This window comes from Trichosurus vulpecula, chromosome 2 (assembly GCF_011100635.1).
Source record: "Trichosurus vulpecula isolate mTriVul1 chromosome 2, mTriVul1.pri, whole genome shotgun sequence".
In the NCBI taxonomy this organism is placed as follows: Eukaryota; Metazoa; Chordata; class Mammalia; order Diprotodontia; family Phalangeridae; genus Trichosurus; species Trichosurus vulpecula.
Genome location: NC_050574.1, coordinates 15,412,251 through 15,484,339, shown reverse-complemented (window position 1 = coordinate 15,484,339; position 72,089 = coordinate 15,412,251). Strand labels below are relative to the sequence as shown.

The 72,089-nt window shown below is 40.0% G+C and overlaps 1 protein-coding gene across 1 annotated transcript; it reads left to right on the top strand.

The window, feature by feature from the left end:
• The first annotated feature begins 36,982 nt into the window (after positions 1-36,982).
• On the top strand, positions 36,983-58,073 carry LOC118836273 (cytosolic phospholipase A2 gamma-like). The gene is made up of 15 exons (XM_036743606.1): positions 36,983-36,997; positions 37,280-37,326; positions 37,572-37,683; positions 38,146-38,282; positions 39,019-39,217; positions 39,756-39,867; positions 44,881-45,036; positions 45,470-45,523; positions 45,649-45,711; positions 48,819-48,926; positions 49,848-49,985; positions 50,535-50,630; positions 51,687-51,841; positions 52,107-52,284; positions 57,916-58,073. Exons 1-15 carry the CDS (start codon positions 36,983-36,985, stop codon positions 58,071-58,073), a joined length of 1,728 nt encoding a protein of 575 aa, XP_036599501.1.
• Positions 58,074-72,089: the final 14,016 nt, after the last annotated feature.

Here is a 72,089-nt window from a genome sequence, read left to right as displayed (position 1 = left end):
TATAAACAGAGCAAATAACACAAACCAGTCTATCCATAGCAATACATACATAGTTATCAGAGAGAGAAGCAATAACATCTGGGTTTTTTCAAAGCTGGGGGGCTCCTTAATAACAGCTACCCAGAGTCTCCTCTGGTCAAATCATGACACTCTTCCAGTGAGTGAGAGCCCCAAGACAAACCGCCAACTTCAGAGTATACAGAGTGTTCTTAAAGTCTGGACCCATAAGCAAAAATGTATATTCTCAAGAAATGAAATGAATGAAATTTTCAACATTTTATTTAATTGGAATATTAACAAATAACACCCTCAATATGATTTCTATCATTTGTGATACAAAAGTTCATGTGCTTTGCAAGATTGACGTGAACTTGATGCAATAGCACCACATTGCTGTCAATTTTAGCACATTCACTCTTTATGCGTTCAAGTGTGTTGCATCTGTGATTTTCATTGAGTACACCTTCTCTTTTAGCATACTCCAGAAAAAAAGAAGTCAAGGGGGTAAGGTCTGTTAATATTCCAAATATTTCAAAATATGCATTTTTGCCTGTGTCCAGACTTTAGGGACACCCTGTATATATCCTTCTCAGGGCTCCGGGACTTAGTACCTACTTAGCAAAAGGGTGTGGGGCTTGGGGCCTAGGGCTTTCTTGTTTCTTAAGCAGGCCGGCAAAGACTCTTGATTCAATCAAAGACTGCCATTGAACAAAGGCAAGACTCATCAAAGGTACTTGATTACTTCAGTGCTGAGAAGCACTCCAAAAGTAAAGACTTGCCTGATTCAGACAAAGGCAAGACTATATTAAAGGCTCTCCTCCCCTCCATATATTCTACCATCTAGCAACACTGGCTGTCTTTATGCCCACCAACTCCCAACTGTTCTTTTCACTGGCTGGGATACTCTCTCTCCTTACTTCTCCCTCCTGCACTTTCCTGGTCTCCTCTATGGCTAACACCTTTCATTTAATTTTGCTTCCTATTTGCCCTGTATATCTTTTGTTTGTACACAGTTGTTGACTGTCTTATTAGAATGTTAGCTCCTTGAGGGCAGGGCCCTAGATTTATTTGCCTTTCTTTGTATCCCAGTGCTTAGCACAGTGCCTAACATGTAGCAAATCCTTAATGAATTCTTATTTTGGACTGGGAAGGAGAGAATAAAAATGGTTAGTGGAGAGTAGAAGCAAATTTGGTCTTTTTGCTGATGACGAAGGAAGTTATCAGGAGATCTTGACTCCTCCCTCCTTTCTGTTTACAACTGATAAACCTTTTCAAGTTGTGTATTTGGGTGGAACAGGGAGGCTATGACTTTCTGATGCTCAAACTGTGCATGTGCTCCATTTTCCTGGAATGGATGCATTGAGGTTTGTGAGGGCATTCAATCAGTCCCTCCCATCCCCTAGTCCGTCAACCCTTTGGTCCCCTCAATCCCATGAGCCTACTGAGTCCCTCTAGGCCCATTGGTCACAGAATTGCAGAATTTAAGACCTGGAAGGGATCGGAGAAGCTAACCAATCCTATCTGTTCCTGAGCAGAAATTCCTTTTATTAATGTCCCCAACAAAAGGTCATCTAGCTGTTGCTTGAAGACCAGCAGTGAGAAGGAGACTCATCACTTCAGGTCAGCCTGTTCTCTTGTCCCTCTTATCCCTACATTAAGCCTAAATCTGATTCTTTCTTGATTTTTGCTTCTGCCTTCCAGGAAAATGTCTAATCACTTTTCTGTGGGATAGTTGAAGACAACAATCACTTCCCCTTAAAATCTCTCCTCTCTAGGCTAAACATTTAGTTCCTTTAAAACAGTTTTTATAAGGTGTGGACTTGAAACCCTTTACTATTTTGGTTACTCTCTTCTGGGCATGTGCCAAAGCCCTGTTACAAGTGCCTTGGGGGAAGTCTCCGAAGGAAAGTATAGGAGAGAAGAGGTATTAGACTGACTACCAAACTGAAGGTCTACAGAGCTGTGGTGCTGACCTCATTGTTGTATGCCTGTGGAACCTGGACAGTCTACCAGTGCCCTGCCAGGAAACTGAATCACTTCCATTTGAATTGTCTTAGGAAGATTCTGAAGATCACCTGGCAGGATAAGGTACCAGACACTGAGGTCCTTACTCCAACTACACTGCCAAGTATTCAGACTCTGCTTCAGAAAGCACAACTCCCAATGAGCTGGCCATGTTGTTTGAATGGGAAATGTATGCTTGCCAAAAAGACCATTTTATGGAGAACTCACGCAGGGCAAGCATTCACATGGAGGTCAGAAGGAGTGACACAAGGACACTCTCAAGGTGTCTCTTAACTTTGGAATTGATTGTGTGACATGGGAGACACTGGCACAGGACTGCTCAGCATGGTGTGCACACATCAGAGAAGGTGCTGTGCTCTATGAGAAAAACAATTGAAAGAGCTCAGAAGTACAAGATATACAAATTTAGAAAATCCACCCTAAATGTTCACACAGACTTTTTGTGCCTGACCTGTGGTAGAGCATTCCTAGCTCATATTAGTTGGATCAGCCATAGTTGGACACACCGAAATGACTCTAGCATAGTGATGTCATTTTGGTCTTCTTTGAGAATGAAGGACAACAACCAACCAACCAACCAACCAACCAACAAGTGCCTTGAGATGTGACCAGCCCAGAGCAGAGTGCTGAAGGACTTCTTTGCCTCACTTTAGGTTCTGTGTCTCTCAGTGCAGCCCTAGGTTGAATTAGATTTTTTTTTTTTTGAACAGAGAATCACACTGTTGACTTATGATGAGCTTGTGATCCAATAAAACCCTCAGGTCTTTTCCACAAGCCCTCTTGTCTAGCTACCTAGCCACACTCCCCTATCTCATATTTCTCTGTTTTTTTGTACCTAAGTATACAACTTTACATTTATCCCTAAAGGTTTTTCGACTTATTTGATTTGACCCAATGGTCTACTCTTCTGAGTTATTTTTCTTTTTAAAATCCAAAAAAAGGTATCAAAATATTTTGTTTTAGTAAAATAGACACTTCCCTACACGGCCTCCCTGTTCCACCCAAATACACACCCTGAAAAGGTTTATCATTTGTAAACAGAAAGGAGGGATGGGTCAAGAGCTCTGGTCCTGGGTCCTATTTGCTGCAGAGTTTCACGATACCCTGTCAGCAGGGCTCATCCCAAGGAACCTCACAAAGATCTCCTAAAATGATCTTACCATACTTTTCTCCTGACAGTAAGTAATTTAGTATTAAATTAGTATTATTTTCTAGCTTTTTTTTTAAAAAACAAAATATGCTCTAATAATCATATAACAGATATATTTATAATGTAACAGTATTCAGATTGAAAAAAGGAAGAAACTTGCTTTAACAGCTTCTTTTATCCCCCTTGTACTGAAAACATCACCAATCAGGTGATAATTATTGAGTTAAACACCTTTCAAAGTTACCATTTCATAGAAAGCCATTTAACTTATTACCCCCGGAATTTTCATGCTAATCATAGTAGTTTATGTAGTGCCTACCATGTGCCAGGTTTTTTCTATATCTTGAAAGTTGAATAAGTCTGTTTTTTAGCAATACTTTAAAACGTTTAGTGTGTATTTTCTCAATTATTTTTGTTAACATTCCATGCCAATTAGAAAAAAGTACTTCTAAATGAGATAGCAGTGCTCCTCCTTTACACAAGCCAGGCAGTGTGGTAAGCACTTCACAACATACATTTCTCCCAGCAGTGCTGGGTGTAAATATTTATTATCCCCTTTTACATATCAAGACTGATTAAATTCTAATTTACTACAACAACATTTTAAATTCAATCAATTATTGGTCTATAATTACTATTGATGCTATTTAAAAGCGTCAACCTGAAAGTTTGCTTAAAGGAGGCAAACAGGCTAGGTGATATATAAATTCATATAGTTTATTCCCTTAGAGGTAGGGGATACATGATCTTGGAATCAGAAGCAAACTTCTGATTGACTGAAAGAAGAAAGATAAGGTTTAAATAACAATCCCAACTCCAGTTTATTATCTCTGTATCATAAGAAAGGAAGTTCTTAGTTGAACAAGACAACTGACAAGGTAGTGTCACTTAGAGTTTATGATCCCAAGATGCAAATGTCTCTAGAATATCAAGATAAGAGAAATCCCACTGTTCTGGTTGCAGACATCCTGTCACCAACAGGAAGGATACCCCTTGTCACGCTTATCTGGTCTTTGAAGTTGCTGACACAGAAAGGGTCATTTTTAGAGTAGAGCAAAAGCAGTTTGGATGCTTTGGATATTATTGGGGTTCAAATAATCTGAAAGGATTGTCAAATCTCAATTTTTAAAATAAGGGTGCATTTTTTTTTCACTAGCTCATGTTCAAAAATTCATGGTGACACTCCCAACACCTCATTACTGCTTTTTTATTTCTTTGAATTACCCAAAGAGCCAAATCAATTCCTTTAAATTTTTCTGAATTACTAATCTTTTAGCATGACTTTTGAAACCAGAGCAAAGAGATAATCCTTTATCAATCAAATAATTCATGTGAATTTTGTGAAACTTATTTTGTAGTCTTATATTGGTTGGGGAAGGGAGACCTGCAGCAACTACCAAAGAGCATTACTCTAAAAATTCCTAAATCTTGTCTATTTCAGTGATTTCAGAGTCTATTTCTCTGATTTCTCTAGTCTTCTACTTCCCAACCATACAGGCTTAGTCTTTACTCCATTGAATTTTGCTTTACACTTTAGCACAAAGTTTTATTATACAAAACCAGCCAACTGCAATACTGTCATCCCTTTTCTGCTTCCTTAGTGGTTACAAATGCAGAAGTCATATCAAATTTTAAGGGCTTTTAGGCAATTAGAATTGGTTACAATAACATAATTTTTGTAAGTGATGGACAAATAGACCCAAAACCCAACTCAATCCGTACATCAAGTTCTTGTAGGAGTCACAGATTTCAGTAAGCAGGATGACTTTGGAGAAGAAATCATCTATCTCCTTCTCAAAATTAACCTCTTTCATGCTGGAAAAGCATTTATCCACCTATTCCACTAAGGAATCTACTTGGCAATGATGAAGGGTTCACCTATGTCAGAGGAATGACACCTTAAAGAGTCTCTGCCCCTCCTCTCGCTACATACAGTACGCTATCATTACTCTCTTCTTGATTATTCCCTCTAAATGAAACACTGAACAGTTTTCTCCAAGGCAATCTCCATTCTGTGAATGATCTGGATTCCTGATTGCCTCTTTCTTTTACAAAGTTTTGGTACTTTCCAAAACTGTAGCTTTCCATGCTAGGAATTCTATGTTTGCCTCTCATTAAAAGAGGAACTAATTTCCTAATGATTATAAATGAACAGAAATCCTTATTACACTAATTTAACTTTGAATTCACCTAAGTGAAATATATCACTTATTTAAAAACTTGACTTCCAGAAAGGACATTAACTGCCAAGATTTCAAGTTTCAGGACCCAATATCATCAATATACTCCTGCTTTAATATATGTTTGACAGTGATTTGAATTAGATCCTTTTATTTGTAATACAATCATTTCTTGATTTAAAGTCTCTAATTAAAACACAGTTTTAACTGCATATAGGGTTAACAGGAATCATACTACTTAAAACTATCTGATGGAGACTGCACTTTTCTGAAGGGCTCAGGGTGTAACTTTTCTCTATTTCCTTTCAAATCACTCAAAAATTAGGTCCATTTATTTTGTTTTTTCTCAACTTTAAAAAAAAAAACACTTTTCTTAATCATTTAGTAGAGAGTCCAAACACTATAGTTTGTTTATATGACTTAACCAGTTTCCAGCTGATAAGAATTCATCTTATAAGCTTCCTTATTTCATCCTATATTTATTTGTCCTGAGATAATTTGCAAGTTTTGCTTTTCCCTTTCAAAATTCCCTCTTAAAAAAGTATAGAGTACTTTTGTAAGCCATATGCTCATTTTAAATCTGATCTTTTCTAATCAGAGCACTGTCTATTAGGTGTGCATGCACTTAATTTCTAGCTATATTCCTGTTTAATTCTGTCTTCAATAATTCTTTCCCTTCCTACATTATTCGTACAATTTGAACTTTCACTAGACAATTGATTTCAACCCAAGTTTTACTGTGTTTTAATTTACCTAAACAATTGATTTAAACTGCAGTAGCATCATTAAATTTCACTTGCCTTCAGTTGCTTTCTGATTTCAAAACAAGTTTTCCTTTTTCTGGGAACACTTTGAGAATTACCTTCAATCCGGAAGCCCTAATCATGATTTGCTCGGTACCCTCAGGTTGGTTGTTTAAAAGCAGTAAACAACAGAAGGGTAACTGAACTCCAGTTCTACCCACTTTTATTCTGTTCTGAAGATGGCCTAAAATGTCCTTATTCTGCTTTCTAATGATAAAAATTCCTTTCTGCAATAAACTTATCCCAATTTTAAGTGATATTTAAAGTACACATTTATTCTACGCTAAATTTAAAACCCATTTCAGAGATTGATACTCTAAAATGGCTAACTGAAACTTTTTCAGGCTTAGCAAGTGTGTTCATTTTAAAATTCTGAGTTATGAAATTATTTAAGCTCACACAAGTTTTCTAAATTCTCCTATACTATTTCCTGAGTGTTTTTTCTTATTTTAACACTTCCCTGGATTCCTATTTCATGGAATCTCTCCTGAACATATATTATAATTAATAAAATGTTTCCTAAAATTCAAACTACAGCTTTAAATCAATCCCTAGTCATTTTAAAGTTCCCATGAAGGAATAATTGATTTGTGAAATTTTTGTTTTCATCAAACTCTGCAGCATTGCTAGTACCTTTCATCAAAATACTTCATAAAGACATCCAAATTATAATTTAGAAATGAAAGAAATCATTCTTTTTTCACAAATTCATTTTCTAATCAGTTTTTTTATCTTGGTTTTCAATTAATTTCTGTATCTGTCTTTCATCTCGGCAATCTCCAACATGGCCAGTGTTGGAAACAGAGAGAAAAGAGAGATTTGTTTTCTTTTAAGACCTTTTTGAAAGTTTACTTTTTTACAGCCTGTTTCTTTTGGTTGATCATGCCAAAAGAAAAGGCATAGGTAAAACACCTGTTGGCTGTGGGTTAGCACAAAACACAAATAGCATGGAAGAGATAAAACAGACACTTATTTTCTATTATCTTCCTGATTTTCCTAATTGTATAAGACCCCTTTCTATTTGAAGTAAGGAACACACTATTCCTAAACTTAGTTTCATCAGTTACATAACAGACACACATAGACCATATAACAAGACACAACATTAAATCAAGACTGGACTTCTAAGTTTTTCTCTAGGAGATTTTGAAGTCAAGATTTTATCTGTCTCTTTTATTAGGTATAGAACTTATGACTATCTTGTGGCTGGGATCCTACTGTCAACCTAAGATAATTCTTCTGTTTCCTAATTATGTTAATGCTTTTAGAATCTTAACAATAAACAATGTTATTTAGTAACAATACAAAATTGCTTTAGTCTAATTTGCCAGTTGGGTCCACTCATTTAAAGTGCACTTTGTATTTAGACAAAGTCCCTAATAGATAGAAGAGCTGGTTAAAGTTCCATTCCTCTGGACTGTTTGCCAAAGTATAATTATGGGACGAAAAATGGAGACTGAGTAAAATGAAAACATTTCAGATATTGTGAAGATAGGGGCATTAGCTCAAAGTGAGTTTCCCTAGTGTTAGGAGAAAGCTTGCAACTTTCTAAGGGTAAACAAAAGTTCTATACTTTGGTCAAAGTAGTCCCCTAAACGCTTTGTATTCTCAAACCAAACTTCATACAGCTTAATAGCTCTTTCTCTAGTCTTCCCTGGAGAGGGAGCCCAATGGGGATCTTGTCCCAATGAGGATCTTGTAGGATTGATTTCTCCTCATGCCTGACCCTATCTCCCTTGGGGCACTCCTCAGAGGAACTTCTTCAGAGAGAATTGGACTAGATTCCAGAGGTACCTGCTTGTTCCACCTGAGAAGCTCCCCACTGATGATGCTGGAGATGATCTCCCTTGACTTTTTAAGGGTCAGTCCCCTGACTGTCTGAGTTCTCCCCTTATGGGAATTGTTTCCTATAGGCAACACTCTAATATTCAGGGATTTGTTTTGGTAATTTCTCTAATACTTTCAATTCTTAATTTCTGGGCTTAACCTCTAGGGTCTTAAGACTGTTCAACTAGGGCCCAAAGGTTCTTTATAAGTGAATAGAAATACTAAAAATCAGGTAGTTGGTTTCTGGAAACTGTACTGAAGAGACTCAGGGACCAATTTTATAAAGTATTTTCAATTGAGACTGAATTTTCAACAGAATTTATGCCAGCTTTCCTTTAAGACTTCCTAAAAATTTTAACTCTGATTGTCAATAACTGACTTAATCCTACATGAACAAAAGAATCTTACCCAGTAACTGAAAGGTGGTCTTTCCCTTTTCTCATCCCTGTAAAACCAAAATGAGCCTTCTTCTCATGTTAGAAGAGGGTAGGACTTCTCCTAGGGTGGTCACATGCCTTGCCCATTGAGGTGGAGAATCTCTCCCCTAAGGCTGTTGGATCTAGCCTGAATTATTTCTCCCTCAAGGTGGTGTCTAAGCACTAGAGTGGGGAATCATTCTTCCAAGCCCTACCCATACAAGGACTTGTCTTAGGCCCACTGTGAGCCACAAAAAGTTCCCCCTCAACCAATTAAGAGATTTCTTCACTAATGACAAGAATGATTTAATTACTCCTTGTTAAAAGAATTTAAAGGCAAAAAATCTATTTTAACCCTGCCAATAGGACATTTTGAAATTAGCTAGCTAGCTAAAAATGATAAACTAGCAATTCCACTGCCGAACCTCTAACAAAATGAAAGTGAAGAAAATGGAGGAAAAGAGAAAAAACCCACTAGCCTGTGTTTAAAAAGTTAAAATTATAGTCATGTAATTTTAATAATAAAAATAGAATTAATTTAAGTGGTCTGGAACTTATAAATCCAAATATTCCCTCTTAGCCCAATTGGGGATCCTTTATGGGAAAGAACTTTAGGGGGTAAGCTAAGGCAGACTCACTCATCTTGAAGAGATTTACCTCAGGCTCAGAGAATTTGAGTGCAGACAGCAAGGGGAGTCCAACCTCCCAGGGCCTGTGTCCACTGGTGAAAATTCATCCCAGTGTGTACTTCCTTTTCAGGTCCCTTATAAGGGCTGGTCTAAAGAGGCTGAGGTCTACACATTACTGTCCCATCTGGGTTACCAATAATATGGAGTTTTAAAATTGTCCAACCTACGATAAAAGAAACTGAGGCAGAGCTCTGAGCCAACGGCACTTTGTCTCCTCTAATGAAGTGGACCTCAGATCTTCCTCATGATCTGAGATCCCCTGGTCCCCAGGACTCTGTTTTTATAGGGTTTGATATCCAAATATGCAAAAGAGGCATGGTGAAGTACAGAATTTCATTGATTGATAGATCTTGCTCTTGAGCAGATCTTGACAGACCTATTTTGACCTTTCAGGAGATCCTGATGAGCACACCCTGGGCTGGTAGAAAAGCAGGCCAAAGACGTAACCAGGGCCACTTGTTGGTCAAGTGCTCATGGTCATCTCCTCATGTTGGGCAATATAGGGATGACAAGGGACCAAGGAGCAACAAAAATATCTGGGAGACACTCCATGTCATTGAGTCACCTCTGCCATTCTGGGCTTGGTTACTGTAACAAGGAAAAACAAAGGTGGTGGTCTTCTAGTTAGCTTCCTATGATTAAACAAGTGAACTTACAGTCTGCAGTTCACAGTTCTGGAGCTTAATTTACAGAACTTAAATCACTACCCCTATGGGATCATATGAAACTGACTAATACTGATTGGAGTAGAGTAGGGGTCCAAATGAACCATTTCTCACAGGAAAGAGATGGGTCTGAATATATGATCAGAATATGATTCAACCCATAGGAGCTGATGTGGAAGGGTGCTAAGAGAGAAAAGAAGAGGGCCCGGGTCAGGACCTTGGAGAGCAATGAGGGTTAGAAAGTGGGCCATGGAAGAAGAGGGAGGAGTGGTCAGACAGGTAGGAAAATAGAGAACAGTGTCACAAAAAGCTAGGTGGAAGAGAGTATTAAACATAAGGTGGGTTTATTTTTGCCATATCAAGAGGAAAAAGGAGACTCAAAGAAAGGCTAGGAGCTTTGCTTGTGGTGGATGGAACAATGGTAAGACAAGCCAGGGAAGGCCAAACTCCTTGACCCTGATTTTCTTCCACTTTTCTCAGTGTAAAGGTGGTGGTCAAAACTACCTCACCCACCCCATTTTACTCTGGATATCTTTACTTGTTGTTGTTGAGTCATTCAGTCATGTGTGACCCTTCCTGAACCCTGTGAGGTTTTCTTGGCAACAATACTGGAGTGGTTGAGTAAACTGATGCAAATAGAGCTAAGTGATTTGCCCAGGGTCACACAGCTTGTAAGTATCTGAGGCTGGATTTGAACTCAGGTCTTCTAGACTTTAGGCCCAGCACTCAGTTCACTGCTCCACCTAGCTGCTGGATACCTTGACTAGATGAGAACATATCTCTATCAATTGATTATATGCCCTAAGACTAAGTATAAAGTCTTTGAAAGCCATTTGATAAAGTGAAGTGATGGCAGATAAAAGATTTGTTTTAATTGGCTGGGGGATTTTCATACCCTCTGGGTCCTGGGTAAAAGCATTGATTTATTTAGAAAAGGGATTTCCCAGAAATTGGAACAAATGTGGTTTTCTAGCAGAGAAGGACCTTGTCAGTTTTGATGGATTTGGAGGATGTGAGACCACCTGTCTTCCTATTAGTGTCCTATCAGTTTTCTAAATAAGAAGGTGGCAGCATCTGCATTGGTAGCCAAGGACAGATGGGCAGAGATTCATCATGAGTAGGAGAAAAGGGCTTCCAGCAATCAGGAGTTGTAAACCACCCATTTGCTACACGTACCTCTTAAGCTTGGACCCACTTTCCTCTGAACTCTGTGTGTTGTTGTGGGAGATTGTGCCACAGATATTGGGGGGGTGTTTGGTACTAACGGGGCATATTTAGTAATGCTCCTTTCTAATAGCTACTTGAGGCTGACTGACTAAATTGTTTCTCCCCTGATAATCTTGGTGGGGTAGTGGTGGTGGTGGAGGAGAGACAGGGGGAAATAAACCAGTGGGACCTTAAGTTGATGGTACTAGAACAAGAGATTATTAACCTGGGGTCTATGAACTTGTTTTAAAAATATTTCAAAAACTGAATTTAATCCAGTCTTCTTTATAATTTATGCATTTTATTTTCTGCATTAAAAACATTCTGAGGAGTCTATTACATAAAACCCTAAGCCCAGTTCCTGATTGTTGTTTGTCCTTTGTTCTCGAAGGGGACCATGACATCAGGAAGGCAATGCCATGACTTTGAGGTTGGAAAGCGTTTCACAAGTATGAACTCATCTCCTCTTCCCAATAACCCTGGCGTTAGGTACTATTTTATGGATGAGGAAACTAAGGCAGACCAAGGTTAAGTGACTTATGTGCCCAGGGTCACAGAGCTAGTAAGTGTCTGAAGTAAGATTTGAACTCGAGTCTTCCTGTATCCTTAGGGAGTTGGTTTTGAGAAATAAAAGTGATGGGAGGTGGGTTATCAAATATCAGCTCTCTTCTTATTTGCTGTTGCTTATTTTAAATTCTTTTCAAGCCTAATTTTTTCATTTCCTGAGAACTAAAAAAATGTATTAGCTTCACTTATTTGGATCCAACTAACACCCAAGCAACCACCCCATCTCCAAAGTACACCATTGGAAAACCAGGGAATCTGTTGTTAGGAAGGGCTGGGCTGGGTCTTTGACTTAGGGGGCCAGGACAGAAAATTGACTGCCACCTCCTCAACCTGTCTGTTAGGCAGTCAGTCAGTCAAAAAACATTTCCTAGGTTCCAGGCACATTATTATTTAGATTACTTTATGCACATTGGTTTGGTCATTACCAAATGATGACTAGTCCTCTGAATCCTGTCTTCTGGATGGGTGGCTTGGGATGGGGCAGCTTCCCCTTAAATCCGTATATGGGAAGACAGAGATGGAGCAGAAACCTGGAGAATGATCACCTGCAGAGGGCAGCAGAGGCTAGGACGTCTCCTCTGGGGCTGTGCAGAATGGCCCATGGCTCAGGGTCTTGCCTCTGCCACTTAGGCAGCAGCTTGGGGTGAAGGCCCTGGCCCAGGCCTCCCAGCATCTCCATTCATTGAGGGCCCATGAAGGAATGTGCATAAGGTTAGAGATGTAGATCTGGAATGGACCTTAGAGGTGTTAGGGTTCAAACCTCCCCATTCCCCCATGAGGAAACTGGATTTCAGAGAGAGGAAATTACTTTCCCAAGATCACACAGTGTAGTAAATGATGGAGCCAGGTTTTGAACCTGTCTTCCTCACTCTAAGTTCAGCACTCTATCCACCATTCTCTGTTCAGAGGCTGCAGTGGGGCCCTTGCCACCTCCCAGGCTCTGGCCCTGCCCTGGGTTGTCCAAAGCTCTGGGACTGGGGCCTCAGTTGTCCTTCTTGCCATGGGAACCAGAATTTTTCTAAGTCACAGCGCTCACTGAATATAGGTTTTAATGAGATTACATACATACATACACACACACATACATACATACATACACACACACACACACACACACACACACACACACACACACTTTGGAAACCTTACAGTGATAAAGAAATGCTAGCTCTCAGGCCTGGACACAGAGGGGAGGAGGGAAGGGCAAAAGCATTTATTAAGCATCTACTGTATGCCAGGTGTTTTGCTAAGTACTTTACAAACATTGTCTCATTTGATTAGAGCTTGGTGGATGTCCAGAGAAAAGTCACTGAAGATCTGCTGGAGATATTTATTGTTTACCATTTCTCTCTCCAGCCCATTTTACAGATGAGGAAACTGAGGCAAACAGCATGAAGTAACTTGCCCAGGGTCACAGAGCTAGCAAGTGTTTGGGACCAGATTTGAACTCAGGAAGAAGAGTCTTCACTCCTGTGTGCTGCCTGCGGGAGAAAAGCCTTCAGTAAGTCTCAGTAGCTTCCTGCACTACCAGGGTTCATGGCTGACCCATTGTTCCTGGAGGAAGGGCCCTCAGGAATGAGGCTGCAAAAACTGACTCCCTGAAGGGAGTTGTTTCCTCTAGACTAGGACAGATTATAGATTTAGGGTTAAAAGGGAATTTATAAGTCTCCGAGTCCACCCACCCCCATTTTATAGATGAAGAAACTGAGTCCTAGAGAGGGGCAGGATGTTGCCCAAGGTCTTAGGCATTTACTTATAGAGTTAGAGCTGGGCTCTGAAGTGGTTCCTAGGACTCCTTGGGAGTCCGGTGCCCTTTCCACCCTATCAATGCAGTCACATAGCTCATTGATACCCCCTTTCCCAAGAAATATTTTTTTCTTGGCATCAGAATTTCTGAGTTGGCAAGGGTCTCAGGGACCATTTAGTCTAACACATATCTCTAAATGAATTTCATCTGCAACACTTGAAAATCAGTGAATGGAGAAGCTTACTTCTTTATTGTTGGGGTTTTTGTTTGTCTCTTTTGGAGGGGGAGGGCAGAGCAATTGGGGTTAAATGACTTGCCCTAGGTCACACAGCTAGTAAGTGTATCAAGTGTCTGAGACTGGATTTGAACTCAGGTCCTTCTGACACCAGGGCTGGTGCTCTACTCACTGCACCACCTAGCTGCCCCTGAAGCTCACTTCTTTAGTGCTTACTCTGTGTCAGGCACCGTGCTAAGAACTGGAGATATGAAGCCAGGCAAAAATAGTTTCCTCCTCTACTCTAGTCTGATAAATGACTGATCCTTCTCACCAAGGTCAGTGCCTTTACTTGTACTCTTGATCTCATTCCTTCTGCCATATTGTGCCTGCAAACACCACCTTTCTCCCTAATTCTTAGTCATTTCCTGTATGTTGGCTCCTTCTCTTCTGCCTACTTACAAACGTGTCCAAATTTCCCTCTTTCTTAGAAAACCTCCACTTGTAATTGGACTACCTGAAAGCTATGATACTGATACAATAATACAAGAAATAATTAAAGAAAATTGTCCTGAAGCATTAGTATGAGGGGGGAAGGTAGTAACAGAAAAAAGCCATTGACCACCACTTGAAAGAGATCCTATGAGGAAAACTCATGGAATGGGAATATCATAGTCAAATTCTGAAACCTCCAGCTCAAGGATAAAATATTAAGAGCAATAAGAAAATAAAAACAATTTAAGTATAATGGTGCCACAGGTAGAATCATACAAGACTTAGCAATGGAGACACTAAAGAACTGCAGATCTTGGAACACTATATATTAAAGAGCAAAAGAACTGGGGCTCCAACCAAAAATATCATACTCAGCAAAGTTAAGCATAATCCTGAATGAAAAAAGAGATGGATATTTGACCAACTGTCAGACTTTCAGGACTTTGTTAAAAAAACCCACCTGCACTTAACAGAAGATTTGACATACAAGAGCCAAGAGAAACATAAGGTACCAAAGACTGATTACAACGGATTCACTAAGGACAGACCATTTACCTTTTATGTATGTAAAATGTATATGTAAGATTGTTATTAGTAATTGGGTAGTTTGTAAGAAAGATTGGGGTAGACCTGACTACGATATGACTTTAAAAAGTAAAACTGTTTAGGAATAGCTAAAAAGAGTAATTAGTTTATACAAATGAGGTACAAGAGGAAGAATTGGCACAGAGGAATTAGATAGGAGAGGAGGGCTGGTAGTTCTGATAACCTACTGTTGTTGGGAGTGGGCTAAGAGGGAACAATACATGTATATGTTGAAGAGCATAAAAGTCTTCTCAATTCAGAAGAAATAAAACAATAAGGAAATAGGGAGATGGGAGAGGCAAGGGAAGGGCCTCTGGAGGGGAGAGTGAGGGAATAGGTCAAAGGGGGTTATAGAAGGGTGTTTATATTCATGGGAATGGGTGGATAAGGGAGAGATGCTTGGCAGGGTGGGTGGGCCGAGTAATAGGAGGGCAAGGTAGTGGGTAGAGGAAGAGTAGTCAGGAGGGATAGGAAATAAGATATATGCACAAAGATAAAAACAACCATCAGGACTAGAATTTGTTAGGGAAAGTATATGTCTATATGTGTACATATGTATGTATGTATGTATGTGAATATATGTATGTAGTTATATGTTTACATCTGTATCTATATACAAATTTATCTGCACTTAATTGTAGCCTTTTGAGGGGAAGGAAGAAAAGGGGGAAAAAGAACAAAGTAAAAAGTGCACAGCAGAGAACAAAAGAAAGCTTACAAGGAAGCAAAGAAAAGATGGACAGCTCTCAACACAATGTGTAGTATTTATTACATAGGCTTTCTTTAAATGAAAATTTATTGCTATATGTTTTGAATCCTCTCTTATGTTCTGCTGTGAACATGATAGGCTTTTTACTTTTTCTTTGTATTTAAGTTTCAGTATTTAAGTTTATGATATGTTTCTTTTTCTTTTCTCTATTCTGTATTTGAGTTCTTGTCAGCTTTTTTTTGTATGAGTTGAGATGCAGCAAAGTATGGATCAACTCTCTGCTGCTTGTGCTAATTTTGTCCTAACAATTAACACCAAGACAACACAGGCACTCCATCAGCTACCACCACACCATCCATATGTGGAACCATCAGTTACAGCGAATGCTGTGGATAAGTACCTTGGTAGTGTACTTTCCAGGGATGTACACATTGATAATGAAGTTAACGCAAACATTGCCAGAGTTAGCTGAGTGTTTAGGAGGCTCCCAAGAAAAGTATGGGAGAGAAGAGGTATTAACCTGACCACCAAACTGAAGGTCTACAGAGCCGTTGTGCTAATCTCATTGTTGTATGCCTGTGAAACCCGGACAGTATACCAGCTCCATGCCAGGAAACTGAATCACTTACATTTGAATTGTCTTAGGAGGATTCTGAAGATCACCTGTCAGGATAAGGTACCAGACACTCCAACTACACTGCCAAGCATTCAAACTCTGCTTCAGAGAGTGCAACTCCCAATGCACTGGCCATGTTGTTCAAATGAAAAATGTATGCTTGCCAAAAAGAGTATTTTATGGAGAACTCACATAGGGCAAGTGTTCACATGGTGGTCAGAAAAAGCAATACAGGGACACTCTCAAAGTCTCTCTTAAGAAGTTTGGAATTGATTGTGTGACATGGGAGACACTGGCACAGGACCACTCAGCATGGAGTGTCCACATCAGAGAAGGTGCTGTGCTCTATGAGCAAAGCAGAATTGAAACAGCTCAAAGGAAATGCAGGATGTGCAAATTTGGAGTATCCATCCCAAATGTCCACACAGACCATTTGTGCCCAATCTGTGGTAGAGTATTCCAAGCTCACGTTGATCTGATCAGCCACAGTCAGACACATTGAAACTTGACTCTAGCATAGTGATGCCATTTTGGTCCTCTTTAAGAATGAAGGACAACAACCAAGCAACCAACCAACCAACCAACCAATCACCCAATTTGAGTGCTGGTGTTTGAATCTAATATTAAAAAAAACAACCCCAAACCAAAACTTCTGTTGTCCTTGCCATCTCTTCAAGCTATTGTCCTACATGCCTCCTCCCATTTATGGCCAGACTCCTAGGAAAATCTGTTTATCTTCCTTGTGTTCATTTATCTTCTCCACTTCTCAATGCATTACACACTGGCTTCTGGCTACATTACTCAACAGAACCTACTCTTTCTAAAAGGACCAGCGATCTCTTTATTGATAATTCTGATGGTTGTTTCTCAGCCCTCGTCCTTCTTGACCTCTCTGTAACATTTGACACTGTTGATTGCTCTCTCCTACTGGATACTCTACTCTTGGGTTTTCACACCATTGCTCTCACTTGTTTCTCCTTTTGTCCAACTGCTTCTTCTCAATCTCATTTGTTGGATCCCGCCCTATTACTGTCAATGTAACTCCCTGAAGGTTCTGTCCTGTTCCCCTCATCCTTTTTACCTCTACACTTTCTTGGTGACCTCATCAGGCCCCCTGGGCTTCACAGAATTTGAGAGTTGGAAAGTACCTCAGGAGCCATCTACTCTAATCTCCATCTGAGAGGAAACACCATGATGTCTTACCCAACAAGTGGTAGTCTGCTTGAAGACCTCTAAGGAGGGAGAACCCAGTACCCAGTACCTCTGGAGGCATCCCACTCCACTTTGGTATAGATCTCATTTTAGGACAAAGTATTTTCTGATACCAAACTTCACTTTGCCTCTGTAATATCTAGACATTTTTCCTAGCTCTACCCTGGAGGGTCAAAAAGAATAAATTTCATTCCTCCTTCACACAGTAGTCCCTAAGATAGTCTCCCTGAGTCTTTGAGCATTCTCAGTTCCCTTAACTGATTCTCCAATGATATGGACTCAAACTCCTTCCCTATCCTAGTTACCCCGCTCTGGACATGCTCCAGCTTATCAATGTCCTTCTTAAGTTGTGATATGCCCAGAACTGAACACAGTACTCCAGATGAAGTCTGATGAGGGCAGAATATAATGGGACGATCTCCCTATTCCTCTAAATTATGTCCCTCTTAATATAGCTCAAGACCACATCATCTTTTTTGGTTGCTACATGACATTGACTAATGTTGAGCTTATAGTCCAATTAAACCTCCTGACCCTTTTTTTAAAGGACAATGCTAACTGTGCTTCCCTTATCTCATACACATGAAGCTCATTATTTGTTCCCAAGTGCAAGACTTGAATTTATCTCCATAGCATTTCACCTTGCTCTAGCCTGTCAAGGTCCTTTTGGATCCTCTTGGTCTCATCCAGTGTGTTAGCTGTCCATTTCCACTCTGTACACCTGTAAATCTGATAAACATACCAAGTCATCAACCATATCCAAGTCATCAACAAAAATGTAATTAATATTTCCATGGAGATGACTCACAGATCTGTATTCCCACCCTGCTCTTTCTCCTGAGCTCTAGTCTCACATCAGCAATTGACTATTGGGCATTTTAAACTGGATTTTCCTGAGACATTTGAAACTCTGATCTGAAACTGACAAACATTTGAATTCTACTGCTCAGAGCGCAACTCTGATGTGCTGGCCACATTGTTCATACACCAAATGGACATTTGCCTAAAATGCCTATATGTACAAAAATATTTATAGTATCTCTTTTTTAATACCAAAGAATTGAAGACTGAGGGGATGTCCATCAATGGCCAAACAAGTTGGGATAGAAATGGGATAGAATACTGTAATGATGAAGGTTATGGTTTCAGAAAAATCTGGGAAGACTTATGTAAAATGATGCAAAACGTAGTGAGCAGAACTAGGTTCATGTTGCACACAGTAGCAGCAAAATGCTGAAGAGGCTTTCCACAGCTAACGATGAAATAGTAGAAGTTCTACTTTCTAAGCACCAGGTGTTAGCTGCCCTAATGTTTATCTGGGATATTGGGGGACATGACAATATCTCTGCTCATAAGTTTCTGGATGCTGCAAAACAAACTGAAGATAATATGCTTTTCTATACCATATTCCGCATTTTTGAACAACGAAATCAGCATTTACGAGGGAGCCCAAATTTCATGCCAGGAGAACACTGTGATGAACATGTTGCTTTTTTCAAACAAGTTTTTGGAGACCAAGCTCTAATGAAGCCTACAACTTTTTGAAGTCATTTGCTAGTTTTTACAAAAATTGTACAAAGTTAATTTACTGCATTAATAAAGCTCTTTGAACTACAATAAAAAACGATAATCAACTATGATCAATATAATGATCTGTGACAACTGCAAAGGATTCATGATGAAAAATGCTATCAACCTCCAGAGAGAGCTGATGGAATCTGAGCACAGATTGAAGGATATTTTTCCCCTCATTTATTTTCCTTGCTTCTCCTCAAGCTTCTCTCCCCCAACCTCTGCCTCATGGCTAATGTGGAAATGTTTTGTATGACTTCACATGAATAATGAATATTGTATTTTTTGCCTTCTCAGTGGGTGGAGGATAGGGTGGAATGAGGGAGAGAATTCAGAACTGAAAATAAAAATAAACATTTTAAAATAAAAAAGTTAATAGTATTATAATTGTGAATGACTGATTCTGTGTATATGAGAATCATACTAGAGGGGATTCAGGAGGTACTGTAGTGAATAGGTGCATCCCTATGTCCCATCCCCCAACAAGATTACCCCTAGTATTCTGAAAGAGTTTGAATTTTAGCCTCAGGGTGACCCTTTTTTGGGAACCTACATTTGTTAGTATGAGGGCAGATTGGACTGAAGATTGGAGTGCTACCAACAGCAAATTGAGAAAAATAGATCAACTTTCTGGAGGCTATGTCCAGGAGTGAGGGTGTCGATCCTGAAACTAAGGCTCTTACTGCAGCCTCACAACTGCCTGCAGAAGGAAGGCTGCCATTTCATCAAGCACTAAAGAGGAGCAGAGCGAATGTTTGCTGAAGTCTTCACCTTGGGAAAGAAGAAGATACTGGGGGAATCATTCCATAGAAGACCCAGCCCCCTTTTCCTGGCACAAAATTAGAGGTTGGAAGCCAGTGTCAAAAGGAGCTTGCTTCAGCCTCCGTTTTTTTTGGTCCCTTTCCTGTGCTCATTTCAAAGCCACCATCCAGAGCTCTCCAGCTGCTTTTCATAGGATGTTTTTTGCCAGTTTCTTGTGCTACTCTCACTCTCCCACACATGCTAATTAAATATTCCCCCACCTCCTCGGGGAGTACAGATTGAATATATTACAGAGACAGAAAAAACAAAGAGTGATAATTTGACAGTACGGCTATAATTATTTTGATAAAAAATGAGTTGCAAAGGGACACCATGAAGATTAGTGCCCCCCACCCCAACATAAAGATATGCTTTTCTTCATTAAATCTTTTTTCTGAGTTTACTTCTTAGCAATGTTTCATAAAAACAAAACACAACCACAAGCCTTAAAACAGAAGCACCACAAAAACTGAGTGCCAGCATGCCAGCCTCCTCAGCACCCCTGCCACTCAAGGGAGGAAACAACATTTGTGAAAGAGGGGCACGCCAGTCTGAAGTTACACCAAGTCATTCTTCAGGATCCTCAAGACAACCTGCTGGCTTCTTCTAGTGGCTCCTGACAATGTGACTGGTTAGTAGCAAGCGGTATAAAATAACATTGTAGCAAGGCAATAATCACAACATAGACGATAATTGTCAAAATGCCTATGTGGTTCTGTATCGCAAAATATAAGAGACTCTCCATATAGAGCGTAGAAGGAAACCATTTATTCAGACACCAGAGAACCAGGTCCTTAAGTCCAATCCGTCACAGCAGCAAAGAATTTAATACACGATATCACAGCAGAGAACCACTCCATCTCATAACCTTCCCACCCCTGCTTGGGCCTTACCACCAACAATCACTCGTAGCTCAGCCACCCCACATCTGCTCTCTCCCTCAGCTCTGACTGCTCTTGCAACATTTCCTCTGACACACATTCCTTTTCCTCTCAGCAAGCTCCTCCCACCACATATGAATTAGGCTTCCTAAGCAGGTCACATGACCTATTAATGGGTGGGAAAGATCTTCAAATTTAAATTGTTATTACACCATATATATTTTCCACAGAGAAAAACAACAACATTTAATTAGTTATAAAAAGACAACGTACTTCCTGGGCATTCCAGAACACAAAATGGCTCAGGAGGGGCCATTGCTTGTATGAAGAGTTATACTTTGGGGTTCCATTACAGAAATGCCATGAAGGTGGTATAATTGTTTTTGTTGAGGTTACCTTTAATTTTTCAGTCATCCAGGTTTTCAATATTAGACTTCAACTCTTCACTCTCTTTCATATCATATGTCCAACCACTTGCCAAAGCATATTGATTTTAACTCCACAATACCCCTTGCATTCTTCCCCTTCTCTATATCCACTCAATAACCACTTTTGCTCAGACCTTCATAATTTCTCACTTTGTTGGTGAGTTGTTGTCCTTTGTTCCTGAAGAGGACTAAAATGACATCACTATGTTGGAGTCAAGTTTCAGTGCGTCTGGCTGTGGTGGATCAGACCAATATGAACCTGGAAAGCTCTGCCACAGGTTGCACACAATTAATCTGCCTGAACATTCTGCCTGAACATTTGCAGTGAAAATATCTCTAAATTTGTGCATCTCATGTTTCTTTTTGAGCTACTGCAATTGTACTTCACTCATAGAACACAGAGCCTTCTTTGATATGGACATGCCATGCTGGGTGGTCCTGTGCTAGTGTCTCCTATGACACGCAAGTGATTCCAAAGTTCTTCAGAGAGACCTTGAGAGTGTCCTTGTAGGGCAGCTAGGTGTTGCAATTGATAGAGCTCCAACCCTGAAGTCAGGAGAGCCTGAGTCCAAATCTGTCCTTAAACACTTGACACTTGCTGTGTGACCCTGGGCAAGTCACTTAACTCCAATTGCCTCTTTAAAAAAGAGCAAAGAGAGTGTCCTTGTATTGCTTCTGACTTCCATGTGAGCACTTGTCTTGTGTGAGTTCTCCATAAAATAGTCTTTTAGACTAATGTAGGTTTGGCATTCAAACAATGTGGCCAACCCAACAGAGTTGCACTCTCTGAAGCAGAGTTTGAATGGTTGGCAGTTTAGCTCAGGAAAGCACCTCAGTATCAGGTGATCTTCAGAATCTTCCTCAGACAATTCAAATGGAAGTGATTCAGTTTCCTGGCGTGGTGCTGGCATACTGTCCAAGTTTCACAGGCATATAACAATGAGGTCAGCACCATGGCTCTGTAGATCATCAGTGTAGTAGTCAAATCCCTCTTTTCTCCCACACTTTCCTTCAGAGTCTCCCAAACACTGAGCTAGCTCTGGCAATGCATGCCTCAATCTCATCATCCTTGTGTACATGTGTGGAAAGTCTACTGCCAAAGCAAGTGAACTTATTCACAGCATTCAATATTTCTCCATTTGCTATAACCAATGGTTCCACATATGGATGATGTGGTGCTGGCTGGTGGGGAACCTGTGTTTTCTTGGAGTTAATTGTTAGGCCAAGATTAGCACAGGCAGCAGAGAATCAGTCCATACTTTGTTGCACCTTGGCTTCAGAGTTTGCAGTGTGCACAATCAACTGTGAACAAAAAATTATGCACCAACTCTCCCTTCACTTTGTCTTGGTTTGTAGCTTTTCAAGTATCAAAGACTGCAGTAGTCAACTAACTGGATCCCCTGCCTCTAGTTTCTTCCCTCTATAACATATCCTTCATAGAGCTATCAAAGCGATATTTCCAAAGCACAGGTTTGACCATGTCACTACCATGCTCAAAAAGCTGCAGTGGATCCCTATTACTTGTAGGATCAACTGCAAATCACTCTGTCATAGAAAGTCCTTCATACCATGGATTCAATTCATATTTCAATATTATTTTATATTTCTCTCCTTCCCATAGTCTTTCATCTAGTCAAATTGTCCTTTTCTCATGCTATTACTTCTCTGCATTTTTGTCGTCCATGGCAAGAATGTGTTCTCCCTTCCCCTCTGCTTCTTAGAATTATTTTTAACCCCCAAAGTTAAACTCAGGAGTTCTTAACTGATTTTCCCAGCTGCTAGTGTCTCCTGAAACTGACCTTGTGTTTGTGTGCATACATGTCGATTCTTCCAATGGAATGTCCGGTCCTTGAGGGCAGCAGCTACTTCGTATTTTTTTCTCTTTGTATCTTTATCATGTAGCACATAGTAGGTGCTTAATAAATACTCCTTAATTATTGGTTGATTGATGACTTCAATTTTCCCAGTAAATTAATGAGGAATAGCCCTCTGCTGGGAGTGGGGGACTTGTGTAGGGTTTTGAGGAGAGAGGAGAAACTTTTGAAGAGCTTTAATGGGAGTTGGGTAGAATCAACTGGGGAAGAGAAGAAAGATTACTGAATTTCTGTGAGGCTGCAGTTAAATGTGTAGCAGACCATTTGGTCTAAATTCCCCATTCAGCATCTTCTGAGTTAAAGCGAGAGATGGATAGTAGGTTTAAGTAATGGTCAGGATTTGTTAAGGCACAGGTTGCAATAGAAGCAAGGGATTCAAGAACTGGAGACAGTGTAGGGTTGAACTAGTTAACTAAGAGGTTGAGGGCTGGAAGTGAAGGAAGTGAATTATATCTTTAGTTTCCCCTTCATGATGTGTTGTGGTGGAACTGTCTCAAAGAATTCAGAGTCAGACTACCTCTAATCCAAGTAGAGCCATCTATTGAGATTGATGCCTCTCAAGAAGCAGGCTAAGTTCCAAGGGGAACCAGCAACTTTAGACAAAGCAAGATGGATTTTTATAGGGTAAAGATGCAATTACACAACAGAAATTATTATTATATTAATATATAATATGATATGATATATGATATAATATAATATAATACAATATAATATAAATATTATAAAAAGGCAGGAAGGGTTTGTTAAGGGATTAGGTAACAGGGGAGGGGTCCCAGCCACAGTGGAACTGTGCGTACGATTACCCACAATGCATACAGAAAACCCCATTTTTTTTCTCTTAACTTTCCTAGCTTATTCAACAATGTCCTCATTTTTTTGGGGGTACATAGGTACGATAATGATATTGTAATAAGCCTTTCTATGTCATAAGTTCCCTCTAGGTCAGTTCTTTACTATTACTACCTAGCTGCCTACTTAGGGAAAGTCCCTTCTATTGTTTTGTTTCTTCACCATGAAGCTTTTTGAAACAGTCATGTTCAATGTCTCCGCTTCTCCAACACCAACTCCCTAAAACCCTTATCATCAGAGGTCTTTGATTCTATCACTTGTCAGAGGCTGCCGGGCATAGGAAAGAGAGTACTAGACATGGAGTCAAGATCCCTGAGTGATATCTCCCCTCAGGTACTCATTAGCTGTGCAACTCCGGGCACTTGAGTCTTTGGGTTTACCAAAGGCTAGATTACCGTGGTCATTTACAACTGTGTCTAGAATACCTAATCTATTTCACTAACCTCCTATTCTCTTTTTTAAGCCAGGACCAGATAGTTTAGATAATTACCATTTTATAATGCAGTTTGAGATCCAGTATGGCTAGGTCACCTTCCTTCACAGTTTTTTCATTAATTCCGTTGATATCCTTGACCTTTTGTTCTTCCAGATGAATTTTGTTGTTGCTTTTTCTAGCTCTATAAATGACTTTTTTTTGGGGTAGTTTGATTGATATGACACTGAATAAGTAAATTAATTTTGATAGAATTGTCAAATTTGTAATATTGGCTCAGCCTACCCATGAGCCATTGACTTTTTTCCAATTGTTCAGATCTGACTTTATTTGTGTAAGAAGTTTTTGTAATTGTATCCAACATTTGCAAATATTTAATATTGTCTACAGTTATTTGAAATAGAATTTCTCTTTCTATCTCTTGCTTCTGGGTTTTGTTGGTTATATATAGAAATGCTGATGATTTACATGGCTTTATTTTGTATATTGTATTTTATCAGGCTTGCTGTGGTACTGCCTGCTATGAGCTTGCATGGGCACTGCCTGTCCTGGACTATGCCCTGTTTTTACCTGAATGAGACAGGTATTTTCTGCTGTTGAAGTTTAAACTCTGCCCACCCAGAGATGCCAAAAACTGTTGGGGTTTCATGATATGTTGTGTCAGACTACCTCTAATCCAAGTGTAGGCATTGATTGAGATTGATGGGCTAAGTTCCAAGAGGAACCAGCAACTTCAGGGAAGGCAAGATGGATTTTTATAGGGTAATGATGCAATTACATAACAGAAATTATGAATATTAAAAAGGCAGGAGGGGTTTGTTAAGGGATTAGGTAATAGGGGAGGGGTCCCAGATACAGTGGAACTATGTATACCATTACCCACAATGTATACAGAAAAACCCATTTGGGGGGTGCATATGTATGAAAATAATATTATAATAAGCCTCTCTATGTCCTAAGTTCCCTCTAGGTCAATTCTCTACTATTACTGCACAGGTGCCTACTTAGGGAAAGTCCCTTCTATTGTTTTGGGGTCCACATGCTGCTTGGGTGTCCTGGTGGTGCTGCTTTCTGATTGGCTGGCTGTTGTGGTCCTGTCTAAGGCTAGATGTTTGTGGTTGTGTTTGAGTGCACGGACACACCTACAGTTTCTGTGGGAAATATGAGGAGTCGGTCTGGGAGCAGTGCCTAGCTAGAGGCTAGGACACACCTGCTGTTCTGTGGGAAATAGGTGTCCATGGACACACCTGTTGTTCTAGTAAGCAATGAGGCATATATGAAGAAGTTAGGATATTGAGTGTGTGTGTCTTTGTCTGTGTGTGGGTGTCTAGGTAGGTGCAGTGCACCTGCTGTTCAGTGGGGCCTATAAGGAAGTTAGAATATTGGGGCTGGGGGTAGCTTCATTAGGATTCCATTATTCCACCCCTCAAAGATCTAGGGTCCAAATTCATTTGGGAAAAGGGACAAAGGTCTCTGCTTCTGTAGTTTCTTCAAGCTGAAAAGGGGTGTAGAGCTGTCCCTGCCTCGATGGGTCCAGTGGAGGAGGTAGACTGGACCTCAGGATGGGTCACATCCAGGGGATGATGGGTGATTGTGGGCTGGTTTCCACTGAGTGCCGCCAACTCTAGGTGAATTGGCCTGTACTCTGAGAGACACAAATCTGACAGGTGAGTTCAATATGCAGGTCCCCAGATGTAAGTAGAAAGATATGTCTAGTAACAGGCAGTTGATTAGGTCAAGTACCCATTTACTAAATTATTTAGTCTGTAGAAAGGAATATAATTTTAGGCTGAATAGATCTTTTACTGAATACTTGCTCTAATTAGAGAAATTTGCCATAAAAGGAAAAAGCAGGGACAAGCCAGATATGAAAGGATAAAACGTCCTTAACTCTGTTTGAATTCAGATAAGAGTCACTTTAATTCCACCTGATAGCCAGACTCAGGAATAGCCAGGTGGGAAACAATCCTTTTCAAAGGAAGATAATGGGCAATCTGAGCCAGGAGGGTCCATCTTAGATTGAGGCTAAGATAGTCCTCTGGACTCTTCCCAGAAGCGAAACTCCACCTGTAGCAGGATCACATTCGTGTATCTTGTGGCATTTCTCTCAGATACTGTTTTGATGCAGACAACTATATCTAAATTCAAATTCAAAATAAAATCAGTGCAGTCCCAAGGGCTTTTAACTCAAATGGCAAGTATCACCAATCACAGCTTAGGGATAGGTATAATTGTTTTTACTTTTATGGAGTTGCAGTAAGTAATAAAAATTTACTATGACTTACATACATGAGATTTCACTTAACATACATAAGTTTACAATTTATCGGTAAGCCAAGTTCATTGTTTAGGAGCTCCATAACCCAAACAAGCTTTTTGTTTCCTCCAGGGCTGATGATCTTGCCCACTGGATAGTTTCTGGGGATTTGGAAAGTTTACAAATAAATTGTCTTGGGCTGGAAAATTGTTTTGCTCAATCTTTTTGTTAGTTCTGCTATCCCAGAATTCATTTTAAGGCATTATTCTATAGTTGTTTGGAGGCTAATTTGGGAGAGTTTAGGCAATTTCTTGACTTATTCTGCCATCTTAGGTCCCAGTAGTCTCAACTATTTGGGAGAGGGGCACTTTTATGATAGCCTTTATTGTGTCCTGCGAGGTTTGGGGTCTAAGAAGTACACTTGCTTTTATCAGCAGCGCTGGACTTGGTTTCTTTCAGTCTTGTTATATTCTGGGTAAGGTTGAGACTAGCCAGTAGAAATACTCTAACTTCACATTATCCAAGGGTCAAGATATATTATAGCTATGCCTGTGGTCAGTCATGTAGGGTTGCCCTTTTCAAGGGAGGGAAGAGAATGGAGACTATGTCAGGAAGATCTTTTCACAAATTTCAACATTGTGATTATCTTCCCAGGCTTTTTCATGGGTCCAAGTTTGCCTTGCAGGACTGGCTTAACATTCTAAAGTGATGCTCAGGGACCTTTGGTTAAAAGCCTGCACACCTGTTCCACTTGCTTGGCAAGTTGCTGATTCGTTAGAAATAACCGCCATTATCAGTTGTATCTCCTATTTCAGGGGCCTGATGACATTTCAGTGCCTAATCCAGTATCCAATAGGCTTGGCAGCTAATAGAGAGAATAATTAGAGTATCCGTGATGATACACATCTTTCTGTTTCTAAGTCTAGTGCCTTATCCATCACTGCTGTTTCTCTACCAACAAATCAACTAAGTTTGACAGTTTCTGCAATGTTCCACACCCATAGTCCTTCACCTGTCCAAGAAAAGGAGGGAGTTGCATTTTCTCATTTCTTTTCTGAGAGTAAGATTGGTCATTATAACTTCATAGAGTTAATTTTTCTTTTGTTCTTTCAGTTTATGTTGTGGTAGTAATGTGTTAATTGCTCTCCTTGAAAGATAGGTGGACAGGGCATTGGACCTATAGTCGGGAAGATTTGAGTTGAAATGTGACCTCAGACACTTCCTATCTCTGTGACTGTGGACAAGTCACTTACCATTTATTTGCCTCAGTTTCTTTAACTGTTTAAATGGGGATAATATTTGCACCTATGGCAGTGGTGCAGTAGATAGAGTGCCTGGCCTGAATTCAGGAAGACCTGAATTCAAATCCATCCTCAAACCCTTATTAGCTTTGTGACCATGGGTAAATCACTTAACCTCATTTGCCTCAGTTTCTTCATCTGTAAAGTGAGCTGGAGAAGGACATGGCAAACCACTTTAGTATCTTTGCCAAGAAAACCCCAAATGGGGTTACAAAGAGTTGGACATGACAGAAAAATGACTGAACAAGAAAATAATTGCATCCCAGTGTACTCATGATGATCAAATTAAATTTTTGTGAAGTGCTTAGCAAACTGCTAGTTATTATGATTAGTGTGCTCACTTCATTTTTCATCAGTTCATAATAAGCCTTTCCATGGTCTTTCATGCTCTTCATGCTTTCCCTTCAACACCCCCTGATATTTTATTTCAATGCAAAACAACAAGACACTTGAGAATCCAAGGCTACTTTGTTGGAAAACTGGGGAAGTTACTTGGCCAAACTTTCAAGACCAAAATCTCTTTCTGGAATTCCTGTAGTTTCTTCCAGTTTCAGAGACTCAGTTTAAAAAGGCAGGGCTGTCTCACATAGCCAAGCTTATTATCTGCAAATTTCAGGATGTCTTCAATTTTTATTTCAAAGTTCTAACTTCAGCTTTCCAGGCCAGCCTGTTCTGAGATGGGACAGAGCAGCAAATCAGGACAATAATACCAGCTAGAGGAAAAGAGGTAGCTTTCTCAGGACTGCAGGTATTGCACTGGTTTAGACTCTCCACCCCATGTTAAGAATCTGTGGTATGGGCATAAAAAAATAACAAAGAGAAAATCATAGTCAAAGCCCAGTTTTCTCCCATTATAAATTTCCCCAAGTCTAACAAATTCATAATCAAAAGCATCATACCTTGCTTCTTAATTCCTTGTGTATATCCTGGTTTATAAATTTAATCTGTACTTCCAAACCACAATCTTGGACCAAGAAGTCACTTCTTCCCCTCCTCCCCCCCTTTTTTTGCTTCCTTTATCAGCCAGGCTTTTTAACAATTACGACTCAGACCAAATACTACTTGAAGGCCAATCAGACTTTTTTTTGCTAAGTTTCTCATGGAAACTTTTCCTTCTCTTTTTTTTCCTTCTGACTCCAATTATAGTAGGGGCCTATTTCCCTTTCTCAATGACACATGTAAGCAGACAATGAAAACAGTATTGAAAATTAATTGGAAATGAAATAACCTAATCCTAAAGAATGAGTGGGTCAAACAACAAATCATAGAAACAATCAATAGCTTCATCTGAGGGAATGACAATCATGAGATAACATATCAAAATTTAAGGAGTGCAGTGAAAGCAGTTCTTAAGGAAAGTTTTATATCTTTAAATGTTTACATGAATAAAATAGAGAAAGAGGAGAGCAGTGAATTGGGCATGCAACTAAAAAAGCTAGAAAAAGAACACATTAAAAATCCCCAATTAAATACTAAATTAGAAATTCTGAAAACCAAAGGAGAGGTTAATACAGTAATAAAGTAATAAAGAGCTGGTTTTATGAAAAAACCAATAAAATAGTTAAACTTTTGGTTAATTGGATGAAATAAAGAAAGAAGAAAACCAAATTACCATCATCAAAAATAAAAAGGTTGAATTCACCACCAATGAAGAGGACATTAAAACAATAATTAGGAGCTATTTTGCTCAATTGTATGTCGACAAATATGACAATCTTTGTGAAATGGATGAATATTTAAAAAATATAAATTGCCCAGATTAACAGATGAGGAAATAAAATACTTAACCTCATTTCAGAAAAGGAAATTGAACAAGCTATCAGTGAACTCCCTAAGAAAAAATATCCAGGGCTAGATGGATTTACAGGTAAATCTATTACACATTTAAAGAACAATTAATTCCAATGCTATATAAACTATTTGGGAAAATAGGGGAAGGAGTCCTCCCACATTCTTTTTATGATCCAAAGATGGTGCTGATACCTAAATGGGAAAGAGCCAAAAGAGAGAAAGAAAATTATAGACCAATTTCCCTAATGAATATAGATGCAAAAATTTTAACTAAAATATTAGCAAATATAGACCTAACGAATATAGATTTCCCTAATGAATATAGATGCAAAAATTTTAACTAAAATATTAGCAAAGAGAATACAGCAACTTATCATGAAGATAATACATTATGATCAGGTAGGATTTATACCAGGAATGCAGGGCATTTTCAATATTAGGAAAACTATCAGCATAATTTCTCATATCAATAATAAAGCTAACAGAAATCATATGATTATCTCAACAGATGTAGAAAAAGCTTTTTGACAAAATGCAACACCCATTCCTCTTAAAAACACTAAAGAGCATAGGAATAAACGGACTCTTCCTTAAGATGTTAAGTAGCCTCTATCTACACATGTATGTGTATTGGGCATAATTTAGAAGCATTTCCAATAAGGTCATAGGTGAAACAAAGATATCCATTATCATCACTGTTATTCAATATTGTACTAGAAATGTTAGCTTTAGCAATAAGAAAAGAAAAAGAAATTGAAGGAATTAGAAAAGGCAAAGAAGAAACAAAACTCTCACTCTTTGCAGATGATATGATGGTATACTTAAAGAATCCTAGAGAAATGAGTAAAAAACTACTTGAAATAATAAATAGCTTTAGCAAAGTTGCAGGATATAAAATAAACCCACATAAATCATTGGCATTTCTCTACATTACTAACAAAGCCCAAGAGCAGAAAGAGAAATTCCATTTAAAGTGACTGTTGACATTATAAAATATTTGAGAGGCTACTTGCCAAGACAAACCTAGGAACTATATGAACACAATTATAAAACACTTTTTACACAAATAAAGTCAGATCTAAACAATTGGAAACATACCAGTTGCTTGTGGGTAGGCTGAGCTAATATAATAAAAATGACAGGGTCAGCTAGGTGGTGCACTGGATAGAGCACCAGCCCTGGAGTCAGGAGGACCTGAGTTCAAATCTGAATTCAGACACTTGACACTTACTAGCTGTGTGACCTTGGGCAAGTCACTTAACCCCAACTGCCTCACCTTCCCCTATCCTAAAAAAATCACACATAATAAACATAACAATTTTACCTAAATTAATATACTTATTCAGTGACATATCATCAAACTACCAAAAATTATTTTATAGAGCTAGAAAAAATAACAAAATTCATCCAGAAGAACAAAAGGTCCAGAATATCAAGAGAATTAGTGAAAAGAAATACAAGGGAACATGGCCTAGCTATACCAGATCTTGAATTGTATTATAAAGCAACAATTATCTAAGCTACTTAGTATTGGCTAAGAAATATAATGGTGGATCAAGTGAAACAGGTTATGTACATAAGATACAGTAGTCAATGACTATAATAATCTACCATTTGATAAACCCAAAAACTCCAGCTTCTGGGATAAGAACTCACTATTGACAAAAACTGCTGAGAAAACTAGAAAAATAGTATGGCAGATACTAGACATAGACCTTACACTATATAGCAAGATAAAGTTGAAATAGGTATATGATTTAGATATAAAGGCTGATACTATAAGCAAAGTAGGAGAGCAAGAAATAGTTAACTGATCAGATTTATGGAGAATGGAAGAATTTATGACCAAAAAAGAGATAGGGAACATTATGAAATGCAAAATGCATAATTTTGATTACATGAAATTGAAAAGTTTTTGTACTAAGCTAATGCAACCAAGATTAGAAGGGAAGCAGAAAGCTGGGAAACAATTTTTATAGCCAGTGTCTCTGATAAAGGCCTCATTGCTAAAATATATAGAGAACTGAGTCAAATTTATAAGAATACAAGTAATTCCCCAATTATTATTTTTTTTTGTTTTTTGACAGGGCAATTGCCCTAGATCACACAACTAGTACATGTGTCAAATGTCTGAGACTGGATTTGAACCCAGATCCTCCTGACTCCAGGGCCAGTGCTCTAATCACTGTGCCACATAGCTGCCCCTCATTCCCCAATTGATAAGTGGTCAAAGGTCAGAGGAAGAAATTAAAGATATCTACAGTAATATGAAAAAATGCTCTGAATCATTATTGATTAGGGAAATACAGATCAAAAGAACTCTTAGGTACCACATCTCTCTTGTCAGATTGGCTAATATGACAAAACAGGAGAATTATAAATGCTAGAAAATTGGAACACTATTGCATTGTTGGTGGAGTTGTGAACTGACCCAACCATTCTGGAGAGCAATTTGGAATGATGCTGAAAGGGCTATAAAACTGTGCATGCCCTTTGACCCAACAATGCTGCTTCTAGTGCTGTATCCCAAAGAGATAACACAAATGGGAAAAGGACCCACATGTACAAAAATATATAGCTGCTGTTTTTGTGGTGGCAAAGAATTGGAAATGAGGGGGATGCCCATCAATTGCGGAATGGAAGAACAAGTTGTGGTATATGAATGTAATGGAATACTATAGTGCTATAAGAAATGAAGAGCAGACAGACTTCATATTAACCTGGAAAGACTTATATGAACTGATGCTGAGTGAGGGGAGCAGAACCAGGAGAACATTGTACAAAATTACAGACAAATTCTATCTGTGATGACTAAATTTGATAGACTTGGCTCCTCTCAGCAATGCAGGGTTCTAAGACAACCCCCAAAAAATCATGATAGCAAAAAATGATTCACATCCAGAGAAGGAATTGCAGAGTCTGAATGCAAATTATAGAAAAGTATTTGCTTTCTTTTTAATTTTAATTAATTGATCTATTTATTTGTTGTGCTTCATTCCATTGGTTATAATTCTTCTTTACAACTTGAGTATTGTGAAAATATGTTTAATGTGAAGGTATATGTAGAACCTACTGTATATCAGATTACATGCTGTCTTGGGTGGGGAGGAGAAAGGAGAAGGAGGGGGAACAATTTGGAACTCAAGAACTTGTAGAACTGAATGTTGTAAACTAAAAATAAATTTAAAAGGAAAAAATGCTCTAAGTCACTATTGATTAGAGAATTGCAAATTAAAATAACTCTGAGGTACCATATCACACCTATCAGATTAGCTAACATGACAAAACTGGAAAATGATAAATGTTGGAGAAGATGTGAGAAAATTGGAACACTAAGGCATTGTTGGTGGAGTTGTGAACTGATCCAACCATTCTGCAGAGCAGCTTGGAACTATGCCCAAAGGGCTATAAAACTGTGCATTGACCCAGCAATACCAGCAGTAGGTCTGTATCCCAAAGAGATCATAAAAATGGGAAAAGGACCCACATGTACAAAAATATTCCTAGCAGCACTTTTTGTGCTGGCCACGGATTTGAAATTGAAAGGATGTCCATCAATTGGGGAATGGCTGAACAAGTTGTGGTATATGAATGTGATGGAATATTATTGTTCCACAATAAATGATGAGCAGGTGGAGTTCATAAAAACCTGGAAAGACTTGAATGAACTGATGCTGAGTGAAGTGAGTAGAACCAGGAGAACTTTGTACACTGTAACAGCGACATTGTGTGATGACCAACTTTGATAGACTTAGCTCTTCTCAGCAATGCAAGGATCTAAGAGAATTCCAAAAGAATCAAGATGGAAAATGCCATCCAAATCCAAAAAAAGAACTACAGAGTCTGAATGCAAAGTGAAGCATACTATTAGCTCTCTTTTTTCTTCTTTATCTTGATTCCTCACATTGATTCTAATTCTTCTTTACAATATGACTAATATTTAATATCAGTGTGTATATAGAGCCTGTATATAGGGTTGTATGTCATCTTGGGGAGGGGGAGAAAATTTAGAATTCAAAATCTTACAGAAGTGAATGTTGAAAACTAAAACTAAAAAAAATTAAAAAAGTCCCATGGCCTTTCCTGGTTCATTGGCCAGAGGATCTGGACTTTGTGAGCTGTTCACACAACACAGGTTCAATATAGGTTTGGCATTCCCACAAAGCTATCCCTGTGTCTTGAGAGATTGTGATAGATTTCATAGTTTATAATTTAAGTTTTGAATAAATTTTAATGCACAAAAAGTTAGTGGACATGTTCAATTTAAGATATCTCATCAGTTTAAGATGGCTTAATGGTAGTTGGAGATGTGAGATCGGAGGTAATCAGAGAGACTGGGGTAGAAAAGGTGGACTTGGGAATATCTTCTATGGCAATTAAATCCACTGGAACTGATGAGCTCACCAGTGGTATAGAGGGAGAAGAGAAGAGGGAGCAGGACAGAACTGTGAAAGACACTTATAGTTAAAGATCTGGAAGAGGATCCAGCAAAGGAGACCAAGGAGAAACAATGTGACAGAAGGAGCAGAATCAGGAGAGAGTGGTATCCCAAAAACCTAGAGTAAAAAGAATATAAAGGAGGAAAGGGTGATCAAAAGTGTCAAAGGTTGCAGAGAGGCCAAGACGAGAAAATGTAGAGAGAATGATCATGTGTTAGATGCATTGAAAACAGGATTCTTGTTCAGTTATGGGTTATAGTAGGTGGTGGATGAGGCCTTTTCTGGCTATAAAATTCTAGGATTTGCCTATAGCATTTTACATTTTTGGTCTGTCCTCCATTTAAAAAAATTTATTCTTTTATGTCAGTTATTTCCAGAAATATTCCACCCTTTCACTTCCCATAAATGAGCCCTCTTTTGTCACAGAGAAAATATATTAAGCAAAACCAGTCATGCAGGGACTGGAACTAGCAATGTACATAAAAATTGGCAGCCATTGTTTCTCCCCTCTCAAATGAAAGGTGAAAATTATTTTTAAAATTCCCTTTCTGGGCCAAGGGCAATCCTTATAAGTACTCATTTTGGTCATCATTTTGGCATTCTTTTCATTTTCATTATTATAATAATTGTGTATATTGTCTTCTTGGTTCTACTCCACTTTGGATTAGTTCATAGAAGTCTTCTCATATTTTTCTGAATTCCTCACTTTGTCATTTTTATGGTGCAATCTTATTCCATTTCACTGTTGCATTTGCCACAGTTTAAATATCTAATCTCTACTTGTATCTACTTTTTATTTAACTTTTATTTACCCTCCCCACTCCTTGCTTTTGGATCAGTTTTATTTCCAAGTGTGTCTTATTCTAGCTCTAATCAATAAGCAATTACTTGTAACAATTTTTTTTAAACAGAAGGAAAAAGGAAGTCTGATAAAACTAACCAACACATCAACTGAATTTGACAGTAATGTTCCATACCCATAGTTCCTCACCTCTCCAATTAAAGGAAGGAGGTGCATCTTCTCAACTCTTCTTTTGGAACAAGCTTGGTCTTTTTTTTAGCCATTGTTCCTTTCATTTACATTGCAGTCATCTTGTATATTGCTTTCTGTATTCTAAACACTTCACTTTGTGTCAATTCAAAATGTCTTCCTATGCTTTTCTGAATTCTTAATATTTATGGCTTATGAAGCTGAAATATTCCCTATGTTCATGCACTATAACTTGTTTATCTGTTTATCAATGGACATCTACTTTGTTTGCAATCCTTTGCTAACAAAAAAGGGTGCTACTATGAATATTTTGGAATATATGAGACTTTTTCAACCCTCTTGGGTATACTCCTAGCAGTGGGAGCTCTGGATCAGAGGCACATTTTTAGTGACTTTTTTCTATAATTCCAAATTGTTTTCCAGATGTTTGAACCCCCACTCTTTAATTTTGATTCTATTTAGATCTTTCTGAGCTAAATGTGTTTCTATTATGTAGGTTTATCTTGGATTATGTTTTCAAATATATTTATCATTTTCTTTCATTTTTATTAGGGGAATTTAGCCCATTTGCATTTAGCAATATCATTTTTAGGATTATTTTTTTCCTTTGGTCATTTTCTCAGAAGGGAGTATGTACTTTCTTATTATTTTTAAAATCCTTTCTATCAATCCATATGTAACATAACCATTCTAATCAAAGTTTCTCCACCTAATATTAATAGCTTTGTTGGTTACTCCACTTTGAAGTTCCCTTTTTGTCAACGATAAGGACTTTCTTTTTTTATTGGCCTTCTCCCTTCTCTTTTTTCCTTAGATTTTCTCTATTTCTTTGAAAGACACACCTGAAACCTTGAGAGATTTAGTTGGCACTAGGCTTTGAGAGTTCTCCTAGGATGGTAGTGCAGTGGAAAAGGAGTTGATCAGTAGTCCCATAACCTTTTGTTTCTCCACAGCAAAATGGATGAAATTACAAAAGGTAAGAAGTAAGAGTGTAAACAAGGTGTTATGGTCATAATGTAAAGTGTAAAGAAGCATGTCCTCTTGTTTGCCCTTTTAAGATATGAATAATTTCTCCAATCAAGCTTCATACAATTAGAGGGCAGTGAGCCATTGAATGGCCAAAGAATTTGCCACACCTGGGGAGGTCTTTTAAAAAGCAAGATACATATTTTACCTGGCGAGTCAGTTGAGACAGGAGATATCTCTGAGGAGTATCAATTTTGAAAGCAGAGAAGAGATCCAGTTATAGAAGAAGAAATTAGTCTTGAAGAAGGAATTGTTCTTCATCCCTTCAGAGGGTGGGAGAGTATTTCTCTATCATCCTCCCCCAATTGGCTTGCATCTTGTAGTGAAGCAAACCTTCCATTAGGAGATACTGCATCCAGCAGAGAGCAGGCATAGATATTTAAGGTATGAGACCAGTGGAGAGCTATAGCTAGCTCTGCTAGTATAGATACCACATCTAGGGGAACAGGATGATGACAGCACAAGAAAGAAAAGGATATCAAGGACCTGTAATACTGGAGGTGCTAGTTCCTTTAGTCATGTGTGTTAACTACCTATACTCCTCTCCACTAGTTTACTCTTCCCATTGATTTTGTATGTATTTTTGGGAGAGTGTGCCCCCAGTTTACAAGAGAATCTTTTGTAGCTACTTTTCCTATAATGCTGTCTCAGCAAGTGTCTTTGCTTTGAGCTAATTTTGTCCACAGGCTGACCACTAAAGTGACTTGTCCCTCCTATAGTGTTATATTCAGTTTTTTTCAGGCCATGTTATTTTTTAAGTTAATTTTTTTTGCCTTTTTGGATATTGTATTCCAATACTTTCCCTTCCTTTTGGTGTTTGTAGTGGAGTCTTATGTGAATCTGACTGTGATTCCTTTGTTTTTGAACTTTTTCTTTCTGGTTGCTTAAAGTATTTATTTTTTTGTTTGACCCGGAAGCTTTGGATTTTGACTGTGACATTTCTGGGTACTCTCAGTTTGGTGATTGCAGAGATGACTAGTGGGTTTTTCCTATTTTCACATTGCATTCTGGTTCTTATAGATCTGGGAAGTTGAAGCTGAAGCTGCTTTATCTTTGGCAAATAATTTCTGCTTTTAAAAGTTAGAGAGGGAGGGGGGTTGGAAAGAGAAAAGAAATGTACAGAAAGAAATGTACAAACACATACATATAGAGAGATAGAGATAGACCCTTGTACCCCTTTTTCTGGATTAGATCATCCTGTGATCAGTGGAGGTCATGAAGAAAGCAGGCATGGCTATACCCCAGGTACTATCCTAATTTCTGGGTCTACTTGGTATCACCCAGGTAACATCATATGTGGGTTTGAAAAGGGCACTTTGGGGCAGAGGAGTGAGGATGGAGATGAAGTGGTTGGAGATGTGAAATAGAGCCTTAAATGCTAAGGGGAGCTCTCAGGGGATGAGCCTGTAAGGAGGTGGGGATTCATGGCTCCATCTATGTGGACATTGGTGAGAGGGGTGGGCAGTGGGAGGCAGTCTTACTAATGGGCTTCTATGAAGGGCCTCTACTAGCCTCTGTCTTTTGCAGCAAGTTGCCTGCAGTGCCAAGAGCCACGCTGGTCCATGTGATGAAAGGTCAGAGGGGGGTCCCAGGTAGATGTGACACTCACTTGATATGGGGGTGGTTTGGTAAGAAGCAGAGAAGGTTTAGGGTCAGGTTGGTCCACAGGTGGCAGATTGGGAGCCTGGGCTAGAAACTGAGAAGATGGGGGCTTTAAGTCTGATGCTGGGAAGAAGTTCCAGAACTAGCCAGTCAACTCAGGGTGAAAGGCTTTAACCCAAGGAACTGGCTATAACAAACCTCTTAACATTCTGGCCAGTTCTCACATCAGTATCCGTGTTGGAATCTCAGAAGAAGAGAAGGCAGCAGTGAAAAATCGGAGTGAGTTGGTCTTGAAAGCGCTGAAGAACTTGGGCCTTAATGTCAAAAAGGTATGGGGCCATGGTCTGGGCAGAACCCAGGAGCATCTGGATGCTCTGCAGAAGGTTCCCTGAAGTGGATATTTGGGACTTGCCTGACTCTTCATTGAACTCAATTCCAGCCTTTGCCTCCTTCCATTTCCTGCTTTACTGATCCCTAACCCACCGTCTTTCCAGGGTGTGGACCCTGGTATCTTCCCTTCTGGTACCTTTATAGGTCCTCCTCTTTCCCAGCCTTAACCTTTTCCGTTCCTCCTTTCAATGGGAAGTCCATCACCCATTCTCCTCTTTTTTCCCAGGGTGTGAATCCTCACCTTCTTCCTACCTCCTAGAGTACACCTTTCTCTATCTCTTTCCCAGATGTGAAGCCTACCTACCATTCCTCTCCCCTGATATAACATTTCCCTCTCTCACATCCCTTCCCAGGTATGAACCCTAGTAAGCTACTTTCACTTCTTCTTCTACTGTGCCTAGGTCCCTGTTGTTTCTGTGCTGGTCTCTGGTGGGGGCCTGAGAGCTGCCATAGCCTGCCAAGGTGTGCTTAGTGAGCTGAGCCATGTGGGGCTCCTGGACAAGGTCACATATGTTGCAGGGGTGTCTGGCTCCACCTGGTAAGAACCTGTCAGTGTGTGTGCTGTGTCTGGGGAGGGAATCCAGAGCTCCACTGGGAGGAAGGGAACCTGGGTTCACAGCCAGGCTCTATACTCCACAAAATCTCACTCCACAAATCCCCTCCTGTCTCCTGATCACACTTGCTCTATGCATAATGTTGAGCCTACCACCCACTTGATATTGAAAGGGTTTCTGTGAGGACACAATGAATGACAAAAAAACTTGTTAAAATTGTAAAGGGTTTGAGAGGAGGAATGGGCTTTGTAGATGACAAAGTAGAATTACACTATAAAGCACTTTGGAAACTAACCAACTGTGTAAATAATACATTGGGTTAATAGTCAGTGGGTTTTCAGAGTGAAGGGCCATCTAGGCCTTTGTGAACTTCTAAGCACTTGGAAATCATAATAGAAGGGACGAAGAAAGGCAGCATTTGTTGAGGAACTATTGTGTGCAGTGTGCTAAGCAGTTTTATAAATGCTACCATATTGGATCCTGACAACAACCCTGGGAGGTAGATTCTATTATATTTTATAGTTGAGGAAACTGATGCAGGCAGAGGTGAAATCACTTGCCCAAGGTGCCATGGCCAGTAAGTATCTGAGGTTATATTTGAACTTGGGTCTTCTTGACTCCGGGGCTGGTACTCTGCACTAGGGAGCCCTCTTATGGCGTAAAGGCTTTGTAACTGGTCAGATCTTTCATCAACTAGGCAGATTCTTTTCTCATCCTTAGGTGCATGTCCTCCCTCTTCAGCCAGAGTGATCGGTGGAAAGACCTGAACAAGGCAGAAAATGAGTTCAGGCAGAGACTGCAGAATGGCCCCGGGGACATCTCTACTGTTGTGGATGGGCTCTGCAATGCTGCAGCAAGGGATGACTATTCTCTCACTGACTTATGGTTGTATTCTGTTGTCTACTGCCTTACAAGTGAAGTAAGCTCTCCATCAGGACCCAGGGGAGCTGAGAGCAGGGAGAGGTTTCATCTCAGGGTGAAGGAGTTCCCATTCTATCCCCCCATTTTGATGGCTGTCCCAGTCCAGGCCTCCTGCTTGCTGGGCTATCAACTAGTATTTATTGAACATCAACTATGTGCCAGATACTGTGCTAAGTGCTAGGTCTCTGTTGGGTGACCTCAAGATAACTTTTTGATGGTAACTGGGGGAGGGTCCCTTCCTGCCTGACCTTAGTCAAAAGAGTGCTAGATTTAGAGTCAGCAGACCTTAGTTCAAATTCAGTCTCTGTTGCTGATTCTCTCTGTGATCCTGGACAAATACATTCCTCTCCCTGGACCTGAGTTTCTTTAATTGAAAATTGATAAGGTTGAAGTAGCAATGGTGGTCTAGGGTCCTTTCCAGCTGCAAACTTTCTGAATTGGTAACCTCTTGGCACCTCCTTGCTCTAAGGGGGCCACAACTCCCTGAATGCTTTTCCGTTTCTCTGTATTGAATCTCTTCCTCTTAACCCTTTCAGTTTCTAAGTACCTGTCTGTCCCACGTGAGAGAGCAGTCTGGGATGGGGACTGTGCCATATCCAGTGTTTGCTGCCATTGATCATCACCTCAAGAAGAATGGAAGGGAGATAAGTGAGCCTTGCCCTGGTATTTCCCCTGGAGGAGATTTGGGGGGTAGTGGCAAGATATCTGTCCAGAAGACCTATTTTGGGTGGTGATGTCAGGATGTCAGGCTGTGTATGGCCAGGGTCACTCACTGCCTTAGAAAGGTCTCCATAGCCCATGGAGCTGAGATCTTTTTGAGGAAAAGTTCACAGAATTTCAGAGTTGGAGGGGATCTCAGTGACCACAGTCCAACCTGAACCAGAACAAGAATCCCCACTTCACCATTCCTACTCAGTGGGTACTCAACTCCTTTCCATATCCTCTACAATCCAGCAACATTAACCTGTTTGCTGTTCCTTGAGTATGATGTTCGATCTTTCTACTCCTTGCTCCTAGCTGTCCTTTGTGCTTGGAACACTCTCCCTCTTCATCTCTACAGCCTAGTTTCTCTGATTTCCTTCATTCAATTCCATCTCCACATTTTAACGGAGACCCTTCTCAGCACTCCTTACCCCAACAAAGACAGTACCTTTCCCTCTGAAATCACCTTCCATCTACTCTGTATGTATCTAATTAATTTCATATTGTTTCTACCGCTGGGGACATCATTAGGAGACCTTGCTACAGTCTGCATGAAAGTAACAAAATACTGAACTAGGGTGGTAGGTTTGTCAGTGAAGAGAAGGGGACCCATACTGGTGATGTTGTGAAAGTAGAAGTGAAAAGAATTGGTAACATATTGGATGTATGGGGTGAGTGGGAAGGAGGAATTGAGGATGGCCATTAATGCTGATTTATTGGAAGGATGATGGTGTATTTGACAGTCATAGGAAAGTGCAGAAGATGGGAGGGTTTGAGGAGAATGGTAACAAGTTCTGTTTTAGATTTGTTGAGTTTGAGATGCATATGGAATGTCCAATTTGAGATTCCTCTAAGTCAGTTGGTGATACAGAGTCAGGAGAGAGATTATGGCTGGATATAAAGATCTGGGGGTCAGCCATGTAGAGGTAATAGTTGCACTCATGAGAGTTGATAAGATTACCAAGGAAGATGATATAGAGGTAAAAGAGAAGAGGGCTTAGGACAGAGCCTGGGGGAATGCCCATGATGGACATGCATGTTTTCCTGATGATCCGGCAAGGACTGGAGAAGAGTGGTTAGATGGATTGGATGAGATGAATCAGTATCACAAAACCTGCAGAGGAGAGATTATCTAAGAGGTAATCAGCAGTGTCAAAGGTCCCCACTGAGTCATCTTTCTCATGGCTCAGCCTCCCCACCTTCTTCAACCAGCCCTCATGTGACATGGACTCAAGTGGGTTTGCCATTTTGGCTGCCTTTCTCTGGACTCTACGGATTATCACTGTAATTCCTTTACTGTGAACCTCAGATCTAAACACCATCTTTCAGATGACGTATGTACTGAGGCATGATACAGTGGGACTATTGCTTTATTCCTGAAAATATACTCCTCAATGTCACTCAAGTAGCATCAGTTTTGGGGGTTTCTCTATTACATGACTGATTCATATTGAGTTTGCTAACACCTAAAACACTCACATCTTTGTTAGACAAACTGCTGTCCTATAAAGCATGCCTCCCACTCATCTTGTGCTTGAGAAGTTGCCTTTTGGATTTCAAGTATATGATGTTGGATCTCTCCTGAATTTCATCTTAGATTTAGCCCAGTACTTTAGGAGGTAGCCTGCTCAAAATTTCGGGGATCCTGACTTGGTTGTCTGTTGTGCCGACTGACTGTCCCTCCCAGGTTCTTGTTGTTTGCAAATTAGATGAGCAGGCCATCTATGCCTTTTTTCAAGTAGTTGATAGAAATGTCAAAATAGCACAGAGACAAGTACAGATCCCTGGGGGACTTCCCTGGAGACCTCATTTCAAGATAACATTGAATCATAAATTGCACTTTGAATCTGCCCGCACATATGATAAAATCATAAACTATATTGTCATCCAGGGCACATATCTCCATCTTTTCTCCAAGAATACTTTGTGAAGTGATTTGCTAAAGTCTAGGCAAACTTATGTAACACATTGGTTTAATAACCCTGAGGTTAGTTCAGCATGACCTGTTCTTGGTAAAGTTATACCTCCTCGTCATCACTGCTTCCCTCTTTCAATCTCTTAGCTATTACTAACATTAGCATGATTGTTATTGTCGTTCTCCTCCTCCTCCTCTTCCTCCCATCATCTCTATTAATCTATCTAGCATTTCCCCCAGAATCAAAGTTGAGTTCTCTGGACTATATCTACTTTACAGCTTATTCCTTGCATCCTGCCTCCCCTTTTAAAATAAATCCTTCTCTAGTCCTGTGGCCCTACTCTCATTCTCTGCAGTCTTTAAGAGATCACTAAGAGGGCCTCAGCCATCCCATCCAGCAGTTTTTTCATGGTGTTCACTTACTACCTCTTTACATATGTTGAATATCAACACTCTGTTAGACATTTCCATTTTGTCTTTTATAGTGCAAAAATGGTTTTTTTTGGAGACAATATAGGAAGAAAACAAATGGGCAATCTCTTCTCTCTCTCTCATCGACTGTCATTGTACTACACACTCCTAGCCAGCTCCCTACCACTTTTTTGATTTTCATTTTCCTCCAACATAACTTCCAATTTCATTTTTCTTTCATCTGTAGGCTCCCTTGCCAATCTCTGTTCATTCTGAACTTTGACATTCCTGAAAAATTCTTACAGTCTGTTCCATGACCTTCCATTCACCTTCTGTTGCATGTCTCTGTTTCTATCTGTCATAAATATATTTTACAAAACTAGGTACACTGGTGAGTACTTTGTGCATCTGTCGTGGTCTCTTCCAATTGTTTTTGTGATTCCTCCTCATCAAAATTGTTTCTTTTTATCTTTAGAATTTCATCCCTGAAGTCAATTGCTATGATTTATTTATATATAATTACCCCCAAATAAAGAGTTTTTTCCCATGGATTTTTGCCTTCTCTGGACCTCTGGGTGTCTCAATTGCTTTTCTTTATTATAGCTACTGTCTTTGGTGTCTAGCTTAGAGAATCTATCTGCACACACAGAGACACAGACACAGACACAAACATATATGCATAGATAGATAAACGGAAAGCTACACAGTCAGGTTTATCCCTCCCCCATCCTTTTCTGTGGAGAGCCTTTTTGATTATATTTATCGGATACTGGGAAAAACATCCCTCTTTGCTTTTATTAGGTATATTTTTTCCGCAGCCAGTAGCCAGACATTCCTACATTAATTCATGGTCCAGCAATCCCAGTTTCATTCTCACATATCAACTTTGTCAGTTGTTCATTTCTCAGATCTTTTTTTTTTGGTCTTTGGTACCACTTGTCAATAGACAGGAGGGAGAAAAACATCCTATGTGTCCCTGTGGTCTTTAAATTGGTTTCCCCCACAACACTTTGCGTTCTTTGGCTATACTTTTTTAGATTTCATCTGGTGATAGTATTTATGATTGCATTGCTGGAAGTTGGTGTCAGTTATCCATTTTTCACAAATCTTGATAAGTTTTCTTTTATGCATCAGATACAGGTAGTAAGAAGACAACTGACTTTTCTATTTTCATGAGGTCAACAAACAGCTGGTTGAGTAAGCCTCAGTGGAGAGATACTGAATGCCTCTACTCTTTGGTATTTTCCCCTAATCATTACTGAGGGATCTCACCTGACAGATTTTGTGGATCTACCTTAACATTTCTCAGAGAATATACAGCTGCTTCCTCACCAAATGTACATTTAGTTCCCTCCTCTTCTCAGCTTTGCTTTTGTGGTTTCAAATGTATAATGGCACCTGTTCTCTTCCTCATCTTTGTGACATTCTTCCATTCTCCATCTTCCTTACACAGGTCAAATTTCTCTTCTGCTTCTTCATATCTTTCTTAAACTTTTATTTTCACACCGAAGCCACACTTCTACTTTTAAAAGAATAATTTCATTTTCCCTCTTATGTGAACCTCTTTATTACTGCATCATGTTTTGTTCTGAGTATCATGGTTTAAAAGGGACATTGATAGGTTGATTGGTGAAGGGTCTCAAATTCATGACATGTGAGGATAACTTGAGAAACTTGGGAATGCTTAGCCTGAAGAAGAGAAGACTTGGGGGGTACATGACAGGTGGGTTCAGCTACATGGATGGTTGTCCTGTGGAGGAGGAGTTAGCTTTGTTCTGCTTCATCTTCAATGGCAGTGGGGGGAATTAACAAAGAGGCTGGTTTTGCCTTAATATCTTGAAAACTCCCACACCATTTGAAGTGTTTAAAAGTAGAGTTGCCTCCCTCCTGTCATGGCACCTTTCTTGATGGACCTCCTGCTGAGGAGGCACCTTCCTTGGTGGTGTCTCTGCTGAGGTGGTGCCTTCCTTCACCTTAGAGGTATTCCTGCAGATGCTTCATGGCCACTTAGCAGGTATGTGAGGGAATTAGGGTTAGCCTGACTTGTTATTGCATTCTATAGGTGCTGAGGTCCCTTCCAGCTCTCACAGTTTGTCATGTTGTTATTCTTCTCTCCTGAGAGGGAGAGCAGCCTGCATTTTGAACATAGGAAGCAGTCACTTGACAGTGGTAGAAAGATAATCATCACATATTCATTGTAGTCATTACAAAAAGTTTCCCATTCTCCAAGCTTGTTAAGATCCTCAGCCTGTTTTAAAAACATTACTTTTTGGTGTTTATAACTTGTATTCTAAGTGCCTTATTAAGTGAACAATGGGGCGATCCTGACTGACCAATCTGGTTTTCTCCCGCTGAGTTTGGTCCAGTCTTCTTTCCTGATTAGGTTCAACTAGTTGGTGCCAGGGAGTCACTAGGAAGAGACTTGTATACTGAGTAGATCTCTCTGGAAAAAGTAGATGATACAGAACCTGAAGTGGGAACATGTCTTAGTGTGAACGTAGTGGTGTGAGTCTATCCCTGAGGCAACTCCAGACCATAGAGTGAATTTTTCTGGGTGTAAATCTTATCGTGTTGTGACTCCTACCCTGGTGTAAAACCTGCTCACCAAAGCCACAGTTTTGTTTTCTTCCCAGATGCCTGGTTTGAATTCACTCCTGATTGGGCTGGCTACTCTACACTTGACCAGTCAACGCCTGGTGCTTATGTCTCTACCACTCATTGTGGGAGCAAATTTGAGGAAGGGAAGTTAATCCAAGAAAAACCTGAAAGGGATTTCTCCTACCTGCAAGGTAAGGACAGAATCTATCCTCCAACAAGAGACAGAACAACATGAGGTTGTGCCTCCTTCAAGGTTACTCTTATGCTCTTTGACATCCAATTAGAAAACTGGTTCCCAGAGATTCCTCACCTTTGAGGTTCCATGAGAGAGTGGAAATAGCTTGAAAAGTCTCTGCATAACTGCATGAGATTACTTCCTGATGTGAACCCCAGTATGAAACCTTGTTAACACTTCATGTAATTTGGTACCCAGATGTGTAATACTCTTTACTTCCCTGTCCCTATTGTTAACTTGGATGTCTGTACCCTTGACTAATCTGAAAGGGGAGAGGCAGGGCTAATGGACAGAGCATGTTCCTTTGGTACTTAGAGATACACTGTGCCAAATGAGGTCCCAGCCTCTAATTCCTTTCTGTGATATTCTCCTCCTCTTCTTCTCTACAGCGTTATGTGGCAGTGCTCTGGCTGACAAAGATGTTATTAAAGAAAAAATCAAAGGTAGGTGTGAGAAATAGGTTTTCACCAGGGCTCAGAGAAGGAGGGAAGGGGAAGAAACTGGGATTTGGGGCCAGGATGGGCCTTTCTCTTAACCCCTAATGGAAGAATCTCCACTCTCTTTGTAGAGTTCATGGAATTTATCTTCCATCCAGAAACCCAGGAAAAAATGCTCTTTACTGATCCTGAAGGTAAAGACCTTTGGATACTCTCATTCCTTAGGGTGGGATTGGCCCAGGGTATCAAGGACCAGATTTCTTTTTGAGATAATCAAGGTTAAGTGATTTGCCCAGGGTGACACAGCTAGTAAGTGTTTGAGGCCAGATTTGAAATCAGGTCTTCCTGAGTACAGGGCTGGTGCTCTATCCACTGTGCCACATAGCTGCCCCAAGGATCAGTTTTTAAAAGTTCACATTGCGTGATTATGCCCACATAAATATACTCATCTTGTTTGAAACTTTTGTGAGCTGGATTATGTGGACTGGAATCAGTGGCTCTTGAATTGTACTTGACAGCCCTACCCTTGTACTCAGTAGGAGCCATGCTCCCTAACTATGTTCATTGTTTCATCCCTTTGAGATTTAGTAGGTCAACTTGTGAAATGATCTTAGGAAAACCCAGTCAATTCCCCTTGGTTTTTAGAGGACCAGGGCAAAAAAGGTACCATTGTCCCTTAAACATGAATCATTCACTAAAGAATAAGGGAAAATGAAACCATGACATTTACTTAGTAATAGCCAGACGCAGGAATAATGGAAAAGTTACAGTCTACCCACAAGCCTGGATCACACTCCCAGTAAGTCACACAGTGCCCCAAGGGAGGGGAAATGGAGAGGGGAGTGGACTCACACTTTCTGAAATTAAGCAGTAAGTCAAATAAGTAAAGAAACCCATGTACCTGGGGCAACAAATGACTCTGGAATAGTCTTCAGAATATTTGATCTCTTTAGTATGCACCATGCACCATTTGGTGGTCAAAATCATTTTTTAGCTAATTGCTCTCCAGTTGAGCAAAGCCACTTGACTGCTACTCTTTGGTTACTGAAACAATGTTAAGTTCTTTATAGCATATAGCTGCCAGTGGCAAGGCATTCATAAAGTGTTAGGCTCTTTTAGCAAGATGTAATATATACTCTTTTGGCAAAAGCAGTTCCACTGAGTCTCGAACGAGTGTAGCTAATCAGGTCTGTTCTCTATGAGCTATGAGAAGTTCTTCCTTTTTTGAGATACAAAGGGCAGTAAAGAATAACACAGGTGCCCCTGAAAGGTTTCCTGTCTCACAAGTGGCACTTACTGCCAATGAGCCTAACAACCCTTTCCATAGAGGGAGGATTCTGATGTTCTCCAACCACCTTCAAACACCTACAGAGCTCTTCTCCCATTAAACAGCTACTGACTTCAGCTGCAAAGCCTACCTGTCAGTCCTGCTCAGTCCATCAGCTTCTGTATCCTGTGTTTTGTCAGGTGCTTCTCTCTATGCCTTCTCTTTCCAGCCTCTGACTCCTCCTGTGCTCGGCTTCTCCTATCCTATTTTCTATATCTTCTGGTTTTCTCTATATAATTTATAGTGCTTCAGATTGTTCCATACATCCTAAAAGGTATTGGATTGATAATTTCTATTTAAATCTTCAAATTGTTTACATAATCATATGTTAATGAGTGGATAGACCACAATGCCCTGCAGTTTTCCCTACCTCTGTCGATCTGTCTTCAATCAGGCCCTGTTGATAAGTTTATGTGAGAGGCAATTTTTTCTCAACTCCACAGGACAGCTGTATCTCTCCTCAAACATTCTTTTTTCAGGGTTGAGTTTCTTCTCAAGTCAATTTTTTCATTATCTTTGACATGCATACTCTTTTTTTATTCCCTTAAGCAACTAAAAAGGTCACATAACAAAGGTATAGCACTTCACACTCACAACACTTAGAGTGATTCACCATGAAAGCATTGAACTTGGGGTTGCTGTTGGGACATTAATCTATTGGAGAGTTAGAGATTCACTAGAATTTATGAGTCTTCTACAATTGTCTCAAGACTCACAGTGACCCCATTGTTTAGATGCCCATCTTGCCTGAAATTTTCATGAGCTAGATTATGTGGAAAGAATTCAATGGTTCTTGAATTATGCCTGACAACATGACACCTTGTGCTCAGTGGGAGCCATACTGCTGAACTATGGTCTTTGTGTCATCCCTTTGAGATTCAATACATCAATTTGTGAAATATTTTAAGGATATTCCGGTCAGCTTCCCTTGATGTATAGATGAGAAATGCCAAGGCAAACACACTTTGGTGTTACTAAACAGGCCAACTCCCTTGCCTTTGCATTTGCACTTTCTGAAAACCATGCTGACTATGACCTTGGGCATGGTGTTCTCGGCAACTCCCTAGAACTTTAAATTGCTGAGAAAGTGACATCCTGCATTGGTGGAGGGAGTTTTCCTCTCCTGCGTATTCTCTATATCAAGAAAATTACAAATTTATATATGTACTGGTGGTCTCCTCTGGGACAATGTAAACTTCTCGACAGTAAGGATTCCTTTATTCTTTGTATTTATAACCCAGTACCTAGCACGTAGTAGACTCTTAATATATGCTAGCTTGCTTGAATGGTTGATTTCAAATACTTGAAGACAGCCAACATAAACATTCTTCTGTTTTGTTCTTTTTCTTACTACTTGAGGAAAGGAAAGAGAATTGGGTTGTGACATAGCATTTCACTCCCCCATCTTTCTGATTTAAAAAATAGTAATAATAGCCATAGTTATCACTCCTATATTCGTAGTGCTGTAAGGCCTACAAATCACTCTCCCCAACAGAACTTGGGGAAATAGATCATGCAGTCATCTTCCTCATTTTAGAGATGAAGAAACTGAGGCGGGTCAGAGAAGGAAGTGACTTGATTACTGTTGCGCAAGTGAGAACAATGATTCAAATTTGGTTCATGGGGCTCTTTCCATGAAATCTGCTGTTATCCAGAAAGGGAGATTTTAGATGACTCTGGAGAAGAATTTACTTGTAGGATGGCCAATTTAGGTGACCAAAGGAGGTCATGGATTACTGTTCTCTAAGTAGCTTGGTGTTGGTACATCTTCTGAGAATGGCTTAAGGTCTAGAATTATTGACTTCTCCTAGGATCTTCAAGCTTGGACCAGTAGGCATCTACCTGCGAATAGAGAAGTTCCTCTAGGTCTCCTACTTGAAGAGAGGATTCTCCACCTCTCAGCCACCTCTGTTGAGCCCCTGGAGCTGAGTCAGAAAGAAGGGATATTATTGATGTTGTGACTTTTCTTATCAGAAGTTACTTTGACGAACATCCTGGAAGAACTATTCAACTTGGTTTACACCTTCAAGACGCATGGAGACTGTCTGCTCATCCTGGAAAATCTAAAGCATATAATGACAGGTAGGAAGGGATGGTGGGAGTTCCTGCAAGGTGTTCAGTACCATGGAGACAGTCCCTCTTTGAGCAGAATCTCATAATATGTCAAAACTAGAATGACTCTTAGACTGATCTTGCAGAAAAGGCACATGTGGGATTTGTTTTAGATCCAACAAAGAGTTAGGGACAGAGCTGGGAGATGAACCAGGGTCTTCTGACTTCAAATCTAGACTTCTTGCTACTGCACAACAAGGGATTAATCCTGAAGTGTGTGTGTGTGGGGTGTGGTTTAGGCACAGTCTTGCCCTTGGAGGATCCTGTAGTCTGAGGGAAGAGCCATACCTGTGCCACTGAGGCAGTCCTGGCCTGACATTCTAGACCTTACTTCAGAGGGCTCCCAGTTTAAGGGAAGAGATTTGGCACCTGACTGAGATAGAAAACTCAGTTCTGACTGCATGCCACTGTAATGCTCTGTAGTGACACAGCCTTACACCAGTGAGATGTGGTAAGGGGAGAAAGGAAGAGGGGAGCATGGGGGTAGGAAGGATTGCAGCAGGGCTAAGTATAGATAAGAGAAGCTGACAGTATAGGCACAGAAGCAGAGAGAGGGAATAATTTTTCAGTTTTGTTCTCAAAACTCTTGAGGACTACCCAAAAAACCTCAGGTGCTATGTCCTCCTAAAATATTTGACAAAATTTCCTGGGTGAAGATCCTCTGTGAGGCCTGGAGTGAGCTGGCCAAGGTGCTGACATATCCAGTCAGGGCACATCATGATGTACCTGAAGCCCAGAAGGATGTGTATATTGTTTTCCACTCTTCTTGTCTTGACTTCCTCTAGACTAGTTGAATTCCTGGGCAAAGGGCTATGACACAGAGCCACTCAGTCAGGGCATTTGGAGCCCACAGAGGGGGTAGATACTGATGCATCTTCTTTTTGGCCACAGGGGAGAAAGATTTTTCTGAGGCTTTAGCATGGATTAATGAGATGATTGACTCCTGGGGCAAGTCCTCTCAAGATGATCAAGAAAAACTCATTAAGGACTTTCTGAGAAAATCCTCGATGGAAGTTTTGGAGGGACTGAGTGAGTGAAATTTGAAAACTTCCCTGCAGCTGCAGTTTACCTTCTGGGTGGGGGTGGCATACCTGTCCTCTCTAATGTTAGTTGGCCAATGCCTTCCCTGGAAGCAGCTGAAGACAGTTTGGAGTGGGATGCAATCAGGCAAAATTCTGCAGGGTTTCATAGCTCAAGGACCATCTGAGAATATTCTTCCAAATCCCTTTTCTTTATGGTCATGGAACTGAGGCTCAGAGAAGGGCAAGGTTGACCCAAGGTCCAATTCTCAGACTAGGATATCCCAGGATCATAGAATTTAGAGCTACAAGGGATCATAGAGTTGAGCTAATCCACCCTCTTATTTTATGGAGAGAACAGCTGAGGTCCAAAGACTATATAAATAGTTTGGGCAATGTCACATAGTCAGTAAGCATCAGAGCCAGGTTTCAAACTCAGATCTCAGGGCTCTCTTTTCTCCGCTTTTTCTATACAACTTATCTGGCTTTTTGGTCCTTGTGTTTTCTAACACTGGACTTATTTCATAGACTTCTTTCATTCTGATTTCTCTTCCTCTAGGCAATGTCCCAAGTTTCAGAAGATTTTTACATAAGACCATCTGGCGTCTCTTATTATGGAAATGGGGAACAACAAACAACTTTCTGTATAAGTATGGTAAGGACTTTTTAGGATCAAAATATTTGAGTAGGTCACCCTTATCGAATCAAGATTTTGGCAGCTACACAGCATTTCTGGGAAGTGGTTGCCCCCTTTCTGCTTGAAGACCTTCAGTGAAAGTGATAGCATCCCAAGACGGCCCATTCTATGTTGGGAGAAGTATCTATGTTAGGCTGTGTCATATCAACATGCATTTAATAAGCACTTGCCATATGCCTGGCACTGTGCTAGGCATTGGTGATACGAGGAAAGGTAAAAACTCCAGTTCTTGTCTTCCAGGAGTTTGCAGTTCAATGGTGAAGACAACATGTAAACAAGTATGTGCAAACAAGATAGAGACAGGACGGATTGGAAGAAATCAAGAGTGGGAAGTCATTAATATTAAGAGGGACCAAGAAAGGCTTCTTTCAGAAAGTGAGATAGCTTAGACTTGAAGGAAATGAAGGAAGCCAGCAGGTACAAGTGAGGAGGAAGAGTGTTACAGGCATGGGGGACAATCAATAAAAATGGCCAGAGTTACTTGATGGAGTGACACATTGGGAAGTTTTTGCTCATATCTAGGTGAAATTTGCTTTCATAATATTTTCCCTTCTCCAGTTTTCCTGGTTCAGCTTCCTGGGGCCAGGCAGAACAATTAAATCAGTCTTTCCCACATCCACCATTCACATATTTGTAGACAGAATATCTTGCTGTACCCATTCTCCCTTTTTCTCATCCCACCATAGGTCATCCTTAGAGCCCTTTTGGCATAGGGGAACAGAAAAAAGTCAGAAAGTAGAGGAAGAAAGCAGGGGTGGGAAGTGTGAAGGGGATTTTGAGGGGGGTCCCGCAGAATGCCTTCTTATTAGTGAATAGAAGAAAACGTGTCTCTGGTTGATGGTGGGTGAGGCCACAGGTAGCCATAAGAATGAATAGACTCACCTCTCTGAGGTTTTGTTGCTTTCTAGGCTATAGCTCATGTGATCCTGAATCAGGAATGGGTTGGACCAGCTCCATCTCTGAGATTCTGTAATTTCTTGAGAGAATTTCTCTTCTTTTTAAACCCTCCTCCAGGACACATTAAAGACAAGACTCTCACAGAAAAGGAAAATATACATTTGATTGACGCTGGCTTGGCTATCAACTCTGCCTATCCCCTAGTCCTGCCCCCAGTGCGGAACACCGACATCATCCTGTCCTTTGACTTCAGTGCAGGGGATCCATTTGAGGTAGCAGGAAGGGAGTATTCCCCTCTCAAAGACTCTGGTTGGGGCAATCAACCAAGAAAGAGACCTTGCTTGTGATATGAGACCTCAGTCCTAATCCCCAAATCATGGTATACCCCTCATTCAGTCCTTTTCTCTCTCTGATTGGCTTCACTTTCCCTCTCCAGAAAGTGTCATTTTGGGAGAAGGCTTAAAAGTCTCTAGAGATGCTCTAAGCTATGGAGCACTCAGGTGGTAGCTACAATGGGTCTGTGTCCTCTCTCCTCAGACAATCAAGGCCACAGAAAAGTACTGCAAAGCTGGCAATATCCCCTTCCCTCCTGTGGATGACTCTAAGCTTGACCAAGATGCCAAGCATCCCTGTGACTTGTACATCTTTGAAGGGGAGAAGGTGCCTGTGGTCATGCACTTCCCACTTTTCAATAAAGTGAATTGTGGCAGCGAAGGTATGGGTTTGGGCTGCATAGCCACTGATGTGCCTTGCACTGGATTGGTGGAGGTGGGTTAAAGAGCACTGTGGTACTGGGTTCAAAGGGCTTCCTTTCACCTGGAATGTTCACTGTGGGGTTGCAAGCATGAGCTTTGGTGAGGGTTGTTTATCTGCTGAAAGGTACCCTAAGTTATGATCGCTGCTTCTTTGTAGTCCCCCTTACTTTGGTCCTGCCAGAAATGAGACAATGCAGCAGCCAGTGTTATAGGGGCATAAGTGCCAGCCATCTGGGTGGTCGTGGTGGTAGAGGGATTTGAGACTTGTATAGATTCCCTAGGCAAAGTAGCTTGGGTGAAAGGGCTTGTGTTGAGCTCAGTCTGGTCCAGGAGGTATTCATCCTCTTCCACAGATGTGTCAAGTACAAGGCATGTTCCCAGGGCTAGTTTGTGGATGTTTGCTTTGGCTCTTGGGTTGTACCTGATCCCACAAAAGCCTAGCCCCAACTGCTAGACAAGGCATTGGAATCTTTAGAACTGTACATGAAGTTTGACTTTCTGAGACCTTTCAAAAGCTATTGTCACCCATGGGCACATCCTTTAGCCTGACAAGCAGTCACTGGTGCCTGGTGTTTTTGTAATCCTGAACCCAAGTACTCCTAACATGGAGGATGTTGGTGGATGAGGAGAATCTTTTTTGTGCTTAGAGAAACAGAGGCAGAGGTAACAGAAATAGAGAATCAAGCCACAAACAACGTGTTGCCAACCCATGTTTGAGCAGAGTAAAGAGTTGTGATGGGGCCCCCTCTCCACACTTTGAATTCTCAGTGTTAGTATGTTTTAGAAGCATTCATGACTCCACCTCTTTTCTGATCTAGCCAGGTTTTCCAGCCGTTTTTGCCATTACCAGCTAGGTTTGCACCAGTGTCTGTCTTAGAGCTATTGGCTATCCTCTTTAGAAACCAGGAGAATTTAGTGTGAGATGGGGTAAGGGACACTCTCAGGATGCTAGTGCTTCTGGCCTATTAGGTCCATGTCTAAGAAGCAGCACAGCAGTGCCTGGCTTAGTTTCTTTGAGTCCTCTTTGATCATGAGTAAGGTGGAGAAGAACTAATTCATATGTTGAAATTTCACACTATCCAAGGGTTATGAGTCAAGTCAAGTCAACCAGCATTTACTACGTGGATACAATAATGAGGCCTGTGGTCAGCTAGGTGGCGGCTGCTCATTTCAGGGGAGGGAAGAAAATGGGGACGAAGTTAGGAAGGTCCCGTCCCAGCCTTGTTCACACCAGTTTCCCAGGTTTGCCCATGGATCGCATTCAGCTATGTGGGCTAGAGTTAATATTGTGACATGACCCTAGGTGCCCTCAGCAGCAGCCTGCAGGTCTCCCCTTGCTTGGAGGCTTGCTGAGTTATCAGAAATAACTGGCAGCATTAGTTCCATTTTCTAATTTAGTGAACCTGATAAACATTCAGTGCCCAATCCAGTACCCAACAGTGTCACCAGCTAAAGGTCAGAATAACTGCAGTCCCAATGGGCTGTTCCCTCCCCAGTGAGTTGTACCGCCTATGGTCATTGTAAGAGATTTCACAGGCTGTCTGAATATTCTGAAGTTGGTAACTAGTTACCATATTAGCAAATTCTCCGTGACTTTGTAGTATTAACACAGTGGGTTACAATCTCTGGACTAGCTCCCCTCTATGTTCGTTAAAATCTTGCTAAATCTCTCCAAAACTTTTAGCTGTTTTTCTCTTACTAACTGCTCAGCCCAACCCCCTTCTCATTCCCAAATGACACATCACGGACTTGCATCACACTAAGTGAAATATGGATGGGACGAATTTATGACAGCAAAATTTCAGGCTTTCTAACATCCCACTTTTCATAGTTCAAAGATTTAGAACTGAGAGGGATGTCAGAAGCCATGTAATTACTATCTTACAAATGAGGAAACTGAGACCCTGAGCATTTAAGTGACTTGCCTAAGGACAAACAGATTGTAAATAGCAGAGGCAGGGGTCTGAACCCAGGTTTTATGAGACTATGAATCCAGCACAATTTTCCACTATTGATTGCAGGAATTTACCATTTTTTAAAAAAAAATCAATCAATTAATTTTTAGTTTTCAACATTCGCTTTTATAAGATTTTGAATTCTAAATTTTCCCCTCCTCCCCCTACTGCCCCCATCTGTGAGATGGTGTGCAATCTGATACAGGCTATACATGTACACGCATGTTAAAAATATTTCCCCATTAGTCATGTTGTGAAAGAAGAATCAGAACGAATGGGAAACACCATGAAAAAAACCCCAAAAACAAAAAGAGAAAAGAGTGTGCTTCGATCTGCATTCAGACTCCATAGTTCCTTCTCTGGATGTGGATAGCATTTACCACCATGAGTCTTTTGGAATTAAATTGACTTAGATCATTGCATTGCTGACAAGAGCTAAGTCTATCAAAGTCAGTCATCACATAATATTGCTGTTATTGGGTACAAAATTCTCCTGGTTCTACTCACTTCACTAGCACCAACTCATGCAATTCTTTCCAGGTTTTTCTGAAATCTGCCTGCTCATAATTTCCCATGGAACTAAATAGTACACCATTACATTCATAAACCACAACTTGTCCAGCCATTCCGCAGTTGATGGTCATCCCCTCAATTTCCAGTTCTTGGCCATCGCAAAAAAGCTGCCATAAATGTATTTGTACACATGGGTTCTTTTCTCTTTTTTATGATCTCTTTGGGATACAGACACAGAAGTGGTATTGCTGGATCAAAGGGTATGTACAGGTTTATAGCCCTCTGGGCATATTTCCAAATTGTTCTCCAGAATGGTTGGGTCAGTTCACAACTCCACCAATAACGCATTAGTGTTCCAATTTCCCCACATCTTCTCCAATATTTATCACTTCTCCTGTTTTGTCATGTTAGCCAATCTGATAGGTGTGGTATGGTAGCTCAAAATTGGTTTAATTTTTATTTCTCTTATCAATAATAATTTAGAGCATTTTTTCATATGACTAAAGATAGCTTTAATTTCTTCATCTGAAAAATGCCTGTTCATATCCTTTGACCATTTGTCATGTGGGGAATGACTTGTATTCTTATTAATTTGACTCATTTTTCTATATATTTTAGAGATGAGGCCTTTATCAGAGACACTGGTTGTAAAAATCATTTCTCTTTCTATTTCCTTTCTAATCTTGATCGCATTGGCTTTGTTTTTTCAAGACCTTTTTAATTTAATGCAATGAAAATTATGTATTTTGAATTTCATAATTACTCTATCTCTTGTTTGGTCATAAATTCTTCCCTTTTCCATGGATCTGACAGGTAAACTCTTCCTTGCTTTCCTACTTTGCTTATAGTATCACCCTTTATGTCTAAATCACGTACCCCTTTTAACCTTATCTTGGTATACAGTGTAAGATGTTGGTCTATGCCTCATTTCTGCTATACTATTTTCCAGTTTTCCCAGAAGTTTTTGGCAAATAGTGAGTTCTTACTGCAGAAGCTGGAGTCTTTGGGATTATCAAACAGTAGATTACTATAGTCAATCACTGCTGCATCTTGTGTACCTAACATTTTCCACTGATCCACCACTATTTCTTAGCCAGCACCAAGTAGTTCTGTTGATTTCTGCTTTTTCCTACAGTTTTAGAGCTGCTATGGCTAGGCCATTTCTTTTTATTAATTGCCTTGATATTCTGGACCTTTTGTTCTTCCAGATGAATTTTATTATTCTTTTTTCTAGCTCTATAAAATAATTTTTTGGTAGTTTGGTTCCTGGGTTTGTCTTGGCAGTATATTCCCAAATATTTTATATTGTCTACAGTCACTTTCAACGGAATTTCTCTTTCTATTTCTTGCTGCTGGGCTTTGTTAATAATATATAGAAATGCCAATGATTGTTATGCCAATTGTTAATTATTTCAAGCAGTTTTTTCATTGATTCTCTAGGATTCTCTAAGTATGCCATTAAAGTATACAATTTTGAATTAGAATTCTGACATGTTTTCAAATTGCCCACAGTGTCTCCCCCACTAGGGTACTTGCCACAGCCTTATCCTAATTCACACCAAGGAACTAATACTTATGGTATTCAGGTTTAGAATTATTAGATGCCTCCCCCACTTCTCTGGTAGTAGTCTCATGTCAGAGACATCCTCTCTTGACTTTCAGTTGCTGTTACATGGACTCAGTCAATAGTCATCAGGTTTTTAGTCATAGCTGCTGATATAACAATTTTAGAAATGGTGCTTTAATAACAATAGCTAGCACTTACCTAGTGCTTTAAATTTTGCAAAGCACTTTCTATATTTTATCTCATTTAGTCTTCACAACAACCTGTGATGCAGGGGCTCTTATTATCCCAATTTTATAGATGAGGAAACTGGGGCAGATGGAGGTCAAGTAACTTGTCCAGGATTACACAGCTAGTAAGTGTCTGAGGCAGGATTTGAATTCAGGTACCACATTCTTTCCAACTGTGCCACCTAGTAAATAAAGAAGCATTTACTATCTGCCAGGCACTGTGCTAAGCAGCTGGGATACAAAAAAAGACAAAAGATAGTTCTTGCTTTCAAGGAGCTCACCGTCTGATAGGGGGACAACATGCAAATAGCTATATACAAACAAGCCATAGACAAGATAAATTGGAGATATTCAATTAAGAGAAGCCCCTAGAATTAAGGGTAGTCAGGAATCTGCTGCGTGTAGAAGTGTGGTTTTATCTGGGACATGATGGTAGCTAGTGAAACTACGAGGCAGAGATGAAGGAAAGAATTCCAAGAATTAGATTTATAGCCAGTGAAAATGCATGGAATTGGGAGATGGAGTGTCTTGTGTCCCAGGAACAGCAAAGAGGCCAATGTCACTGGATGAGGAATATGTCTTTATGTTTGTGTGTGTGTGTGTGGATAAAGTGTAAGAAGACTGGAAAGGTGGGAGGTGGTAGGTCATGAAGGGCCTTGAATGCCAGACAGAGGATTTTATGTCTGTTCCTATAGGTGCTAGGGTGCCACTGGAGTTTATTGAATGGGGAAGGATGGTGTGACAAGGTCAAAGCTCTGCTTTAGGAAAATCACTGGTGGTTGAATGGAGGATGAATTGGAGGGAGGCAGGACTTGAGACAGGCAGAGCCAGCAGTGGCCTGTTGTAGTAGTCCTGCTGTGATTTGATGTGGGCCTGCCACACGTGGTGGTAGTGTTAGAGAAGGGAGCATATTTGGGAGATGTTACAAAAGTGAAATTAATAGGCTTTGTCTACTGATTGAAAACAGGGGATGGATGGTCAAAGGAATTAAGTATTTGTAAGTAAAAAGACTTTGGGAGGCATCTTCACTCTCATCAAATATATGAAGGGTAGGAAATATTAAGGCGTTCTTTTTCTTGTGTCACCGAGGGCTTTTGATTTGAGGTTGGATGATCACTTGTTAAAGATATCAGAGGACAGAATTCTGTACAAGTATGTGAGAGGAGAGTCCCTCTGAGGTCCTTTCATGCTCTGAGATTCTGTGGCCACCTGTTCTTAGAGGTGCTTTGATGTTAAGCCTCCAGAAGCAACTCTTTTGTAATGAGGAGGGCATGGTCCAGAAAGGGCTGTTTGGTAACATCCTGGTTTCTCTGTCTTTCTCTGTCTTAGAGGTCATTAAGCAGAGACATAAGACATATGAGACGTTCCGCTTCACAAAGTATTCTGATGAAGAGGTGTGCCAACTCCTGGAGGATTCGAAGGCAAATGTCAGAAACAACAAGGATGCTATCTACGAAAAGATCTGTAAACGGGCAGAGGCTCCTTAGGAAGCAGCCTCACTAACTTCTTCTCTCACAGAGTACACACATACTGGGACTGGCTTCTGTTACCTGGGAGCAGCTGCCATTCCTTGTGCCTTTCTAGGAGAGGCACCCATTCACCTTCTCAGTTAAATGCTTCAAGTGACTGACTTTTGTTTTAGGGCCTCAACATTTTGCTTTGTACCCTCATGCTTAGTGCAACCTACCCACATTCTACTTGCCCTTTTCCAGGCCCAATAAAATGTCAGTTTAACTCGCAGGAGTCTCTTGTTCCATCCTTCTGCTTTACTTGGTGTCATTTGCAGAAGTTTAGAGTTGGCAGGAGGAGTGCTGATCCCAGGGCCCAGACATACGAGTTTGAGTCCTGGCTCAGATCCAGTACATGGGACCCTGGATCACCCACGTAGTTTCTCTGAATTTCTCTTCCTTCATTTATAATATGATAATATGTGCAACGTTTAGCTCACATATTTGTTAAGTAAGGTTGAGAATATGACATAATTAACAAGCACTTATTAAGTGTTTACTGTATGCTAGATACTGGATTAGGCACTGATACAGTGTTAGCCACAAGACAATCCACTTTGTCTTGAGGTAGAATAATGAAAGAGTGGAAAAGAAAGATGTAGAAAAAGAGTTATGGGAAATTTTATGGGGAGGTACAACTCTTATCTGGGTGAGAAGGCTTCCAGTAGGACACGGTCCCTTAAGATGGACCTTCTAGGACTGGAGGACTTTCAAGAGACTGCACTGGGGAGAGCTTATTCTAGGAGTGAAGATACCAGGGAGAGGGGAGAGGGAAGGAGGAGAATGATGGAAGGGGACTTGGCAGGAGGAGATAAGGCTGTGAGACAAATGAAAAGCCTGAGAGACAGAGCTTCTGGGTAATTAAAAAGTAATGTATTAATTAGTGTAGCTGATAACCAACAAATTAATGTTCAGTGGTTTCTCTCAGTAACCAGACATCTAATGAAGATGCTAAATGACTTAATATAGTTTTAGAAAAGGGGGTGCCTTGACAGGTGAAAAATCAACCTGGATTGGTGAACGATTAGTGAGGGGTAGACTTTCAAAGGACGTGGTGAGCTCAAAGCCCTTAGCCTCTCCTGCTGAGAATGTGGTTTGATCATGAGATTCAGTCACCTCCAGCAATCTGGACAAAGGAATCCACCCAGAGCTGGGTTATCCTAAACTCCAATGGGTGGGGGTGTGTTTCTGCCAGGACCACTGGCTTGATGTTTTAGGGCTGAAATTTACCTAGATTAGATTCTGCTTATGCTCAAAACAAAAGTAAGGTCTTCTGGTTGGGTGGAGTGTGGCCCAAGATTGAGCAATGTTTTCCCTGAGGATTGGGTAGTCTCATCTATCAGCAATATCCTTCAGAGACTGACTGACTGACCCACAGGGGTTAGTTCTTGAATGAGGAAATAAAGGGGAAAAACCTTAATCTGAATTTAATAATTGGTTATCAGTATAATAGAAAATAATTTCTCTCAGCTGGACATAAGAGAATGAATCCCAAAGAAAAAAAATCTAGGACCAGATGGATTTACAAGCGAGTTCTATCAAATAATCAATAATTAATTTCAACATATTGTAAATTTTTTTTATGAAAACAGAGAAGAGATCTTTCCAAACTCTTTCTATGAGACAAATATGGTCTTGATACTTGTGGGGTCTCAAGTGGGGAAAAGCCATTAATTTGAATTCTGTGAAAGGTAAAAGCCCAGACATGTTGACCTGTTAAAAAACATCCTGAGATTCTAAATCATAACTGAGACACTGAGCCATAATTTAGATACTATGACTGATGAAAGCTATAACATGAATACTTTGAACTGTATATGACTGGCAATAGCAAGAATATGGACACAATGACCTGCACATGATCAATACACAAACCTATGTTTGGGCATTTTACTTAATAACATTGGGTTATTAACCAAGCTCAGAAATGAGCTCATTACTAAGCAGGAACCCAAAATATCCACCAATCAGTAGTGATGTACTCTATGGCTCCTCCTCTCGTTGTCTGATGTCTGTAATTAACATGGGGATTTCTGGAAGTCTTTATGGGGATCCACTGTATCATCTGGCAGCTGCCCCAGATTGCCCTTGTTTGTAAGTAATTATAATGATTTATTAAACTCATATATCAATCTGGAGCCCGTTGGCCTCCTCCTTTGGTATCAAACTTACCTCATGGTTATGACGGAGGTACAGGGTTCCCAAGACAGGAGAATTCTGGACCTTACAGTTGGCAGGATACTGTAGGAATGCCAAGGGAGTAGGGGATAGGCTGGGGGCCTATCCCTGGATTACCTCCGTGTGTGTGGGGTGGCCCTGTGTGGGACATATTTGGCCCACCGTGTGGATATGCTGAAAGGACTACAGTCCCTTCTGGTTGGAATATGTTCCTTCAGGTAGGGAAAGTGAGGGAGACAGGAAGTGACACATGTGAGATGGCCTCTTTCTTGCAGCATGAATAAAAGTCACTATCAAGTTCCTAGATTCAGAGGCTCAGCATAGGAAGTTGCTGGAGGAATTCCAGTTAAGAGACAAGCAGAAAGCTACTGTTTTCATAGCCAGGGATTTATCTGACAAGGTAATAAAGAAGGGGAAATATGTAAAAAAAAGCTGGCTTGTCAGTTAGCGAGGTTGAGGCCAGTTAAGCATGTAGACAGGAAAGTGATAAGGCATGTAATTGTGAAAGTCTCTTTCTCCTTCTCTCCCTCCATCCTTGCCTGACTGGAGCAGCCTGAGTGGAAGGACAGAAGAGAGAGAGAGAGAGAGAGAGAGGGGGAGGGAGGGAGAGAGAGAGGGAGGGAGGGAGAGAGAGGGAGAGAGAGGGAGAGAGGAATTGAAAATATATTAAGTGAAGTGAAGATTATTTGATTAGGACCAGAATTTGAAAGAAACAAGACAACTTTCTATCTTGTTAATTAAACCCTAAAAGTTAAACAAAATATTCTCTCTATCCCTCTATATTCCTGAACAGTGGCCAGGTTCTGGGGTATAAAAGTGTGTGGGTGCAAGCTGCATATCGCAGTATTGTCTCAAAAAATTCAGAATCTGACTGTCTCCAAATCAAGCCAGGGCATTTATTTGATAGGGCCCTATTCCATAAGGAAAATAGGCACCCCACTGGAATGAAGCATGGGGTTTATGAAGAGCAGAAAACGCTCGCAAATATCCTTTGTCTGGTCCAAACCACAATCTCCTGGTTGTGAAGGCAAAATAAGGCACACTGGAGCTGTACATATCGCTACCCATAAAGCATACAGAAAAGCCCCCTAAGGAGGGGGGGGGCAAAACCACAATGCAAATGATATTATCATGCTTTCAGGGTCAAATTAAGGTGAGCCAAGATGGATAGTGTGTAGACCCTATCTTGGGGAAAGTCCCTTCTGTGGGGTAATGCATTCCTTGGTTAAGAGATGTTTATGTAGGGCGACTCATTTTCTAGCAACAGGTGCCAACACAATTGCTGCTAATATTACTACCCTTATCCAAAGGACAGACAAGGAAAAAGGGAGGGGACTCTTTTCCCCTCAGATCTATACAGATTCGTTAAAAGAAGGTCATTTCACATATTATAGAGGGATGAGTTTGGGGGCTGTGTCAGTGAAATTTTCCAGGTGAAGAGAGGAAAGAAAAACAAGGCATATGCTTTGGAATAAAACTGGCACTTAACTCTTTCCTGGCTCACAAAAAGAGAAAAGATTTGTGTGAATTGGGAAACAATCGAAAAGTAATTGGATTGAACTGGAATATACAGTTTGGTATTTAGGGAGTCTTACAAACTAAAGTTAAGTACTGGTCAATTTTAAAATAATGTTTTAAATAGGTATATGTGTTAAAAATGAAAATGTGACCATGAATTACATGAAACTCTTCTCCATAAGAAGAAATCATAGAGAGCTATGAATAAATTGATAATCAGTGGGCTCCTTCCAAGTTTATGGAACCGAGATTTGAAGTAAATTAAAATGTGCTCTGAAATGTGACAATTGGCGTAGTTTAAATCCTAATATCAGACTGCCACTTTTACAGCCTTTGACAGTGGATTGGTTGGAAATAGTAGACCCCATAATATGAAGTGTTTGGAATGAATAGCATTTGTGTAAAATATAATACTGTACTATTAAAATCATAACCCCAGATTCTGTGTAATACCATTTGGAACATAGATCCAGGTGTAATAGAATTAATTCTGGTCACATTTTAAGTGAAATGTGTCACTCCTAATGTGATGCTTAAGATAAGTCAGAATTTATTTTACTATATGGCATTAAGACAAATTGGAAAAACGCATAGATCTGAAATTTGTTAACTGGGCGACCTTAAGCAAGTTACCTCAGTTTACTTCACATTATTGGAAAGTGCCTAAAACAATGCCTGGCAGAGGGCAGACACTATACATGTTAACTGTTATTGTTAATTCCTTAATTAGATATGATCTAATTACAATTGTCTAACAACAATCTGGCTAGCAGCTGTTGTGGGATGTAAGACCCAACAAGACCAGCAACAAAAGCTGCCAGAACAGGTTCTTTTGGTGTGCTTTACTAAGGAAAGCAACGTTAAGGGGTTAACAATCTTACTTTAATCCAACATACAAACATCATTCACTTAGGTCAGGAGGAAAAGCCAGCACCCTGAGCTTCAGAGCAAATACAAACAATTACAAACATACACAATATAAACATACCAAATCACAATTCATAGTTACCAGGAAAGCACCAATATCTTGGTTGACAAGCTGGGAGGCTCTTAGGAATAGCTGCCTGGAGTCTCCAAATCAACCCTCCTCCATGAGTGAGAGCCCCAGATAAAATGCTAACCTTTGAGTTTTTATACTCTGTTCAGGGCCCAAAGGATTCACACCTAATCAGCAATAGGGTGTGGGCCTGGGGTGTAGCACCTAGTTACCAAAAGGGTGTGGGCTTAGGGCTTTGCACTTAGTAAGGCTTAATCAAAGGCATTTGATTACTTTAGCATTCCAAAAGAGAAAAATAGCAAAAAAGTCCCACCTTAATTAATATTACACATGCCAATGGGGATGAGATGCCTGATGGTTCTGTGTATGGTAATTTGGAAATGCATTCAACAGGATTGAAATTAACTGATCAGTAATGGGTTTGTTTCAAGTTTCAAATGTATGATACTATTTCAAAGTGGTAAACTTTTGTATCAGTCGTGTCAAGCAACCATTCACAACTTGGATGTCATTAGAGTATGAACTGAAAGAAACTAAAAGTTGTTGGAAAAATTGTTTAAAACCAGTTATTTTATCAGCCTTGCTATCTTGTTTTATCATGTTTTGTAACTGCCACTTAGGGAACTGGATATTTCAACCTTTGCCTGTAGTTAAGAGGAAGTTACAACTAAAACAATTTGGCTATCACTTATGAAAGTTGTAAGATTGCCACCTAGGTTATTTGGGCTTATCGTTTTAATGTTAAAGCCTAAAATTGGTAATAGATTACTGTATGTGGAACGGAGGGGATGAGGTGAAAGCTGTATCTGGATCGGCTCTGTCCAATAAAGCAGTCCACCTTGGGGTATGAGCATGTGCAGCACGATTAGTCTATTCCACCTTGAAGCGGGGATGGTGTCAAAGAACACAGCCCACAGTAGCTCTAAGGCCAAGGTTGCCTCCAATGTAGAGTTATTGGGGGTGATGGGAGGCTCCACGTGCCAGTCACCGTATACTGGGGTCGTAAAAATAAACAAATCATGTCCTCTCTGGTAGACACCAATGCAGAATGCATTATGCTATATGGGAACCCCAAAAGAAATCCTGGCAAGTATCTATGGAAGAATACTGGGGAAATTCAGTCAGGGCAAAACAAACTAAATTAAAACTGAAAATAGTGGACCTGGCGCCCAGAGAGTATGTGGTTTACATTAGTCCAGAGGAAGAACATGGGTAGAGTGGGCAAGTAGGGGCACCAGGAACAGCCTCTTCTCTGGGATCCATGTTAATTCCTCTTATTTTGTAAACTTGCTAGGTTCTTGAAAACCATCCGTGTGGGCAAGGTCATCGACCCTGGGTAAAGAGCTTGCTTGGGTTATGGAGTTCCTAAACAATGAACTTGGCTTGCTGAGGATTTGCAAGTTTATGTATAATATAGAAATGATTTCTCATGATTGGTCTTTACACGAAGACAAATTTAAACTTGAGAAAAAAAGAAGTGAAAGCTGCCAAGTAAAATCTCTTAGGTTTGTGAGTCCTTGTAAACTCTTATTGCAACTTCATGAGAGTAAAAATAACTGTATCTAGCCCTAAGCTGTGATTAGTGAAATTTGCCCTTTGAAGGACCAGTTTGATTCTAGTATAATCACATCCCTACTTTTTTCTTTTATGGTAAATTTCTATAATCGGACAAAGTGGTCAGTGAAAGATACGAGCACAATGCCAGTATATGAGATCTTGCTTAAATCTGAATGTTTAGTTACTCCATATTCCAGACAAGTAGGTAAGTTAGCATTGGGGTTTGTTATCAGCCTGCTAATGTTTATATAGTCTTATGTGAAAGATTAAGTCCCTGAAATAGCTCCTTCAGAACACTATGGTAATAATTGGACAAAGGTAAAATGTGAAACAAAGATATAAATCTATTAATTTGTGGGGTGGAAGTCAGAAACATCTTCAGTTTGGTTTGGGAAAAAGAATTTTAATGTAATAGTTTCTTTGAGGGTGACTTATAGCATATTTTCTGTTACATTAATGGAAAAGTAAATTTCATTCAAGTTTATTAGTAATGTGGAAATAACATCTGTTTGTACTGCATGTCCTGTGGTACAAATATGTTTTACTATAAACAACTTATTGATATGCACTATTTTCTATATATAATTTGGAATTAAGTACTTAAATATCTTCCGAAGTCTTTTAATTATAAATGGAGTAAGGTCAGCCTCTTGTAAGTAAATTCATTTGTGTAACCATTAAACCTAGGAGTGGAAAGCCTCTACTTGCACGAGTGTTGTTACCTAAGCTTTCATATACAGGATTAAGTCCCCAATAGCATCTGATTCCCCTAAAGGAATTGGAATCAGAGCGGAAAGGTTTGAGAAAGTAACAAGGTCAAATAATCCTGTATATCAAATGTGAATCATTCTAGCAGGGCATATAAAAACCCAATTTTTTGAACCTTCAGGCAAACTTTGGTTCCTATTTTGAGGTTACCCCTTATGGCTCTACTGTTAAGATCAGAACTCTAAGGTTTGAGCTGGTTTTTCTCGATATGATCTAGTTATTGGAGAAGGAAAATTTGAGAGGCTGTGCTAACTTGTATTGAGATCTGTTCTGAAAAGCTTTTAGCAGGAACATCTAAGGAGTCTCTACAAGTAACTTGGAACCAGAAAAGATTCTACTGAAGAGTTCCCCCAAAGACAATACATTTTCCAGATTGCCCCAGGAAAAGATGTTTCCAGAGACCAGACAACTACATTGGACATCTGGATTCCAAGATGAAATTTGCTAGTTAAATTTATGTTGGTCATCATTGTATAAGTCTCCCATTGACATAGAGGGGTGTATTGAGAAAATCTAATTGCTCCGATCCCATTTTGTAACCAATTCCATTCTCTATCATCCCCAATCTGTTGTAAAACTGGCCCAGCCATGTTTATTTGTCTCTGAATCTAGTGCAGAAACTCAGCTGGCCCGTACAGAATTAAATTCAGAAATTCAGCTCTCCCACTAATCATTAAATACCATTAGTTCTTCCTTCACCTCTCTAGGGGTGGGATGGAAGGAAACTGGAACAATTGCGGCAATTTTACAATTGGTTCTGTTGTTTTCCTATCTGTGCTTGTATTGATTTTGTGGTTCATGTTTACAAATGGCACCATCCTGGTTGTATCCAAAAGGGCTCTAAACACCCTAGTATAGAGCTGCCCCAGGGACCTTGTGGAAGATATTTGGATAGAATGTATGGGTGGCTTTTCAGGGGTGGATTGTGAGGTCCCAGTTGGGGAAAAGCCATAATACACAGTAAGAAGTGAAAAGCCATTAACTTAAACTCTGTGAAAGGTGAAAGCCTGGACATGGTGGCCTGTTAAAAAAAAAGTCATAACTTAGATACGGAATCATAACAGACACTGAGTCATAATTTAGATACTGTGACTGATGAAAGTCATAACACGGATACCATGAACTGTATGTGACCATGAAATGACAAGAACATGGAGACGTGATCAGTACACAAACCTATTTTACCCAATAACATTGCATTAATGCTCAAGGTCAGAAATGAGCTCATTATTAAGCAGAAACTCAAAATATTCACCAATCAGAAGCGATGCACTCAATAGCTCCTTCTCCTTTTGTCAGATTTCTATAATTACCATGGAGATTTTTTGGGGTCTTCATGGGGATCCACTGTACTGCCTGGCAGCTACCCCAAATTGCCTTGTTTATAAGTAATTATAATGGTTGATTAAACTCCTATAATCATTCTAGAGCCCCTTGGCCTCTTCCTATGGTATCAAACTTACCCCATGGTTATGGGGGAGGTACAAGGTTCCCCAGCAAGGGGAATTCTGGACCTTACTAAACTTAGGGAGAGAGAAAATAGAGAAAGGAAACATCTCTAATGAATATTGATGCAAAATTATTGAATAAAAATTTAGAAATGGGAATATAATGACATATCTGAAAGATTGGATAGATGGCTGTCATCAGACCTCCTCTGGATATTCGAATTCAGGTCTCTGTACCATATGAAAATGAAGTCGAAAGAAGTGAATGGAGTTGATAAACTATGAAAGAAGTTGATGAACTGAGTGTTGTCCAATTCTTCATGACCCCATTTGAGGTTTTCTTGACAAAGATACTAGAATGGTTTGCCATTTCCTTCTCCATGTTGCTCATTTTACAGATGAGGAAACTGAGGCAAACAGGGTTAAGTGGCTTGTCCTGAGTCAGAGTCTAGTAAGTGTCAGCAGCTGGATTTGAACTCTGGTCTTCTTGACTCTAGGCATGGCACGCTAGCCACTCTGCCACCTAGCTGCCTTTGAAAGGTAGAACCGGCCAAATGGAAAAGTAGGTACAAAAGTTCCCTGAAGAAAATAATTCCTTAAAAATTAAAATTGGGCAAGTGGAAGCTAATGACCCCATGAGACATCAAGAAACAGCAAAACAAAGCCCAAAGAGTGAAAAAAAGTGAAATATCTTATCAGAAAAATGACTTACCTGAAAATAGATTGAGGAGAGATCTTTTAAGAATTATTGGACTACCTGAAAGCTGCGATCAAAAGAAGAGCCCAGGCATCATGTTTCAAGAAACTATCAAGGAAAAGTGCTCTGATATCTTGGATACAGGAGATAAAATAGAAATTGAAAGAATTCATTAATCATCTCCTGAAAGAGATCCCAAAATGACAACTACCAGGATACCAGATTCTAGAGCTTCTGGGTAAGGGAGAAAATATTGCAAGCAACCAGAGAGAAACTATTCAAATATCATGGAGCCACAGTCAGGATAATGTAACATTTAGTGGCTTTCTCATTCAAGGAACAGAGGAATTGGAATATGATATTCCAGAAGGCAAAGGAGCTAGTATTAAAACTAAGAAAAACCTACCCAGTAAAACTGAGTACACTCTTTCAGGAGAAAAAATGGATAGCTAATGAAATAAAGGACTTTCAAGCATTCCTGATGAAAAAAAATCAGAGCTGAATAAAAAATTTGACATTCAAACTCAAAACTCAAGAGAAGCATAAAAAGGTAGACATGAAAGAGTATCATATAGGACTCAACAAAGTTAAGGTGTTTACATTCCTATATGGAAAGATGGTACATGTAGTTCCTGAGAACTTTATTATTATTAGGGAAGTTAAAAGTTTACATAGACCTAGGGCATGAGTGTGAGTTGAGTATGTTGGAATAATCTCCAAAAAATGAATAGTTGAGAAAGAGAGATGCACTGGGAGAAGGGGGAAGGGAGAGGTAGAATGGGGAAATTTTTCTCACATAAAGGAGGAACACTGTTAGAGTGGAGCGAGAAGTGGGGGGTTGGTGGAAGGCAATGCTTAAACCATGTTCTTATCAGAACTGGTTCAAAGAGAGAAGAAAAATATACACACTAAGTTGTATGTAGCAATCAATCTCATTCAAAAGGGAAATAGGAGGGGAAGGGGATAGGAGAAAAAAAGGATGTGTGTGATAAAAGGGAGATTAAGGGATGCTGTGGTTAGATGCAAAATAAACTTTTGAGGGTAGATGGGATAAAAAGAAAGAGGAAGATACAGAAGAAATAGGACAGAGAGAAATACACAATAATCATGAATATGAATGGAATGAGTTCACTCATAAAAAAGAAGCAGATAACGGAATGAATTAGAAACAATAATCCAACAATATGTCGGTAGAAGAGATACATTTGAAACAGGAGCACACACACAGAATTGAAATAAAGGGCTGGAGCAACATCTAATTTGTTTCAAGTGAAGTAAAAAGGCCAGGGCTAGCAATCATGATCTCAGACAAATCAAAAGCAAAAATATATCTAATTGAAAGAGATAATCAGGGAAATATATTTTGCTAAAAGGTACCTTAGAAAATGGATATCAATTTTTTATACAAGTTTCTCTGATAAAGGCCTCATTTCTCAAATATATAGAGAATTGAATCAAATTTATAAAAATAATTAATTAATTAATGGTCAAGGGATATGAAAAGGGAGTTTTCGAAAGAAGAAATCAAAGCTATCAATAGTAACATAAAAATGCTCTAAATCACTATTGGTTGCTGTTCAGTCTTTTCAGTCATGTCCAACTCACTAAGGCTCCTTTGGGGTTTTCTTGGTAACCACACTGCAGTGGTTTTCATTTCTTTCTCCAAGGTCCTCATTTTACAGATGGGCAGACTGAGGCACACAGGGTTCAGTGACTTGCTAAGAGTCACACAGCTATTTAGTGTCTGAGACTGGATCTGAAGTCAGGCCTTCCTATTTCAAAAAGAGAGCTTGGTACAAAATCTGTCATGGGTTGCAATTTATTTGTGTGAAACAGCACCATGAGAGACTCTAATGTTAAACATCTTCAGACACAAAAAGTTTGAAATAATACATACAATATTCCTTAATTGCAAAGTCTATAACAATTGAAGTATATAACCAAAACCTGGCAAGAGAATATAAGAATGAGGAGAAAAGGCACAAATACAGATGACATAGTGAAGAAAATGTCATGGAGCAAATCAGCCTTACTGAAATCTCACTTGTATTTGAATATAGCTAAACGTGTAAATGGGAAGAGAATAACCAGCAACAAAGATTTTGCTGCAATTGCGTGCCTCGTCATGGCACGGTGTCACAGAAAAGACACACAAAGTGGAGCAGTTTCTCTTCCTTTGTCTTTACCACTGCTGAAAACAACAGACCTAAGAAATATTTCTAAAGCACAGTTAGAACTCAGCGGCCCCCCTCTTCAATACTGCACTCTGACTTCACATTGTCCAAGGGTCAAGATATATTATAGTATTCCTGTGGTCAGCCAGGTAAGGCGTGCCCTTTCCAAGGAAGGAAGGAAAATGGAGACTATGTCAGGAAGGTCTTTTCACTAATTTCATCATTTTGATTGTCTTCCCAGGCTTTTCCATGGATCCTGCTTTGCCATGCCAGACTGACTTGATATTCTGACTTGTTCCTCAGTGCCCTCTGGTCAAACGTCTTCAGGTCTTCTCCCCTTGATTGGCAAGTTGCTAATTCATTAGAGATAACTGCCATTATCAATTCTATCTCCTATTTCGGGGTGCCTGATCACATTTCAGGGCCTAATCCAGGATCCAGTCGGCTCACTGGCTAAAAGTAAGACTAATTAGAGTTTCCATGATGATCTAGGTCTTTCTGCTTCCAAGTCCAGTGCTCTATCCATCGCCACTGTTTGTCTACCAACACACCCACTGAGTTTGACAGTTTCTGCAATGTTCCACACCCAGAGTCCTTCACCTGTCCAAGGAAGGGAGGGAGGTGCAGTTTCTCATTTCTTTTTTGAGAGTAAGCTTGGTCATTCTAACTATGCAGAATTCATTTTTCTTTTGTTCTTTCGGTTTATGTTGTGGTAGTAATTTGTTAATTGCTCTCCTAGAAAGATAGGTGGATAGGGCATTGGACCTAGAGTCTGGAAGATTTGAGTGGAAATGTGACCTCAGATACTTCTTAGCTCTGTGACCCTGGCCAAGTCATTTACCCTCTTTTTGCCTCAGTTTCTTCAACTGTTTAAATGTGAATAATTACACCTATGGTTGGTAAGTGGTACAGTGGCTAGATCTACATCTTTCTGTTTCTAAGTCTAGTGCCCTATCCATCACTGCTGTTCCTCTACCAACATATCAACTAAGTTTGACAGTTTCTGCAATGTTCCACACCCATAGTCCTTCACCTCTCCAAGGAAAGGAGGGAGGTGCATTTTCTCATTTCTTTTTTGAGAGTAAGCTTGGTCATTCTAACTATGCAGAATTCATTTTTCTTTTGTTCTTTCGGTTTATGTTGTGGTAGTAATTTGTTAATTGCTCTCCTAGAAAGATAGGTGGATAGGGCATTGGACCTATAGTCAGAAAGATTTGAGTTGAAATGTGACCTCAGACACTTTCTAGCTCTGTGACTGTGGACAAGTCACTTACCATTTGTTTGCCTCAGTTTCTTTAACTGTTTAAATGGGGATAACATTTGCTCCTATGGCAGGGGTACAGTAGATAGAGTGCCTGGCCTGGATTTAGGAAGACGTGATTTCAAATCAATCCTCAGACCTTTACTAGCTTTGTGACCCTGGAAAAGTCACTTAGCCCTGTTTGCCTCAGTTTCTTTATCTGTAAAATGAGCAGTAGAAGGAAATGGCAAACCCCTTTAGCATCTTTGCCAAGAAAACCCCAAATAGGGTCACAAAGAATTAGACATGACTGAAAAAGGACAGAAAAAGACAATAATTGCATCTACCTCCCAGGGTTCTTGTGAGGATCAAATGAAATATTTGTAAAGTGCTTTGCAAACTGGTAGCTCGTGTGCTTATCGTCCTCACTTCGTTTTCTCATCAATTCACCCTTTCCGCGCTCCTCTGAATTTTTCGTGCTTATTGTTTCTCATTGCATTAAAATTTCCTTACATTTGTGGGGCACAATTGGTTTGGCTCCTCCCCGTCCAATGGGCATCTAGGGAGGTCCTTTAAAAAGCAAGACACTGTTTAGGGAGTCAGTTGAGACAGGAGATGTCTGTGAGGAGTATCGACCTTGAGGGCAGAGAAGAGAGCCAGTTACAGAAGAAGAAAGCGGTCTTTGAGAAGGAATTGTTTCTCCTTCCCTTTGGGGGTGCAGAGTATTTCTCTCTCATCCTCCCACAACTGGATATCGTATCTTGCAGTGAAGCTAATCTTCCATTCAGAAACACTGCATCCAACAGGGAGCAGGCACAGACATTTAAAGTATGATACCAGTGGAACGTGATAGCTATTTCTGCTAGTAGAGATACCACATCTAGGGGAACAGTATGATGACGCTACAAGGAAAAAAAGGATATTAGGGACTGGTAATGTTGGGGGTGCTAGTTCTTTTAGTCATGTGTGTTAACTACCTGTATTCCTCTCTACTAGTTTACTTTATGTTTCAGTCCACTCTTCCCATCGATCGTGTATACATTTTTGGGAGAGTGTACCCCTGGTTTATAAGAGAATCTTTTACAGCTATTTTTCCTATAATGCTGTCTCAGCAAGTGTCTTTGCTTTGAGCTAATTTTGTCCCCAGGCTGACCACTAAAATGACTTGTCCCTCCTATGGCGTTATATTCAGTTTTTTTAGGCTATTTTATTTTTTTTTTTGCCTTTTAAAATATTGTATCCCAGTACTTTCCCTTCTTTTTAGTAGTTGTAGTGGAGTCTTATGTGAATCTGACTGTGATTCCTTTGTACTTGAATTCTTTCTTTTTGGTTGCTTGCAATCTTTTTTTGTTTGACCTGCAAGCTTTGGATTTTGACTGTGACATCCCTGGGTATTCTCAGTTTGGTGATTCCAGAGG

What these genes read in the sequence shown, in the direction of transcription:
- LOC118836273 (XM_036743606.1), top strand. An exon ending in GGGGTGTCTGGCTCCACCTG is followed by an intron (nt 38,283 to 39,018) that starts GTAAGAACCTGT and finishes TCTCATCCTTAG; the next exon opens with GTGCATGTCCTCCCTCTTCA. An exon ending in TCTAAAGCATATAATGACAG is followed by an intron (nt 48,927 to 49,847) that starts GTAGGAAGGGAT and finishes TTTTGGCCACAG; the next exon opens with GGGAGAAAGATTTTTCTGAG.